Source organism: Peromyscus eremicus, chromosome 8a, assembly GCF_949786415.1.
Source record: "Peromyscus eremicus chromosome 8a, PerEre_H2_v1, whole genome shotgun sequence".
NCBI lineage: Eukaryota > Metazoa > Chordata > Mammalia > Rodentia > Cricetidae > Peromyscus > Peromyscus eremicus.
The window spans coordinates 8,421,842-8,493,930 of record NC_081423.1 but is presented as its reverse complement, the minus strand read 5'-3'; positions in this window follow the sequence as shown (position 1 = coordinate 8,493,930).

Sequence of the window (72,089 nt, the reverse complement as noted above, 5' to 3'; positions counted from 1 at the left end):
ATGGCTGACTGACTTGACATTTCAAGCCACTTCAGAAGCAAGTGATACATCACTTCCCATTGGATGATAGTGGGAAGCTGTGGGTGGATCTGATACAGAGAGGGGAAGCAAATTAAAACCCCATCCATCAGTCTATCAGCTCCCCATCTGCTCTTGTCTTTCATCTGCATCTTTTGGTTAAGTAAACACACATGTCTATGTAGGTTAATGAATGTATATGTTTATATAGATTTATCAATATATACAGATATGTTTGTGATGCAAAAGTGTTCTTATCCTAAAACATTTTATTAAACTACTAAAGTTTCCTAAGACTGGGAAGTTCCTGCTTATGTTATTTACCACACAAATAGCAGGATTGGGAAGCAAGTTTCTTAGAACCATTAGCTTCATGAAAACACCTAAAGATCTTCAAGGAAACACAACTTGTCTTGAGGCTGTATCCTCCTGTCCTTAAAAACAATCACAAGCTATTTACGTTAGTTTGGTGTTAAGGGCTACATTTCAAGTCACAAGAGCATTTCCAGTGGGGATGTCAAATAAGGAAATCATGTTTAGGCTGGAAATGTACTAAGTGTCCATGGGTTGTGAGTTCTCTTCTTGTTCCCCCACTAAAGAGAGCCTGAAAGTGGACTCTTAGGAAGCCAATAAGACTCAGATGAGGTCAAGAGGATGGGCTTCTCTACAGGAAAGAAGGTTCCCATAAGGACTGGAAGAGAATCCATGGCTTCTCTGCCATGTGAGTAGCCAATGAGAGTGACCATCAGCAAGAGAGGAGGGGGACTGTCCCCAGAATCTGTTAGCTTTCCTTCTTGGTCCCCCTAGCCTCTAGAACTGTGAGGGATCTTTGGCACATGACACCATGCAAGGGTGATGAGGACATCTTCACTGAAATGTAGGATAGAATTATATCTCCCTGCCTCTTGGATAAGTATGGCTCTGTCTATTAGTATAACCAACGAAAGTGACAAACCTCTCGCCTGGACATGTCTTTGAACTATCAGTTAGTGAGCTCCCATTATCTAAAAGGTTTTGAGTATGATTTAAGATTCCTCTATCAGCTCACATCTCTGAAATAAATAAACAAATAAACAAATAAATAAATAATAGGAAAAAAACAGCCACTCAAACTTGTAATAGACAAATTCCTTGAGTGAGGCCCACTTCAAGGGTTATGTATCACAGCAGCACAACCTGGCCCCTACTGGCTAATGCATCTTGCCCCCGACTGTCTGTCATCTCTTCTGCTTCAGGTGTTCTGCGTATCCTTTTCTGTCCACTCTGGGCACCATCATTTACTAAATACTGAAACACCTGTAGTGTTTGGTTTTATTATATCCATTGAAGGCTACTGGGCAAATGGTGTTTGTTTCTTGTTGTTTGATGGATAAAGACTGGCTTTGTCACTAGTCAAAAGTCCCAAAGCTAGGGACTGGAGTTAAGGTTAAGAAAGTTTGTTGTTCTTTCAGAGGACATGAGTTTGGTTCCTAGCACTTATATCAGAAGGCCAACAAAAACCTGTAGCTCCCGCTCCAGGGTATCTGATGCCCACTTCTGACCTCTGTGTTACATGTGCACACACCCACACCCACATGCACACTCATATAAATACATTATAAAAAGTTTTAAATATCCCACAGTTAGTAGACACACACACACACACACACAGAGTAAAAAGAAAATATACAAAGAAAAATACAGGTTTTTTTTTTATTGTGAGAGAGTGAGGCATAACTTTCTGAGTTGACCACAGAAGTTTGAAAATTATTAAGTTGATAAATTCCCAATTTCCTTTGGTGTTCAGTGGTGGTGTTAGTGGATGACGATGATTAGTGAGGGTGATATTGATGGCGGTAATGATGGTGATGGTGGTGGTGACTATGATGGTGGTGATAAAAATTGTACTGATGGTGATGCTCATGATGCTGCCACTGGTTATGATGATTCATTTGAGACACAATCTCAACCTGGCCCCAAACTCTCCGTGTAAATGTGGGTAACTGTGAATTTCTGAATCTACCCCCTCTACCTCCTGAGAGCTGTGACTATGGTTGTGTGCCACCATGTTTAGTTTCTGGGGTGCTGGAGATCAAACCCAGAACATGCACACTGCACAAATTTTCTATCAACTGAGCCACATCTCTGCTTCTGCTGATGATTTTTCTACAAACATTTTCAACATCCCAACTTTCACTTAGTGCTAGAGAGTGAGTTTAGTGTTTTACCTGAACATATTCTGTCCAGGATAGTCATAGCAGAGACCTAAGAGTTTAGGATGAGGCAGATGAAGTAAAAGGACACCTTCCCTTGGTTGCTAGAGAAGATAGTTGCCTTTTCCCTTGTCAGCATGACTGAGAATTAGCACCATCAGGAACCAAATCTGATATTCCAAAATAGTCCCATTGGACTTGAAGATGCCTCCTTTGAATCTTGGTGGCTTCAGCTACTCACACCTCACTTCTGATACATATAAATATCCAAGACTTTAGTTGATGCATGTCCAGCCAGCTTTACAACAAGGATTTAAAAGCGTCATGATATTATTTGCCATGAATAATTGCTTGAGGAGCATATTGGATCACCTTGTATAACTTTCGTAGGCTGGATTTAATTTCAGGTTTGACTGTTATATTGTAGCTTCGTGGAGCAATAACAAAAAAATCATAATTTAGATTAGGAGAAACAAAACAAGTGATGATGGGAATATTATCATAACCGTAATTTTACAGCACAGTTTAATTATTTGGTTCAGTAATGTTCAATAATTATTTCAACACCAAAATCCCTCTGCATCCCAGCCCCTCAACAAACTAAACAACTGTTTCACTACCAGCGACTAATTTATAAGGCAATTTCAGAATCTTATGACTTCTTGTCTCTCTGAGATTTACAGTCACTAATAAAAGGCCCTAACTTCAAGAGGCATGAATTAAAATTCATTTATAAAGAGTGGAAATTCAGAAATTTTTCCTGTTCTTCCCCTATCCAGAGGGGTCCATGTTCTTGTTCACTTGGTGTGAGTGGGAAAGCCCTGAGTTACAAGGACTCGTATAATGTTGGGAAAATGAATGAATTCACAGGTGTCTAAACTAGGCAAAACTGGGAGTGAGCCAGAGGACATTCTTTTCCTCTTCAGATTCTTAGGGATTAATCTCAGGAAATATTCTTTTGCCTTTTTTCTTCTTCTTCTTTTTAAAACAAACCAACCCAAAGTTTAATTTTGTGTACCTAAAAGTAACTTTCCCCCCCTCTGTCACACTCATCCTCCACATCCGAAGATCAAGTCTGGTAGATGTCTCCTTCATTTCCCTCTGTCCCTCTGGCCTGACCACCTTTTCCCCCTTTGCCTGAAGGTCTATGAACCCTTCCTCTCTGGTTCCCTGACTCCATCCTGACCCCTCTGGACTGCCTTCCACAAACCAGTCATGATGAACTTTTCTGGAACATGAAGCAGATCCCAGCCACTCTTTGAAAAGTCCTCACCATAGCTTCCATCAACTTTAGAATGGAGGGTTAAGACCCTATCAGCAAGCTTCAGGGAACAGTTCCTACATAATTATCTTTGTCCTAATGTCCCGTAGGACCCCACCATTTCAAAATCCAGGCAACTTCAGCAAACTTATGTATATGTGTGTGAGTATGTATGTGTGAGTATGTGTATGGGAGAATGTATATGTGTGTGTCTATATGTATTTGAAAATGTGTGTGTGTGTGTGTGTATGTGGGGGGTATGTGTGCATATCTGTAAATATGTATAAATTAATTTATGTGCATGTGTTTGTGTGAGAAAATGTGTATATATTTGTGTGTATGAGTTTTTGTGTATATGTCTCTGTGCAAGGGATATGTATGCATTTATACATATGCATTATATATGTATATATTTATGTGTAGGTAGGAAGTATGTATATATATACATATGCAGCAAGTATATTCACATGTGTGCATGTGTGTGAGGGAGTTATGTATACATACATGTATACATTTGTGTGTACGTGTATAGGGGATTATATGTGCATGTATATGAGGGGAATATGTATATATGTGTATGCATATATAGGTATGAGTGTGCATATGTGTATGTATGTCTGTCTATGTGCTAACATGTCTGTAATACGTGTGGGTTGGTGTGTATGGGTATGCATGTGTGTGTGTCCTTCTCTGTATGGCATATGTCTAAACCACCTGGAATAGCTAATCCATCACTCCTTAAGGTCATAGGCTTCCTTTCTTCTGTGAGCTCTCCTGGGTTTGTACCCATCCTTGTTCTGGCACAGAACCATGGAGCCGTTCCTCTGGTAGCTTCCTTTTTTAAATAGGATTCCTCAATCCCTCACCAAATGTCAGACCCTGAGAACAGCACCATGTTTGTTTCTATTCTCCACTGAGCATGGTGGCTAGCATGTAGTAGGATGCCAAAGTTACACAGATCCTGGAGAATCCCTTAGGGTGACTTCGCTGTTCCATGATTTCCCCGTCCTTGGTAAAGATAGTTTTGCGTCAGGTGGTGTACCCTTACCAGTTATTTTCAACATGTCAGTGGCTGCTCTCTTGGGCTATTTTGATAACAGCTGAAGCAGCCCTGAATTCAGTATTCTTTCACATTTGTCTGTTTGTTTGTTTGGAAGGCTCTTTTTTTTATTTTTATTTTTTATGATTCCATATTTATTGTAAATTGTGTGTTTTCTTTCTTTTTTTATTAAGAAATTTTTTTAGCCATTCCACATATCAACCACAGATCCTCCCTCATCACTCCTCCTGCTCCCCCTCCAACCTTCCCCCCATCCCAACCCCCATTCCATCCTCCTCTGAAAAGGTATGGCCTCCCATGGGGAGTCAGCAAAGCCAGGCACATTCAGCTGAGGCAGGTCAAAGCCCCTCCCCCTGCTCTTTCCTGTAAACATCTAAATCATTCTTCAAGGAAAAAAAGGGCCAACAGCAGTAACACACACACACACAATTAACAACTGACTATTTGAATACTCCCTAGGGCAGGAAAGAGTTCCAGGACACTGATGACAGGCTTCCACTATAGCAGATTTATAGTATGTCTCAGAAGCAAAGCTTTGTCTGAAAGGAGTTAAAACGAAGAAGAAAGAAATTGAGGTAGAGCTTTGAATTGATTTCTTCAACCAATATGGTCAGGTTCAATTTGGGTCCTTAAAAGAGTTAACAAAAAATGACGATTCAAAAACTCCATGTTCTATAAAAATAGCACTATTAAGAAGAAAGCCGTGCTTCTCTGTAACCCCTGTGACACTCTGCTCTGTTGGACTTCCCCGGCTGCAGCTGCTTTTGAGTATAATGCCATTGATTTTGAGACATTTCATAAAGATAATTAGATATACTGGAGTGTATTCTATATTCTCAGCATTTCAGAAGCTATGCAAAGCCACCCACACTTTTGAAATATGTACCTGGCATTTCTTCCTTGAGAAACTTTCAGCTTCTGCACACTGGTAGGGGGTGGGGAATTCCAGCATCTCTTCTAAGTCTTCCTGAAGCATGAAACAAGAAAGTGTGAGAGGGGATTTCTGCTTCCTTCCTCACCTCTGTGAATAAATGTATGAAAGGTAGGGAGCTATGTTTAATTTATACATTAGTAATCTCGGTCCCAGGCCTCAACTCTTTAACACCTGAGATGCCTTATGTTGCAGAAGCAGAGAAGGGGCCAAGTCATTAAAATCAGGATGGTGCTTTCATTTGGGTTTTTTAGTTATTTAAAAAGAATGCAATTAAGCAGGACATGTTCAGCTTAAGTACATATTTCAAACAGGCTTTCAATGTGCTACTGTTCTATGTGGGTCTTCTTCGATCTCATGAAGCCTCCTCGGGCAATGTCAGTGAATCTTAGCTCTGTTCCTGTGATTATTTTTGGTTGAAAAAGAAAAATGTCCCTGTATAAAGTATTACATTAAATACATTAGCATCTCGTCTTTATTGAATTCTGTGAGGTTGTTACTGAAGCTATAAGAGTCTCCCCATTCATAAGTGTAGGTGGAAAAGGTTTTGAGCAGTGGGGCGCAATATTAGCCAGACAGCAGGATGCCTGCAGCACTCTGGCCAGCCAGCCTAGCATACCTGGTGAGCTCCAGACAAACAAGGGACTCAGTCTCAAAACACAAGGTGTAAACTGAAATCTTTCATAAAGGAAGGGAGAGCAGGAGAAGTGGGCCGATGGTTAAGAGCATTTGCTGCTCTTGCATGGGACTAGAGTGCAGTTCCTAGCATCCAAACTTGTCTGTAATTCCATCTCCCAGAATCCATCTCCCTTATCTGTCTTCTGTGGTCACCTGCACACGTGTGTGCATACATATACAGATAAATAAAAATTACATCTTTTTTAACTTTTGATTCTATTTGTGTGTGCATGCAAATAGAATCACACACACACACACACACACACACACACACACACACACACACACACACACATTGGGTACCAAACCTTTAAAATGTGGCTTAGGAGGACATGAAGTCTACACTGTATCATTTGGAAATGATCATGTGATCGTGGAATCATTTAAGTACTTTCTGGTCACCATATTAAAAAGACAAGGAAAATCATTAATATGGCTCAATAGATAAAGGTACTTGCTGCCAAGCCTGATGATGGAGTTCAATCGCTGCACCAATGAAGTCCATAGACAAAGTTAATCAATTGAAATAGTCACTCTTCAGAAACCCACTGATGCCCCATGTTCTTCTTACTCTTTTCTTGTTGCTGTGTCTCCTACCCAGGAGCTACTTTTTAAATGTTTGCTAAAAGTCAAGGCTCTTATCTCAAACTCTACTGCCTGGGAGTGCTCAGGCTTTCTGCTGTGCTGTGCTAGAGTAAAATTTTGGATTTTTCTTGCTCAGGCTAATTTTCATGGATGATGTGTTTGTTTTCCTTTATTGTGACTGACAACAAGAATGTCATTATCAGCCCATCTGATCAAGAAAGATGCTGCAGTTCCTTCCTTCTAGCTGATATCTAATTGTCCTCAATTTCTGTGTACATTATGACAAAACCTGGAAAAAAAGTTATCTCTTAAAACTGCCCAGAAGATGGGTTTTAGACATCAGCAGTCAAAGTGGAACTGGATTCATCACAGTTCAGCTGCAAAAATTGATTGCAGCCCACCAAATGTTAGGTATAGCATTCTAACCTTTCTTCCAGTTTCTAAAATATTTATGAAAGAATAATTCATAAAATAGTGAATATAACTTTCCAGTGGAACAACAAATACACACTATGTTTCTGCTGTTGTGTCTTATTAAATATTCATGTGTGAGTGTGTTCTGTTTGCCTCGTCACTGGCCATTTACCAATGCTTAACAAGCACAGACGGTCCTGAGCAGAAAAAAAAGGAATAGCAAACAGAAATAAGGTAAAGCAAACAAATGAGCCAGCAGTATCTTATCTCTGCCTGGTTACATTTCAGAAGTGCAGTTAACATTTTTAATATGGTCCATATTTCATCAGTTCCATGTGTTGACATGTCCCAGGATAAGATGGATGGTTTGACTTGGAGGTATGCCTCTGTCTGGCAGAGCTAATCTTTACTTCCCTTTAGCAGAACCCCAAAATGTAATTCCCTAATAACTGACATAAGTGCATCTTCTTCCAATAAAGACCACGTTATTAGATTGCAGAGGCAGATGAAAGAGAGGAGTGGGGAAGCTTGATTTCTTCTTGCTATCAGAGCATCAGATGTCTACTTACAGTAACTGGAAGGAAGGGGAGCTTCAGCTCACATTGCTTGAAATTTCCAGCAAGAGAGCTTTGCTTGTGTGCAATTATAGTCATTGCATACTGGCAAACTGCTGTATTTCCTGAGGAATTTCCCATACGAGCCCACCAGTGATAGAGGCAAAGTTAAGTGCTGTTCTTCTCTTTTGACAGTGAGAAAATACAGGCCCAGAGACATTCCCAGAGTGGGGAGAATTATCTCTGGAGGGCTTTGAGCTGTATAAATTGCATACAAAATGCATTCTAGTTGTGTAACTGGGGGCATAATTCATCAAATAGTCTTCCTCCAATCCCCAAAATACCCACATGGAAAGAATTGAGAGGGGGTGGCAGCAGTCGAAGAACTTAAACACGTTTATGCAAATCATAGTTTCTAAACATATAGAGTCTTGGCTCAGCAAAGTGGAGTAAAGCTGAATTGGGGATAAGGTTTGCAAAGAGCTAAATCACGCATGTATTTGGAAGAGGGATTTGAAGATGTCAGGCCGGCTAGGAGGGGAGAACTACAAGACAGCTGAGGCAGGAGCAATAGGTGAGGGAGAATTGCTCACAGCATGGTGGGGTGTATGAAAGCACTTCTAGGAATAGTTACACCTGATGTTTGTGCTGTCATCATCTAAGTCCTCTACATTCCCTATGCAAACCATGGTGTGGTTTGGGTTGGAGGTCATTGTCCAGGGTTCAGCCTCTTCTACCCAATGGCGTTTCCTGGATGTTTTGTGGTTGTGTGACTATGAGTCTCCCTTGTCAGTTATCGGCTGACATGAAAATTGCAAGCACAGCAACATTCAATCCAAATGTGAGAGTTTCTAGAATTTTTCTTTCCCTTTTGTAGCATGGTCTAGAGACATTTGGAATGATGGCTTTTCCTTCATCCTCAGTCTCTGAGAAATTTTGAGGACCTACATCATCATCAACCCATCCCTGATATGAAGTCCATCATGGTCATGGCCATGCAGCACACTTAAGATACATGTTACTCAGGACCCCAAGAAAGACACAGGGATCGCCCAATGACAGAGAAATGGAATGAGATCTACATGAACAGCCTGGACATGAGTGGGGGTAGTGAAGGGCGAGGGTCGAGGGAAAGAGAGCTTGGGTGAGTGGGAGATCCCAGCTGGATCAACAACAGAGAGGGAGAACAAGGAATAGGAGACCATGGTAAATGAAGACCACATGAGAATAGGAAGAAACAAAGTGCTAGAGAGGCCCACAGAAATCCACAAAGATACCCCCACAACAGACTGCTGGCAATGGTCGAGAGACAGTCCGAATTGACCTACTCTGGTGATAGGATGGCCAAACACCCTAATTGTCGTGCTAGAAACCTCATCCAACTACTGAGGGATCTGGATGCAGAGATCCATGACTAGGCCCCAGGTGGATCTCTGGGAGTCCAATTAGCGAGAATGAGGAGGGTTTATATGAGAGAGAATTGTTGAGACCAAGGTCGGATAAAGCACAGAGACAAATAGCCAAACAAATGGAAACACATGAAATATGAACCAATGGCTGAGGGGTCACCAACTGGATCAGGCCCTCTGAGTGGGTGAGACAGTTGATTGGCCTGATCTGTTTGGGAGGCATCCAGGCAGTGGCACTGGGTCCTGTGCTCATTGCATGAGTCGGCTGTTTGAAACCTGGGGCCTATGCAGGGTCCCTTGGCTCGGCCTGGGAGGAGGGGACTGGACCTACCTAGACTGAGTCCACCAGGTTGATCTCAGTCTGTGGGGAAGGCTTTGCCCTGGAGGAGATTGGAATGGGGGGCGGGCTGGGGGGAAGGTGAGGGGGGCGGGAGGGGAGAGAACAAGGGAATCTGTGCCTGTATGTAGAACTTAATTGTATTGCAAAATAAAAATTAAAAAAAAAAAAGATACATGTTACTTTTACTTCTAAGCCTTTAGTCTTTAGGAGTCATTTGTTACTGTACAATGCCCTGTATTGTGAGCAATTTTTTGTTTTGCTCTGTTTTTGTTGTTTGAGACAGGATCTTTCTATGTTGTCCTGGCTGTCCTGGAACTCACTCTGTAGACCAGACTGGGCTTGAACTCACAGAGATCCACCTGCCTCTGCCACCACAGTGCTGGGATTAAAGGTTTATGCCACCATGCCTGGCTTTTCTGAGCAATATTCTATTATACATATAGTGTGTTTATGTAAACATTATATCTGTGGTCAAGGAATATGGCTCTAAATTATGTTGGGGTCAGCTTTGTTTCACACTCAACAGCAAGAGACAAAGTGAAAAAACAAAATCACAATGAAGGAAAAGCGGATACGCTCCCTAGGGAAAGTACTGGGATTCTCCTGGGGAATGGGTGTCTGGCAACTTCTGAGCTTGAAGGAACAAAGAGGTATCAGCAGCGCCCTGATGGTTCTCCCCAAACAGTCTTCAGTGAGGAAGCTATTGGGTGTCTTTCCTGTTTTGCAGAGGAGACTATTAAAAGTCAGCTAAAGAAAATCACTAGTGAGCAGAGCGAAGGTTACTGAATTCTCCGAACACAGGTTGATTGGCCTGGAACCTTCGGAAAGCCAGAGAACTAATGACCGCGCCCTCTCCTCTTCTCCTCCTTCCTCCTCCTCATTCTTTTGTTCCTCCTCTTCCTCTTCTCCCTTTTTATCTCCCTCTTTGTTCTCCTGTCTCTTTTGTCCTTCCACCCTTTCTTCCTTCCTCCCTTGTCCTGTCTTCTCAATCCACATATAAATCATAGAATTTGTTGCTATGTTTAGTCCCCAACATATGAATATATTGCGATCTGCCCATCTCCTAGGATCACACCAGCCACTTACAAAATAATTGCAAGAATGGTAACTTTTAATAACTTTTTCAGGAATATGATACTTTTATTTATGCTCACCGAATTGATTTCGTTGTTGATGATGCCTAGTGAATTTATTAGCCAATCAGACTGCTTCGTGAAGGGCAGCCCAATATTCCATCCTCTAAATTCCGTCTGTTGTAATTGAGAGCAAACACTCCATCTCTTCTCTCATCCACCCTCATCTTCTCTGCCGTTGGTATTTACTGGGTGATTTGGTACTTAATCATGAGAATGTTCCTCATCCTTTTTAGATGGCATTTCAACCTTCACTTTCATCATTAGTAGAGAAACTGCATTACAACTTCAGCTGCAGTGTGCATGTTCATATACAACAGATTTATGGAAGGGCTCGTTATTGATTGGGTAGGAATTTATATTACATTTCCATTCATCACTTTTTAAAATAGTTATTTTTATTTTTTATTTTGTGTATGCATATGTTTCTGTGTAGATATGTAGATATGAATGCAGTTACACAGAAAATACAGAAGAGGGCATCAGATCCCCTGGAGATGAAGTTCTAAGGCTTCTGTAGTAGGTACTGGGACCTGAACTTCAGTTCCCTACAAGAGCAGTGGGCTCTTTTATTATTATTAAGAAATTTTTATTCATTTTACATATCAATCACAGATTCCCCTCTTCCTTCCTCCAACCTCTTCCCCCCCCAATCTACCCCCCCCCCATTCTCTCCTACAAGAAGGCAAGGACTCCCATAGAGAGTCAGCAGAGCTTGGTACATTCAGTAGAGGCAGGTCCAAGCCCCTCTCCTTGCCTCAAGGCTGTGGGAGGTGTCCCACCATAGGTAGTGGGCTCCAAAAAGCCAACTCATGCACCAGGAATGGATACTGATCCTACTGCCAGGGGGCCCTTGTGTTCTTAATTGCTGAGGCATCTCTCCAGTTATCTCCATCATCACTTTTAGCCAAATATTCTCCAGGAAATATCAATTTGTCAACATATGTTATAAGAGCAGAGTACAATCCACTCACATTATTCTGCTTGGCCAAGTCAAATGTCTCTTATCAGAGTAGGTATATCCAACCTTTGAATCTATAACACAGAATTCCCAGCCTCCACAAATACCTTAACTTTCTTTTCCTGCTGTTGTGGTTACAATTCTTTGACAAAAGCAATTAAAGAAAAACAGGGATTGTTTTGGCTCAAACTTTGAGGTACTGTCCATTGTAGCAAAGTAGTCACAAAGTCAGAAAACTTGAAGATGCTGATCGTAGTACATCCACAGACAAGAAGCAGAGACCAATGCATGAGTGCATGCTAATGATTAGCTAGTGTTCTCCATTTTATACAAGGTGGGGTCCCTTGCCACAAGAACGGTACCATGCACAGTAGGCAGTCTCACATCTTAATTTACAAAATCAAAGTAAGCCCCCACAGGATGCAGAGAGGTAATTCTAGGTTCTAGGTAATTCTAGATTCTGACATGTTGATAACGAACACTCACCATCACAACCAATATCTATGATTAAATGTTGGGAATGGAAACTTCATTGCTTCCTGTGCTGCCATGGAGTTGTAAATAAATTTGAAACATTTCAAATCATATAAATGTATAATCTTGCTTCATGATCTTATCTGATAACATTTTTAAAATTAGTTAAAACTTCATTGACAGGGCCCTTTAATGTATTAGTCACATCTAGGCCCTCTATGCTTCTTCCTCTGATGAATTCATACGTCTTTTGATTTTTTTTTCCTTTTACCTGACTGATGTTTTTCCTGATCCAACTTTTCCCTCTAAAAGGATCTGTATGCTATAACCCAGGTCTAAGATAATTTCTGCCCTGTGCCAGATTCGTAAGTATATAGTCATAGACTATGTCTCCCACTCTAGGTAATCCGTTAGAGTATAAAGAGAGCAATATGAGGCCTGAAGAGATAGCTCAGTAGATAAAGTACTTGCTTCATAAACATGATGACTAGCATCCAGATACCTGGCACCTGTGTAAATGTCAGGTGGGTGTGAAGGCCCAACTTTAATCCCAGCACTAGGGAAGTGGAAATGAGTTCCATGGGCACACTGGCTAGATGACTAGTCCAGTTATCAATGAGCTTTTAGTTCAGGGAGAGATCTTGCCTTTGTAAATAAAATGGAAGTCAATTTATTAAGATATTGCATGTTGACCTGTCTATGCACAAATGCACCTGCACTAATGTGAAAGCATACATATGCACACCACCACACATATGCAGAGAGAGGAAGATGGGTTGATATCTCTGTGACAAGAATGCTAGGAAAGATAATGCCCTTGCTAAGAGCACAGGAAATTGGAAGGAAATTAGAGGGAACGTTAGCGTGGTGCACTAGGTAGGGAGAGAGAAGCCCTACTGGATTCGATCATCTCTTTGATGCACAAAATTATCCCTCAGTCTCCAGTCTCCCTAAGCGCCTCTTGGTTGGCTGCAGAGATAAGCAGGTGACTGCAACCTAGCCAATCATTGTTTGCTTTTTACCCCAGTGTGCATGATTGGTGTAGTATGGGTATCTAACAGATAGGGGCACTGATGGAGCTTTCTGTGGAACACAAAGAAACAGGGAACCTGCCAGCTCAGTTTCAATGACAGCTTCTAATATGTGAGATCAGAAGGGGTCAAAAGCTGCTTTCTTTTCTAGAGTGTCTGACATTGGAGCTGAAAGGAGCTGGGTGGAAAAGAAGTGATCACAGATAAAGCTAGCAATGCAGAAAGCTAGAGGAAATGCATGGTGCTATGCTCCATGGTGCTCTGGGGACAATTGGTACTGTGTGAATGATAGTTGGAAATTATTGTATTGTGGTTCAGATGATTGGATTTCTTATGTAATCCTACAGTGTTGTTGATTGTATTGTATTCTTGAAGGCATAACTCAGTCCCTACATATGTCCGCTGTTTCTGGAAATCGATGCACATATGCTTTCTGTAGTCAACAGTAGTAAGCTCTTGCATCAATGCTTTTGTGTTGGCACTCTCGATCTGAGATGGAATGAGAGCATAATCACTCAGGAGGCTGGAGTCAAACTTAAGCTACATGGTGGGAACTTGTCTCACCCACCTCTCTATTGCCCACCAAAAGAATTAGACAGGTAATAGGTTTTCAAGATGGATTTTCTAGAGACAGAACTTAGCAAAGCACAACAAATACTTTTCAGCTTTCCCATCTATACCAGTGGCAGACATTGCTAATCAATTGTAATGCTTGAACTCCTGGAGTCCGTGTTAGATGCTCCTTTTCGGATGGGTGCTCCCAGCAGTGACAGTTGATGTGCAGAGATAGTTCACACAATGAAAACTATCTGTTCTCTGGAGCTCAGGCAAGGACAGCCCGGAGTACTGAGCAGTGACCAGACATCAGGTTCTGAAGTCAGGACCCAGGTAGGGAAAGAACAAATGAAGGGACATCTAAACACTAACTGCATTAGTTCACTTTGGTTGTGAATACAGTATCAAAGTATGGGTAGCTTTAATAATAATAATAATAATAATAATAATAATAATAATAATACTCTCTCATCTCTCTGGAAGCCAAAACTTACAACTGAAGGATTTTCACTTTTGCTTTATGTTTTTTCTTAGACAGAGGGTCCATTCTGGGATGCCTCTTTGGCTTATAGACATTTTCTGCTGTTTCTCTTCTGCACACTCTCATCCATCTGCGTATATTTATCTTTATAATGAAACAGGGCAAACTCTGAGAACATGAATTTGACTCGTTGACCTCTGTAAAGATTCTGTGTCCAAAATACTCCCAGGGTGAGATGTCAAGAAGTCAGAGCTTTGCAATGCACATTTCCTGGGACATAATTCAATCCAATGTGTTTAATGGGTCCTTACATGGCCTTTGTCACCCTACACAAGGTACTTCTGTAAGCTCATGCAAAAGAAAAGAAGCCTGAAATTCAAGATCTCAAGAAATACATGAAGATTCACATAGCAAGAATTGTTGGTTGGGACAACACCCCAAATCAGGCCCCTGACTGTTTTGTTAGTGCAGTTTAAAAAGAAGAGGAATTGGCTTTGTATTAGACATTAAGGAGAAAGTAAAATTGGGGGAGTTCGGTGTGTAGGGGGGAGTCTGTGGATTTGGCTTCTAGGAAAATGATGATGTCATCCTTCCTTAATATTTCAGTGGCTCCCTATTCCCTGCAGGTTAAGACCTAAATTATTCAGCAGGAAACTCAGATCTGCTCATGATCCTACCCACTTCAATCTGCCTATCTCCAGCTCCCTACTTCCCAGCCTCCCTGGCCCCGCCACACTCAGTGTTGGCAGCCTCTACCTCAGCAGACAGTTGTAGGGAGGAAGGACTGAGAGAGTGTCACACACGGGTATGTCAACTTTATTTCTGGCCCCTGTTACCAGGCCCCAGGTGACCACAGCTCTGCCATGCTGCCTCTCTGATTTTTTACCTTTGCACCTAGCAGAGCCAAGTTCTGCTAATACATCTTCCTTCAATCCAGGAATGCCCACGAAGATCTAATGGGACCATACAGTAGGGAGCTGAGAGCAACCTAGTACATGGTTCTTTGCCTGTATGTGCAGTAGCCATTGAGATGGAGCCTAAAACAGCAAAGAAAGTCAAGTGAGAAGTCTCCAGGAAAGCTAGAAGCCTAACACCAGGGTGTGTCTGCTGTCCTTGGGGGTCACTCATTCTTAATTTTTTTTGTTCCTTCTCAAATGTTATGTCTACCTCTGGTGTGGCCAGGCACCCTCTTTTCTCTCCCTCCCTTCTGCCATACCATACCAGGAGTGGAGAATCAGACCACAAAGCTGTAATCAGCTTCTCTTCCTCCTTCACCAATCAATACGTGGCCATTTCTTAAAGTAAGATTCTGTTTTCTGAAGATAGATCTGCAGATATCCTAGCTGACACATATGTCTTCCAACGTTGCTGTATTCATAGATGACTTCTCAAAGAAACCATTATTAATGATGTAATTAATATGAAAGGCTACCATATATATCAAGCAGGTCATTAAGGCAGAGGTGGGGATGCAGCCATTTATATTAAAGATACATGCTATGGTCTGTACCCAAGCAATAGAAAATGCACAGCTGAGAAATCTTGCTTTCTAACTTGTGGTCATCGTTTTTCAGCCTCCATAGGCCCTCTTTGTGTTTGCTACTGGTAATGGTGTTGCAATTTCTGATAATTGTATAAAATGAGTTAATGAGGTAGAATTTTTCGGTGTGTGTGTGATGTGAATGTAGAGGTCAGAGGTCAATGCCAGGAGTCTTCCTCTATGCTCTCTATTTTATTTTTTGAAACAGAATATCTCACTGAACCTGGAGCTTGCTCATGGACTAGAACACCTGGCCAGTGAAGACCAGGAAACCTCTTGTCTATAGACCCCACTGTCAGCACTGACATTTCAGGTATCCTCCGCTACAATTCGCTTTTTATGTCGGTGCTGGATCTCTGAACTCAGGTTCTCTTGCTTGTATAGTAAGCACTTTGATGACTGAGTTATCTTCCCAGGTTCCTAAGGTAGACGTTTCACAGAAACACACAATCAAGTAAATCACAGCCTGTGAAAGACCTAGGGATGTAATGACCAGGATGGCTACCGGGCATTGGGAGAGCTTGATCAGAGTACACTCCTTTTTCTCCCAGAGACTCCCATCTGTAAGGACATTCCTTGTATGAGAGGGGCTTCTCTAAGGCAGATGTCCTGTACAGCTGAGTGGTCTACTTGAAGAGGAAGTACTGAAGGATGCTCTCAAGCTGTCCCACTCTGTGTCCAGGACACTCTATGTCTTTGCTGTAAGCATCAACACCTGTCTCTGATGTCTAGGGTGTTTAGATGTAACAGAAAACGGTGTCTGAACATGGTAGAATCCCAAAGTATCCCATAGTTCTGTGCAAATGTGATGAGCTAATCACATGTTTTAATGAAGCCTATAAAGAGGATTTTTCTTTTTCCCTTCTTTTCTCCTAGGAATAAATATCGCTTTTTGGTAGTAGCCAACATGTTAAATGTTTTTAATAAAAGTGTAGACTTAAGTTAGAGGGGAACATCTTTACCCTAGGTACAAATGATATTGCCACTTGCTGAGCTGAAAACACCAAGCAGATGGGGGAATGGTAAAAGTTGGGGAGCCGGACACAAAGGAGCTGTTTGTTATGCCTCTGTCAAGCAGATCCTCTTGAGTGTAGGCTGCAGCGTGCTGGCAGCTGCATCAGCAGAGCACCTGCGGTGAGTCCCAGAGGATGGCAGCAGCCAAGCCAGAACTGCACATACTGCTGCAGATGGAAGCTGGTTTCCCAGCTCACTTTGCCAAGAGGGGATTCTTGTTGGCTCGCTTTCCATGCACTCTGCAGCAGATGCCAGGAGCACAGAGGCAGCTAAAGAGTTTCTGCCCATCTTCCCAAACTGTAGGTCCTGGGAACCAGTCACAAGTTTGAGCTTTGAGTGATCAGGACTGAGATGTAGCAACCTTATCTGAAACCTCAGCAGACAGCAACAGCTCTATTCTCGGTCCCTTCAAGTAACTGATGTATCCTGTGAGGGTGAACACAGGAGCTCCTATGCTGATCTTTACTGTCTTAAGATGTGTTTTTATTTTTCAGTTGTTTGTATATTTCTGCCTGTAGGAAGAGTATGTGCGTATGTCAGTGCAGGTGGCTATAGAGTCCAGAAAAGAGCGTCAGACCCTGGAGCTGGACTTACAGGTGTTTGTGAGCTGCCAGACATGGGTGCTGGGGACCAAACTCAGGTCCTCTGCAAGAGCAGCCACTGCTCTTCACCATTGAGCCCTTACACTGAGTATTACTGGGGTGCCCAGTTTCTACAGCACCTAGAGCATTCAAGACTGTGTTGCTGTGTCATTATACATATCTCACCTACTTTTCGTGGTTCACATTTTAGAGAAATTTTTAAAAAATGAATTGTAGCAATTTTTAAGTATTAAAGGGTAAAAGTTAGATTACAACACAGGCCTGATTGTCTGAGAGCTTTGTCCCTTTCTGTCCCATAATGATTTTTATTTAAAAATTTAGCTGGGTTCCACCACATTTCAGGGTATGTAGAATTCCCAATGTGGAGTTCAGGCTGTCACAACACTGTCTAGAATTGTACACAAAGTCTAGTCCTGCAATTGTATTTTTTAAGAATGCAGGAAGTAATGGAAAAGAGTTAAGAAAGACCCATGCATACACCCATGCACATACAAATTGCCCCATACACATATGAACATGCATACACACACACACGCACACCACAGCAAATAGGTGAAAAGTTTACAAACCACAGCCATGTTAGAAAAGTGGAGGTTATTAACTGGATTTTGTGCTTTAAGAATACTCTTATTTGAAATGCCAGTGATTACATGCATATGTGTGAAAATACACAAAGATGTATAATAAGTAAGAAGAAAACGTTACAAAAGAAATGATAGGCTTTTACTAATTATAAAAAAAATCCCAACATCTAAGATTTAAAACTCAGAAAAAGTGTATACTATTTTAGAATCTATAGGGGGAAATGTGAAAAATAGGACTGGAAAGGTGACTCAGTGGTTAAGAGCACTGGCTGTTTTTCCACAGGACCTTGGTTTGCTCCCCAGCATCCACATGGTGGCTCACAATTGTCTGTAACTCCAACTCCAGGGCATCCAGGACCCTCTTCTGACCTCCCCAGGCACCAAGAACACACATGATTTACAGACACACATGTCAATAAAACGCCCAAAACATAAAATAAAATTTAAATGAATTAAAAAGTAATAAGAAACTAAAATGAAAGATGATTTGTCAATCCCTTTGCTTCACATGGATTATCCAGTGTGGTCAGATGTCCATGAAAGCCAGACTATTCTGGGATAGTTAGTTAAACTAGAACACAAAGATCTTGCTTTGTCAAAACACAAAGATTAAGCCAAGTCTTAATGGTGTTGAACCTGCTTCTTTCAGTCTGTTCTCTAAATTGGAGTTTTCCTGAACCTTCAGAGTCATGTTCCACAGAGAACCCATGGGGTCTTTCCATCCATTTTCTTCTGCATATGTTTGTGTATGTGCACACATGTATGTGTGTGTGTTTATGGGTGTGCAAGTGCATGTTTGAGTGGAGGTATGTGTAGATATAACAGTCTTAATATTAAATAAGAAACACAGAGCCAAATGCAGAGTTAAAAGCCTAAGAAGTCAGAGCAGTAGTAAGAGCTGAGACTTAAAACTGCCTTCTTACCCTTTCTGCTGCTGCTGTCCTTCCCCTCAGCAAGAGAGCTACTTCCTGTGTATTTGTCTTTTTATTGACTTTCTGTTCTGCCTTCTCATTGATTGTAAACCCAACCACATGACCTCCTCGTCACTGCCTGTCTATACAGACCTCTAGGTCTTCTATGGTTGGTATTGAGATTAAAGGCATGTGTCTCCATGCTGGCTGTATCCTTGAACACACAGAGATCTACCTGTCATGTGATCGGGATTAAAGGTGTGCACCACCACTGCCTGCCTTCTGCTATGGCTTGCTATTAGCTCTGATCCCCCGGCAACTTTATTTATTAACATACAAATAAAATCACATTTCAGTACAAATAAAGTATCACCATAGGGGTGTGTGTGTGTGTGTGTGTGTGTGTGTGTGTGTGTGTGTAGGCTAGAGGCCAGCATCAGCTGTTGTTCCTCAGGTGCTCACCACCTCATTTCTCATGCAGAGTCTCTCCTGACCTGGAGCTCATGAGCACAGTTGATTTTTTTTTTTTTTTTTTTTTTTTTTTTTTTTTTTGTCACAGTCCTCCCAAGACTGGGATTCCATGCATGTACTTCCAAGCCTGGCTTTCTATGTGTGTTCTGGGACCAAATCCAGGTCTGCTTACTTGCAAAGAAAGTACTTTATCAATTGGCTATCCACCATAGTGCAAACTTCCTTGTCTCTTTCCTGACTTGGCAATCCTGTCCTTGTGGTTGGTGTATGTGGTTTTTTATGTGGTGATATATGTGATAGTAAATGTGGTTAGTGTATTAAGTCATATATGTTTTTGTGGTTATGTATGTGGCTCTATACATGGTTGGTATATGTGGTCCTATGTGGTTGGTCATTGTCTCCCTTCTTTAGGGCCAGCACCATGATATGAACAGTGACGATAGAAAAGCCTGATAAATTTAGCTTGAGATTTGTGTCATCATGAAGGAAGTTTTCAAGTAGAAACTTGGAAGAGGATGATTATGAAGAGCACTCTGAGAATGAAAATATGATGATTGTGGTTGTGTTATCAGGTGAAGGTGACAGCTCACTGTGGCCTGACAGGTTGGTCATTATTGTGTGAAGCACAGTGGACATGGTGGTGTCCGAGGTGTCTGATGAATCTTCCAGAAAAAAGATGGCTCCTTAAATTTTGCACAATCTCTTTTGCCTTTTTAAGTCTCCGGCATATTGTTATTAGTCCAGAGTGTTTAGCTATATGTATTTGCATCACACACACACACACACACACACACACACACACACATCTATTCCTCATCCTGGGTATTCAATGTTATACACATGTTTATCCACACTCATCCTAGATACAAATTTCTACCAAGTTAATACAACTAGTTCTAGAAAGATCTTTTGTTTCCATTCCCTTTTGATGTTCACCTTGTTTTTTATTATTATTATTACTAATTCCTTCTCAGTTTGTCTTGTTCGCTTCAGGTGTTTAGTTTGGGGTGATTTTTATTTGGTTTAGGGAAGACACTCCCTAGTCATTATAAAAATTTTAACATGTCTCCTATGCAAAAACCATCTCCTGAAAAGTGGGTTTTATTTAGAATCTAAGAACATCAGGCAAGAGTTGTGACATGTGAAATATTTAATGTCTTTACAAAAAAATAACTAATTTTTACAAAAACAATAAAAAGAAATCGAAAGAAAACGAGCCGCAAGGCTAGTTTGGGAACTAACTGCATTTGCTAGCGTTAGGCTGAGTCTCTTGGTGGTCACTCACTTGGCAATATAAACTGAAGGACTAAAGCTGTTAGGAAAACTTTTCCATTTTTCTGTATAAGCCTGACATGGAGTGGAAGAGCTTCCCAGTGCCGCCCTTTAGAAAGCCATGCTCTCTTCATCCAGTCGCTTATTGTCTTGGGTTTCATTTTCGGTTCAGGGGAAAATTAAATTCCCTCGCCGTTGCACTATCTGTCTACCCAGGAAATTTTATCTCCGCATCGTTTTTATTTGCTATTTGTCCTCTGGGTAAAATACTGCAGGTCCATGAGGTTGTGAGTGCATTTCAAAGGTCTTGAGGGTTCAGCCTGTTCCTTCCTGCAGGTCAGTATTTAAATAATTCCTGACCTGAAGTCTTCTGTATTCTAAGATCCGCAGGAAAAGAAGGGGGAGGGGAGTCCCTGTGAGAACACAGCAGCTTCATTCTGGGCTTTTCTCTTTGTGAATCACATCATTTCAAGTACTCACTTTTGTTCCTGTGCTGAGCACATAGGAATTTTCTGGAACTTTCTGTCAATGCCTGAGCCATATCAAACCTTTCTATTCTTATAGCCTGTCCTTCCATGTGGATTACAAAGGACTTTGCAGACAGATTACACAGGGTCACATTTCATTGTATTTCTGTTCTTAGTGATGCTGTTTACTGTACTCAACAAGAAGACCAAAAACCAGGAGTTCCTATTTTAATTCCATCATTATCATGCTCGATAGGACTCAATCTTACTCAAAATGTCTACCCTTCTTCCTCACTGATAGTGCTTAGTGACTGTCACACAGCTAACATTCAGAAACTTTCTGAGTCTTTGGACGGTAGGAGTGACATCAATCCACACTTGTGAGCATGTCCTTACCCTGCCAGCTTTCCTGCATGGCCTGCACTGCTCATTGCATAGTAAATAAATGTCTTCCTGGGAGCTTGAGATGTCACTAGAGCACTCGCTTAACACATGCAAGGCCCTGAGTTCCATCCTCAGAATCACAATGAAATTAAAGGAAGCAAACAAACAAAACAAAATTGATAGCTGTAATGTAACCACTCCAGTGATCAAGCTAGCATTGTTCAAAGACTAGGTGAGATTCTAAGAATTCTGTAGCCGTGCTTGTAGGCTCTCCTCTAAGATCCATTACTTCATTATCTCTGGGTAGTTGACTAGGTTTCCAGCATCAGATAAGATTTTCTTCTTGTTGATCAGGTCTTAAGTCTAATCAGAGAGCTGTTGATTACTACAAAGGTATGGTTACTGCCCAGGTCTGTGTGCCTCTACTGCATCTGCAGAGTTAATGTGCCATGCAAGCTATATTTAGGAATATATATGTGCACATATTCCTAAGTGCCCTTTAAGCAGCCTGTAAATATAGCGGTAGCATTGGCCAATACAGTGTGAACATTATTTTCTCTTCTGTTCTTTACTAACATACCTTATGACAAGACAAACTGGTATTAGCAGTATCCAGAGTGTCACCAGACTAAGATGTATATGTTTGTAGTGTTGATTTTTATTGATGGCCGACCATAGTAGGTTCCCATCTCTTCCAGAAGTGGATTTTATGAAATTTCTTTTAAAATAAAGACTTTTTAGCTTGAGGAGTGAGAAAAAAAAACATGCTGATAATATAGGTGTTAAACTGATAGGGAACAACAAACAAAATTCTGAAGACATGGGAAATTGTAGATGTTTGGGACAGACACTGCTGTGAGCTTTGCAAAGTTGTACAAGAATGACAATGATGTGTGAATGACTTGAGAGGATGGCAGAATGGCAGGAATGTGAAGAACTGCAATGTTGGTCCATGACCAGTAACCGTACAGAGTATTGTTATTGTTACAGAGAGTGACTGCAGATCCCATCTAAGTTCTCTTCCATTTAAATGGGGTCAGATTTGCTGGGACTGCTTTCCATATTAGTAGTGTATTTACTTGGATGACAACAGAGGATGGTACAGTTAAGTGCACACACTCATCACACACAGGTTACCTTCATATTTGGTTTAGTGTAGCTTTTGTCCAACCTTTTAGACTACTTCCTGTCCTAATTGGGAAATTTTGGAATCATTATTGTGCACATAAAAATCAGTCATCACAGTCTTTCTAAGTAGGAAGTATGAGTAAGGAGGTATGGAGTTGAGAAAAGTCTGAAAGAGGCTTGCTTGGTGGTGACTTTGTTCATGTATTGCCTAGAATTTGCTGGAATGCCCCTGGCTATTTGTGCCTCTGACACTTGGCAACAATAAGCTTTTTGAAAACAGAAACTTCGTCTGCTTCTTCTCTGTTCTATTCTGCTGACACTTTTTCCAAGCCCTCAGTTGATCCTGCACCCATTCATTCATCAGCAGCTTTCAATTAAAACATGCTGATGTCTTCCATTATAGGTGCCAATACATCCATTCAATTATTAACAGTAGTGGCTTTGACAACATTTATTGTTGCTATAGATTACCGAATATAAACCAGAAGACTGCTGGATATTTTATCTCTATGAACGCTACTGCTTATAAAAACTGAGTGAGGGCTGGGGTACTAGCTCTAAAGAGAAAACTGAACTAAGAATAGTTGCTCAACCTGCCAACTGATAAAAGATATAGGACCTTAACCCACACCTTTCCGATTTCCCAACTTCAATATCCACTCTTTCTTTCTACTTCACAATGCCATTTTGAGAGCCTGGGGCCGAGATAAACCATAAGCTCCCCTACCTGGCCATCTACTTTACCTGTGACAGTCAACAGTCCCAGTTCTTCTAGCCTAGCATTCCTCAGTGCAGTTGTTCCAAGTCACTGAACCTGGCAGCGTTAGTCTCCTTGTTTAGTCTCTGCAGGTTTAACAAACAGTTAATGCAGTGTCTCCCTTTGAACATACTTAATGTGTGCTTTTATTCATCCAAACACAGAAGGCAGTGTTCTGTAAAGGTATAGTCTGTCTTCTTCCTAGCGTCTCAGCAAGTTCCTGCCTCACACACAGAGTGAGGGTTGAGCCAGCCTGGGGTACAGTACCGTCATGATGAATACACAGACACGGAACGCAACACCACAATTAAAACAGTCCCAGCTCATTCTTTCTTGCTTTTCTTCTCAGCAGGTGGATTGTTCTGAGAAGCCGTCTTGGCTGCTCACATTAGCCATTTGCATTTTGATTCTGCTTACTGATGCTTTGTGGATAGGGGAGTAGGGGGAGAGAATCTTGGTTTCCTAGGTGGAATTTTTATCACTCTGATATGAGGTTGCCAGGTGGACAACTTAGATCACATTTCTTTTTGGTTTTATTTGTGTATGTTTTTATGTACATGCATGTGCTATGTATAGGTGGATGGTCACCTGTGTATGTAGAGATGAGAAGCTAGCCACAGGTGCTGTTCCTCAGTTTCTCTTCACCTTGTGTTCTGAGACAGGGCCTTTCTCTCTGACGTTGAAATCGCCAATTTAGCGATTGTGATTGGCCACTGAGCCCCAAGGATCTTACCATCTTTGCCTTCAGAGCACTTGGATTATAAATACAACCCAACAGCCAGATTTTTAAAGTGGAATCTAGGGCTCAAATCTGGGTCATCACACTTTAGCAGCAAGTAATTTACAGAAGGAGGCTTCTTCTGAGTCTTCTTTTGTTTGTTTGAACTTAAATAGGATCTTATCTTAAAACCCCCTGGTCAATCATAGGGGCCTTTTTAATGTCTTCTCTCATAATGATATCATGCAAAAGACATGCTATTTCTCCAAGCAAGACCCTCAAAAAATATTTTAAGCTCGTTTAGTGATAGGATTTAGTCATAGATATGTTTTAGCCAAAGCCCTTGATGATAGGGAACAGGTCCTCTTTAAAAATAACCCAGTTGAAAAAATGTTTTCAAAAGATAGGGACCATCTCTTTAAGATCCAAACATTGAGTCACAAGTTGGCCCAGTCATTGATTGGCTACTCTCACAAGTTCTGACTGCCTGGGTGGCCAGAAACCAGAGGCTAGACAGCCCAGAGATCTAGGACAGAACCAACTACAACTGACTGAAAACAAAGAGTCACTGAAATGATTCCTAATGATATTCTGCTATACTCTAGACCAGAAACTACTGTAATAGGTGGATGAATGAAAGGGTGCATACAGGTATGGAGACATACATACATAAAGGGTAAAGGAAATAGAAAGTTATAGGGTAGTATGGAGCTGCATATCTTTCTCCTCAACTTCATCTCCTTCCCTTTTTCCTCCTTCAAAATCAACTTCCCATTCTCATTTCTCTAATTTCAGTCACAGATCACATTGAACACTGCAACATAATTTACTATATTCCTGTTGCTAAGGAACAGTTTGATCGAGTCTCCCTAGGGTCCTACAGAGGTTCTGCCCTGACGTGGAGCAACTTCATATAGGAGCAGATAGAAGATCTCTTTTGCTTCAGCACAGGAATCAGCATATTCCAATTTGGAGAACTCCTTCCTCATCTGTGCCACAGTCAGCTCCTCACTGGAGGCTGTCAATCCAGCTAATGTTTCTCATCTACTCCTCTGTCTACCCAAAGCACAAGAAGTACTTCTGGGAACAGTGGCCACATACAAAGTTCTGAATGTCATTTTCTTCCCTTTGTTTGAGATAAAGGCTTACTATATAGCTCAGGATGATCTTGACTTCCCTGTGTAGCTCAGTCTACCCTAAAACTTGTGATCCTCCTGCCTTAGTCCACCAGGGCTGAGATTGCCGGCATAGGTTCCAAGTTCGTGTTCTGTTTCATCAACCTTTATACTGATCAATCAGGCTCACTTAAGTATTTATTAATTGTTTTTTGTTTGCTTGTTTTGTGGTAGATAGATACTACGAGATTGTATCAACTTAGCTTATTTTCTCCCTTAGTATCCTTAGAAGTCATTTCCCTATGTGTTTGTAATTTTATTGTGTTTATCAGTGAAGGTAGTACACCAGAATAAGAACTGTCAGGTTTAATTCTCTGCAGTGGTGCTCAAAATAGAAGTTTCATAAGTAACAGTGGCTTGCTCAGCTAAAATTAAATGTCTGTGTATTTTAAAAGGTTTTCCTATCTAGTATTTGCAACATATACCTTTCTGGAACTCACAAGCATACTGAGAACAAACACTTTATAGTACCATTCAATTTTACAAGTTACAATTGCTTAAAATGCCAGCTGTAGGAAAGTTCTACAAGTAACTAAATAATCTAAGGCATCAAAATCTGGTCCTCTTACTCACAGACATTCAGTCCAGAGAAGTATCATTCAAAGAAAACAATGTATACGCAAAATCCTCTCTATCACATTCTAGGAATCTAAGGACAAGTCCAAACCGCAGGAATGATATATGTCTGCCCTGGGGGGTCACTAATTGTGCAGCCCTTTAGTTAGCTTTAAAGCCAGACCTCCCTCTGAGCTTTAGTGAATATGTCTAGGCCCAGGAAGTTAGAGAACTCTCTTCTCTACTCTTGTTTCTGCACCCTTACCATGAGTTGTGAATGGCTGTTTCCCTACTAGATAAACCAGAATGAACAAAACACAAAATAAAACAACTGAACAAACAACTCTGTCTCCCCTCCAATAGCCTTCATAGAACAATTGTGTGCAATTGGTAAGGGCATATATACGTGTGTGTGTGTGTGTGTGTGTGTGTGTGTGTGTGTGTGTGTATGTGTGTGTTTATAAAATTAAAAGGAAACAGATAAAATAAGGGGAGGAGAAGGCAGAGAAGGATGGAAGGATGGAAGAAAGGAAGGAAAAGAGTTGAGTCCCAGATCCTTGGCAATACCATGTTTTGTGGAAAGAAGAGAAAAAAAAGAGGACCGAAGGATAACTCAGTGGCACCCAGTACAAATGGGGATTGAGGGAGACTCGTTAGCACATCTGAGATGAGGCTGCATTCTAGAGAGAAGAATCAGCCTAGGAGGGTTTCCACAGTGAGTGCTCCTGAGCCCCCATGAGAAATGCTAGCACTACCCACTCCCAGATGTGTGACTGTGGGCAGTTTGCTTAAGTCTCCTGGGATCTGAGTCCTGATGGTAAAGGCTAGAATAGTACTTACTCTCCCGTGTAACTTTGGCTTTGCATTTCTAAAGCGCAAAGCGAGGCACTCACAGAAAATAACATCATGGAAGTCTGGCCAGGAAGAGGCACCGGCATAGGAATGGTCCTGATGACCAGTGCCCTAGCAACACTAAGTGTGGGAGTTAATCTTCGCTGTCAGCTTGACAGAATGCGGAATCACCTAGGAGACAAACCGAGGCTTCAAACATGTTTGTGAGAGAGTTTCTAGACAGTTTTTATTCAAGGTTAATACCCACCCTAAATACAAGTGGCACCATCCCATGGGCTGGACCTTGGACTGAACAAACAGGAGGCAGGGTGAGCACCACTCATTTCTTTCTTTCTGCTTTCTGAATGTGGACGCAATGTGACCAGCTGCCTCCTAAGATTCTAATTTTTCATTTTTGTATTGTGATTTATTTTTTACCTGGACATATGTAAATAAAGTATTTATAAGTTCAACTATTACACTTTGAGCATCTATCTATCTATCTATCTATCTATCCATCTATCATCTATCTATCATCATCTATCTATCTATCTATATCTGTCACCTATCTATCTATCTATCTATCTATCTATCTATCTATCTATCTATCTATCCATCCATCCTGTGTGTGTGTGTATGTGTCTGTGGGAGTTCCCATGCCACATTGAATGTGCAGAGGTCAGAGGTCAACTTACGAGTTGATTGTCCCCTTCCATCTTGAAGGTTCTGGAGACAGAACTCAAATCACCAGGCTTCATGGCATGTCTTCACCTACTGAGCCATCATCAATCTGGCCCTAATCTCAATACTTACACTGTACATGTTTCATTAACTTGTAATTTTGTGATTTGTATTTTATTAATTTTTTATTTTACAAAGTGAATATTCTTTCTTCCGCTGTGAACCAATTAGTTTAATTAGGGTAAATTGCAGGACCATAGATTAGGAGTTATTTACATGAACAGGAGCAACTTACTAATGGTTATAACACTGAAGAAAATTTCTCTCCTTTATTAGCAACCATTAATGGTTTATCAATCCTCGTGGAGTAATGAAGACCCTCCCACCTCCAGCATGGAATATTGAAGGGTCCAGTTTTGTACAGATCTTGTGCTACATTTTTTTTCTTCAAGTGCATTTCTGCAACTTTATTCAACTACACTTTTCACAAGGAGAAAATACTCTGTTTTTGTTTTGTTTTGTTTTATTGCTTGTTTGTTTTGTTTTGTTTTTCTCACTACATTGCATTGCATACTTAGCCACTAGTATGAAAATAAATCCTATGCCATGCTCAGGACCCAGTTCTGAGTTACAAAGTCCTACATCATCACTGAGGTTGTCACCCACACATTAAGAATACTCAGAGTTTGCCGGACGGTGTTGGCGCACGCCTTTAATCCCAGCACTCGGGAGGCAGAGGCAGGTGGATCTCTGTGAGTTCAAGGCCAGCCTGGGCTACAAAGTGAGTTCCAGGAAAGGCTCAAAGCTACACAGAGAAACCATGTCTTGAAAAAAAAAAAAAAAAGAAAAGAATACTCAGAGTTCATTATGGAAGATGAACTATGGTCAGCCCTGTGGTGTCAGGCTCCATATCCAGCTGTGCACGTGGTAGCAGCTGTCATTTCCCCCTTGTTCCCTGTTGCATTTCTGGGTGTAGCTTGTGAGATGGTGTGGTGGTGGGGAATGTCAGGAAAAGGTTTGGAAGCAAAGCCTGGGGCATGTGGTATTGAATGTATCTCCATGCCTAACATCCCAGCTTGTTACAATGCTGTAGTAGGAAGCATTCAGAACCATCAAAATCAATTATTTAAAACTCATAATTCAGTCCAAATTAAAGATTTATTGCAACAAAGCAAAAAACAAAGTACAGACACAAAGGAAACACAATCTAGCTCTGGCATCATCACTACACAGGATGTAAATTGATCCTGCCAATGTATGACAGAACAGGATATATTCAAAAGAATTCCAAGGCTTTCTGGAAAAGATTGCTCAGAGGGTGAGTGTGGCATACCCACATGGGTGGGTTTGTAGGTTTTCTTTTAGCCCACTCCCTATTTTGCAGCAGGTACTGTCTCCTGCACTTTTAATGGTGTCTCTCTGGGGTCTGAATTCTCATTGAGAATGAATACACTACAGTTTTTTGATTTGTAAACAGTCAATATGTCAGGGTCACTGATTTTGGCAGGGGTGCAAAGTTTGTAGTCAGAGCTGTGTGAGTCCTAGCTACATTTCTTAGTAGGTATGAGATCTTGGTCACAGCTAATGAATACTGTGGACCTCACATACCCCACCTGTAAAATCTCCCTCGTTGCTTTACATGAAATTATATCTCCTAACTGCCCAGCACACGACTGCTCTATTGCTGGTGTTAGCCTTGTGCTAACACCGTGTAGTAAATGCCTGCTGCACTTTTGAGCTTTTGTAGGAATGAGTTATACCCCACCTATACATTTGAAATCTCCAGTCTTCACTGCAGTGTACAAGTAAAGATGGGCACCAGTGTTTTTGAAGTAATGCTAGTTTCCAGATGCAAAGCTGTCCTTGAAAGAGGTTGTTTGGCTCATGTTATGACTGCAGACCTTTTACCTTAGCAACAGTGTGGTCTTTAACAAGGTTTCATAAGCCCTCTCACAGTTTTTGTCTTTGTACAGTTGGGTCTTCATGAAACCTTCCTTTTAAGGGTGGTTGGAGGCTTTGGTGAGTTTTTATTGTGCAGGAGTCATGATGAGAAGAGCAGCTTCCTCTCACTTCCTCCACCTTGAACTGAACTGTGGTCTCTACCTCATACCATCCTGCCATGACTCAACCCTCTCACTTCCTCCACCATGAACCGAGCAGTAGCCTCTAGCTCATGCCGTCCCTGCCATGCTTGACTTGACCCTCTGGAGCTAGAAGCCCAGACAGTCCTCTTCTCGCTTGACCCTTCCTGCCGGGTGTTTGTCACTCCTCCACTTGTCTCTCTCGTTAGCACGTGACTTTGGTGACAGATGGAAATGAAGTGTATCTTCTCCTGTGAAAGAAGCCTTTGCTGAAGGCATTAGTGACACTCAACCGAATCCCATAGGATTCATGAGGAACATAGTCCTTCCTAACATCTCCAGCAGCTAACATCAGGGACAGCCAGCTACCCTAGTGTGACCACACTCTCCTTGGAAGTTGCTTTTTACCAGGCATGTCCTTCATATCTCTCATCCCAGTGCCTAATGTAGCTTCTCCAGTCACATGAAGGTAAGGAGGATAACTATGGGAAGAAAAGTCAAGAACAAATTACCAGATATTAGTCCAGGGAAGGTACCTGTTGTTTGAATCATTAGATGGTTTTATAATATAAAACCAGGCGCCAGATATTGGGTGAAAGCTGAAAGAACAGGGAAGCAGAGCAAACCACGGCTAACCTCACCTCACCAACTCCTCAGCCGATCCTGTTTCCTCAGACTGAAAGCCTCTGAGTCCTCACCCTGAAGGATCTCAGCTGAACTGCTGCTTTAATTCCTGGTTCTTCATGCCTTGTATACTTTTCTCCACCCAGCCATGTTACTTTCTGGGATTAAAGGCGTGTGTGCTTCCCAGTACTGGGATTAAAGGCGTGTGCTAACACTGCCTGGTTCTGTTTCCAGGGTGGCCTTGAACTCACAGAGATCCAGATGGATCTCTGCCTCCTGAGTGATAGGATTAAGGATGTGTTCCACCACTGTCTGGCCTCTATGTCTAATCTAGTGGCTGGCTCTGTCCTCAGATGCCCAGTCAAGTTTATTAGGGTACACAATATATCACTACAGCTACTTTTTCTTAACTTCCTATAGACAAGCATTTCCCTCTCTCTGAATGTATTTGAGGAGCTGTGGAAGTCCAAAGTAATCCAGAAAAATTTCCATCAGTTATGCAAAAGCAAGAGACTAGCCAAGACGTAAAAGTTAGTAACCAGTACCTAGGGGTTCAAATGTTTCCTAGCATGAGCCTTGCCTTGAAACTCATCCTTAGGCTGCAGTTCTCAACCTAGAATGACAGCAGGCTTATATCACCTGTCATGAACTTAGAAAAGGCTCTTGTTTATGCAGTGGGATGCTCAGCCCCTCAATTATGCCATGAGAGGCTGAAGGGAAAAATAGATACATTTTTTTTTGAAATCTGTTTCTAGAAATCTCCAATAAACTGAAAGAGTTGAGCATACAGAATTTTCTGTTGTTTCTGCAAAGAGATAATTTGTTACAGGGAAGCTCATTTTCTTATGTGGAGTAAATACTGCTTCAGACCCAGTGGAGATTAACACTAGCAGATGAGATAGATTGAGAAGGAAGAGGCATAATGCTTCACTGTTATATTTACTGTGTTAAATATAAAGTGGGAATTGATGAAAAATGTGCTAGAGTTTCCCATGTGAGCCTAAGTGATGAACTGGGGTTTATTTGCCATCTGGCTTTTAAGCAGGGATTTTTTCTTGTTGTTGTTCATGTCAGAAAAACGGCACCTTCAGAACTATTGCATTACAGACATCTGTTTATCAGACCTTTGCTTGGATGAATTATTCAGAATACGCTTAAGGTTGTACTTTACCTGACATATGGAAATATGAGGCTGCACACACAGTGTCGGCATATATCTGTCTACATAAAATCAGGTGTCACACTCGAAGCCTGGAGTGTTGGAACATGGTAGGTGGCGATTTACTATGAGGGATATTAATTGCTCAGGCTGCTGTGATTCTTGATGCCTGTATTTCTAGAACCCAGTCTGTGGAATGTCATGTGATTGTAGGGTTTTGTGTCTCTTTCCCTTGCTTATTTTCATTATGTTCTTAGGATAACAGTGGGAAATTGCCCTTAGTGAACATGCATTCAGTGGTAAAACTGTTGGTGATACCATCTATGTCAAATAAGCAACCGATACATTAGTCAGAAGGACAAACACCCTGGACATATGGGAAGTCTCCAGAAGATGATCTGGATAGAAGTCAGGCTTCAAAAATCCCCTTGGCCCACACACCTTCAGAACAGGATAGGAAAAAATGAGCACTGTATATAGATTTTGGAATTATTCAATATATTGTTTTCTTTATTTTCCATCTACCAAGTCATCCATCCATCTATCAACCACCAATTGGCCCAACCAGCCACCCACTTACCCACAGAGTCAACTGCCTATCCCTCTATCTACTGAGCCACCCACTCATCCATTCATCTCCCCACTCAACTACCCATCAATACGTGCATCAATCTATTTACCCATGAACCCATTCGTAGATACATCCACCCATCAATGACCCATCTATCTGCTCACCAATGTAGTCACCTATCCATCTATGTATCCAGAATTGCAAAATACTTATATGTGGGCTGGAGAGACAGCTTGGCAGATAAAGTGCTTTCCAAGAAGCCAATTTCAATCCTTGGAACCCACAATGTGAAGACAGAAAACTGACTCCCTCAACTTGGTCTTTGACCTCCACATGTATGCTGTGGGATGTTCACACTCACATCCACACAAACACAAATTAAATAAACAAATGTAAAAAAGATAAAAGAGTATATGTGTGCTAAATACTGGAGGTGTATCTTCTCTGTTTTGTCATGATTGTATGAGGAGGAGGGGAGACTAGCCAAATCAAATAACCACCAAGAACAATGAATAATTTTAAATTAACATGGGTGCTCCTACAGGAGTCTGTGTAGGGCAAGGCTGGCATATCTCTTCAAAGACTTCCCAGAGGAAGAAACTGTGAAGTCATCATAAATAAAACTGATAGACAAGATTCTCACTTGTCAGAGGTGAGTGAGTCTCTCATCTGGGAAAGAAGACTGCAATATGATGGAAACAGGACTAGAGGGTTCCAGTTTGGGGGAGTGTTTCCCACCATTTAGAGGCCAATGAAGCTGAAGTCTGATGCCTCAGCAGGCAGGAAGGCCAGTCGCACCCTGTTAGTCACCAAATGCAGACCCAGGTCTTTCAACCTAGGGTGAGGAGAGAAGAGCTCATTCAACAATAGTGATGGGAAACAACTGTACATTCCAACAAATGGTGGCCTGTGCAACCTGATTAAACCTTTCAAAAGATCCCTTATGCCTGCTTTCAGGTTCCATTTGTTTCTGAATTCTCTACTATCTCAGCAGTCAGCAAATGTTAAGAAATACAGATAATATGTGATGAAGTTCTTCCCGAGGCATGTGGTCCTCGTGAGACCCAGAGGGACAGCATACAACTTTGCCCAGACCTCGGGGAGAGTTCCATCAGACTTTATAACCTTTTATGGGAATGTACCACTGGGTCAGGTGTTCTCCTTATGAAAGAGATAAAAATGTGCTTTTTAGGATGTCTTTTTTTTTTAGGGCCAGAACAAAATCTTACTATGTAGCCTGATTTGGTTTGGTACATTCTCTTTATCCCAGGGTGACCTCAAACTTAGAATTCTCCTGCCTCATCTTCCCTAGTGCTTAGATTGCATCACCCAACTCTAGGTTGTCTTTAAGGGCAGTAGAGCAAGTCTAGGTGAAAGAAGAGAACATCAAAAGGTCTCGAGCCTTGGAGGAGACTGCTTCTGTAACACCAGAGGAGAAAGACCAGATCACCAACATGAAGGCTTTAGATGGATGGAGCCCATGACTTGGAGAAAATGGTAAGACTGGATGGAAAGAGATTCCAGATCAAACTTCAAATGAGAAATGTTTAGTACTTAAAGGAGGCTGAGACCATTTGGAGGTCAAAACCCACACATTCAAGGTCTATACCCTAAATGGCCATACCATGACATGAGCCTGCCTGATGTGGGGCAAGGAGAAGAAGCTCTTCTTGTTTAGCCAAAATATTCTATTTGCCACCTCCCTATCCAGCAGCTCAGTCCATTCTCTTTTTATTTTGTAAATGAAGTCTCTCTCTCTCTCTCTCTCTCTCTCTCTCTCTCTCTCTCTCTCTCTCTCTCTGTGTGTGTGTGTGTGTGTGTGTGTGTGTGTGTGTGTGTGTGTGTGTGTGTGTGTCTAGGAATCTGTGCACATGTGTGGTAAGCTTAAGGCTATTTCTAGCCTTCAGAGTTCTAGAGTGTCCTGGCTGCTTCTGCAGGACAGCTGTTCTGTACTAGTCTCCCGTGGAGTTGATGAAAACTATCCATTTCAGTGGTCCTCTATGCATGTGGACGCAGCTGTTTTGCCCCCCTGAATTCTTCTTGGTGTTTTCTCCTGGGGACTCTGTGCTTTGTACCTGCTGAGAAGGACAGCTTGTCATCTAGAAGCCACTTTTGCTTCCCAAAAGCTTGAGAAGGAGGGAGTCAATATGGCTAGTTTGGTGAGAGAATGATCTCATTCCATGGTGGGTGAAGTTTCTATTACACTTTTCTGCAAACTCTCCTGCTTCCAATCCCCTCAGACAACAAAACTACAATTTGCTGGATAAACAGAAACAGTGGGGATAGAGGCTTCCTGGCAACTAGTCTGTCAGAGGTGCTGTGCTTGTTAGCAGGGTGAGAGTTAGAGGAAGCCTTCAAGTTGTAGGGAAGTGAATTACCTAATAAGCTTGGTGGAACTTTCTTCCCTGGGAGTCGACACTATTAAAGTGGAGAAATCCTATGAGGCTGTTTTGCAGCATTAGCATTTTTCACTGGAGCACGGTATTCAAACCCTGTCTCTTTGCCCATGTTTCTGTACAATAGTAATTGTTGCTTAGCCATTGCTTCCTACCTTCCAGATGTGAGTGCCAGAGCTTCCAATAATCCATTGGGCTACCCTAAAGCATTCCAGAGTACACAGCAAGTAGGTTGAACTTCTGTTTATTTGTATTTCCCCTTTTGCAGTATCCTCCACAACATAACACCAATCAAGGAAAGAAAGGAAAGTCACGCAGCAGGGTAATTGTTCATATTAGAAAAGATTTCACAAGTGTCCCGAGTAAGTTCATACTCCATGCATGGAAACAATACCTTCAACATATGGACCAAGCCAGCTTATACCTATTCTACATTGTGTGATTAATGCAAGGGCCTATGGCCTGCATATTAATTCTTAAGATCTCTTGTGTCCTCCAAAGTAAGAACAGTGTCAATATGCCTTTGCTGAAATGAATTTGTGTGTGTGTGTGTGTGTCGCGCACGTGCGCGCGCGCGCGTACGTACTCTTACTCGTGAGTACAGTGCTTACAGAGTCAAGGAGCGAGTCAGATCCCTGGATCTGGTGTTAGAGGCAGTTGTGAGCAATTGGACATGGGTGCTTAGAATTGAACACAGGTCCTTTGCAAGAGCAGCAAGCCCTCTCAACTACTGAGCCACCTCTCCAAACCCCCTCCCCCAGGTGAGCTGCTTAGAAGGTGGGCTGCAGACTCACTTTGGAATATTCTGGAAAAAAAATACTGTGCCTTCCTTCTTTCAGACAACCCATCCTTTAAATTGTGAAACAGACAGTAAATATCCAATTGCTATTCTATCTTGTAATAGACTGTTTAATTTTGTCCTTCCTCTTCCTTCCTTCCTTCCTTCCTTCCTTCCTTCCTTCCTTCCTTCCTTCCTTTCTTTCTTTTTTCCTCTCTCTCTTATTTAATTTATTTATCTTTTTTCAGGACTAAAGTTAAACTGAAAATATTGTGCATGCTAGACAAGGTCTCTCATGACACTGTATCCAGTCTTGGAGTTTTGAGATGGGTTCTCCTATGTCTTCATTGTCCTTGAACTTTCAATACTACAGGGATTCTAAGAATGTGACACATGTTCTAGTAGCTCTGTAATTTATATTAATTACATTTTACTTATTTTTATTGGCTGAGGTGGGGTGTGTGCCATGCACATATGTAGAGGTCAGAAGACAATTTGCAGCAGGCAGTTCTCTCCTTCTATCATATAACTCCTGAGAATTGAAATCAGGTTGTCAGGCTTGGTGACAAGTACCTTGATCCACTGGGCTATCTTGCTAGCCCCATGATTATTTTTATAATGCCCCATTGAGGATTGCAATTAGTATTGATGTATTAGAAAAAAATATCAGTGCCAGCCTGCAAAGATACCCATTCTATGGGCAGCCCCCCAAAACAGTTGATAAGCTCCCCAAATACTGTCATGTAGAGCAAGAAGATTAAATATTTATGTCTGTTCACTGGGGTAATAAAATTGCATTCAATTATGTCTCAGGCACTACCTCTAATGATTGTTGAAAACTCAGTAATAACACAAAAACTCATAAAAAATACAGAATAAACAAGACTGGAAGAAAATTATGGGAAAATAGCCTCTGGCTTGTAGAAATGGGACTTTATGCTGAAATAATTTGAAATAATAGTATATGCATAAAAACCAAGTGAGTTTATATAACCATACTCTAATCTCTAGAAACTTTTCTTTATGTTATTGTTCTTTACCAAGTTAAAAAAAATAAAAATAAAAGTAGGCTACTACGTCAGTTGGATTTACAGGAAATTGCAAGTTGTGCTGAAGGAACTAAAGCCCTTGGGGACAGGCCAGCTCTTTCTGCATCTCTGAACTCTTGGCGGTTACATGGAGCTCAGCTCAGAGTCAGGGCTCTATCCGTAATTGCAGAAGTAAATTAAGAAATAAATTTCTGTTTAGTAGCTCCGTCTTAGTCCTCTGTTCTAGAGAACAGCAATCAACGATGCTGCTGCTTGCACTTAACAATATCTGAAGATACTATGTATGTGTGTGTGCATGTGTGCTGTGTGCTGTGTGCTGTGTGTGTGTGTGTGTGTGTGTGTGTGTGTGTGTGTGTTCAGGTGCACTTGCATGAGCACGTGATTTAGAGGGCAGAGGTTGACATTGAGTATCTTCCTCTGTCTCTCCCCACTTCGCATTTTGAGAATCTCTTACTGGACCTAAAATTTGTTTTTTCACACACACACACACACACACACACACACACACACACACACACATACACACACACATACACAGGCTGACTAACAAGCCCCCAAGTTCCACGTCTCTGCTTTTCCAGCCCTAAAGTTGCAGGTCTATGCCACCACACCCAGATCTGACACAGGTGCAGGAAATCTAAACTTGGATCCTTCTGGTGGCGCAGAAAGCACTTTACCTCCTGAGGCATCTCCCATTCCTGAAAACATTTATGCTTGGGGTACTTGGGGTACTTGGGGAAGATGTTCTACTGTCCTTGGTAGAGAAGAAGTCAGGAAAGTTGGTAAGTCTTTTACAGTGCTCAAGAGGGCCCCCTGCACTCTAACATGTCTACAGAGCTAAGGTTATGCTCTATCTATCTATCTATCTATCTATCGATCTATCGATCTATCGATCTATCTGTCTGTCTGTCCAACGGTCCATCCACTCACCCATCCATCCATCCATCCATCCATCCATCCATCCATCCATCCATCCATCCAACCATTCATCTATGTATCTATCTATGTATCCGTGTATCCATGTATCTATGTATCTATGTATGTATGTATGTATCTATATATCTATGTATCTATCTATCTATCTTATATATTATAAGTTTTCTGTCTAGCAGTCATAAGCTTCTAAAGACAGCACACATACTTAGGCACATCCTTTCATCCCAGAGCCCACCACGCTGTCTTATTCCTTGTCATCAGTGCTCCTTTCTTAGCCTTCCTGTCAGAAGGCTCTTGAGATTACTTTGGATTGTCATAGAGAATGCAATCTAATCATTTATCTTAAGATCCCTAATACCAACTGGAAGGTTTCTTTGCTATGGTGGGTGATAGAGTATCAAGTTCGGGAGACTATGATATTGACTTTTGCGGGAGTGTTGCCTGTGGCTTTTTCTGGGGAGTCACAACACAGAGGTCTATTCACCCCATGGGGAACCAATGTCAGACTGAAGTGTTGATCCTGCCAAGTTACAGCCTGGCCAATTGTTAGGAATGTGATGAGTGTGAGATCATTAACGGAACAGGAATGACTTAAAGGTAGGTATCTCACTGAAAAATCCATCTAGACAGATGTGATGAATCGCTATAACTATAACCCTGGAGTTCTCTACACAGCCTATGGTTGCTCAACAGATTAGAGAGTCTTTTCTAGAGTCTTCAGTTGGTTGGAGATTCTGCCCCACAAGCCCCTGCCAGCAGTTGCTTACTACTTTTAGGACCTTGGGGAAGGGCCGCCTAAATCTTGCTGGTTTCAGGACTTACTTAAGATTTGCAAGCTGTTTACTACCGGCATCTGATGAATCTCCTACTCCTTACTGGAGGGAAAGCTTCATCTTACAGCTTCCTGAGCCACTAGGAATCTAACAGGATGTTTCAACTAGGAGGGAACCACTCACAAGAGAGAAGGACTTGGATTTCTGTCCCTTACACTAGACAGAACAAGCATGTTCCCATTCAATCTGTGGCACTCAGGGGCTGCATGGCTTTGCATGGGACAAGTGCCTCTTCCATGCTCTTCTCTGCAAAACATAGCTGAGTAACAAGGACTGGGGAGTCCTGAACTTTACCTGCAAGGTGCAAGCTTGCTGAGTCATGGTAACCACATAGTTGTTGTTGGTGTTCTCAATTGTGGCCAGAAGCCTTCTCCTTACCTGAAGTACAGGGTAGATAGAGCCAGGCTGTCTGCTCTGACTCCTTTTGTGAGACTGTGCTTGCCTGCATCTCCTTTGACTATGTATGTTTAGACAGGATTTGCTTTTTGTTTGCTTAGCAAATCTCACGAGGTACTGCTCTTTCTCATAGTGCACAATGAGCAAATCTCTGTTCACAGCAAAGATGTTGTTTGTTCATTTAATTTGCCTCTTTCCCAATCTCACATAGGGACATCAAACCCTAGGGAGCCTGGACCCCGGGGGATATGTAGAGGGATTGGGTGTGTTGTCCGACACTGTTCCTGAGGGAAATGTGAACAAATGTCTACTCACTCCAGATAGGAAATTACAACAGACCAAAATAATAATGCCATCAACCACTGTCTTTGTGAACAACCAAGTTTATTGGGGTTACTTATAGGATGATAGGTTACTTACCAGAGCATGGATCACTCAAATGCAGTGGCATCGCTGAATGTCAATGTCAGCACTGATGAGAACTAACAGAGGTTTGAGCCCTGGGGCTCTCTCCATGGTTTGTAGGCAATTGTGGAGCCTCCTCTTCTCAACAAAACTCAACTACTTATATAACCTTGGGATGAAGGGTCTTGTGAGTTTACCAAATTTCAGGGACTTCTTGATAGTTGTAAGTTGTTTATTTCTAGAAGGTGTCTCCTTCTGAGAAGTCTAAGAAGGTACAGTTACTGACTCATTCATGACATGGGCAAAGAAGGATCCTGTAAGGAGTGTGAGAAGTAAATCACATCACAATTCTAATGCCTTGTCCAAGCTTCCAGACTAACAAGTGCAATTAAGCATAGAAGGTTTTGTTTCCTTTGTTCTTTTCAGTGCTAGAGATAAAAACCCAGGGCTTTCTGTGTGCAAGGTCAGTGTTTTAATGCTGGCTGTATGCCTAGTTTCATTTTCCTTCCTCAAAGAGGATGAGAGTTTCAAGTTTACCTCTTCAATTCTGCCTCTAAGTTCAGTACTGAGTAATAAAAAGGAAACATGATTGGGGATACTTTAGTTAGGGTTTCTATTGTGATCAAACACCATGACCAAAAGCAACTTGAGGAAAAAAAGTTTATTTGGCTTAGACTTCTACATCAAAGTCCATCTCTGAAGGAAGTCAGGGCAGAAACTCAAACAGGGCCGAAGCCTGGAGTCAGGAGCCGATGCAGAGGCCATGAAGGGGTGCTGCTTACTGGCTTGCTCTTCATGATTGCTCAGCCTGTTTTCCTATAGTACCCAGGACCACTAGCCTAGGGATGGTCCCACGCACAGTGACCTGGGGCCTCCCACATAAATCATCAATCAAGAAAATGCCAGACAGGCTTGCCCACAGGCTGATCTGGTGGGGACATGTTCTTGATTGAGGTAACCTCTTATCAAATGACTCCAGCTTGTGTAAAATTGACATAAAACGAGCAAGCATAGGTGAACAAGGACTTCTCAGACTGTGTTGATAAATGGTCTAAAAATGAGTAGGAAGTAGGCTTCTTCTCTAGCTAATTCTTTCTTTTCCTTTTTCTTTTTGTTATTCTTTCTTTCTTTCTTTCTTTCTTTCTTTCTTTCTTTCTTTCTTTCTTTCTTTCTTTCTTTCTTTCTTTCTTTCTTTCTTTCTTCCTTTCTGTTTTTGATACAGATTCTCAGAATATAGAGCCCAGGCTGAGTTTGAACTTGCAGTCTTTCTGCATAAGCTTCAGGGTCTGAGGTCTTAGGCACGTGTCATCATGCCGCCTGCCTCAGTTGTCCTGTTATTTTTCTCATTTGTGAATTTATATAAGATGCAGACTTCCATTTGGAACAAGTCTTTCCACCTTTGCTAATGTCCTCTGTCAATAAGACGCAGATCCTTTGCTGGTGCTAGGGCTGTCGGGACAGAGGGTGTTGCCCTCTGCAGATTCAACAGCAAAAATTAGTTGTTATACCTACTGAAGGCTGGGAGCTGTAGATCAAGGTATTAGCAGGGTTGACTCATTCTTGAGACTAACTTTTAGCTTTTGCTGGTCTGATGTACAAATCATTGATATTTGTACCTTGGCTTTTAGGTCCATCACTTCCATTTCTGCCTGGATCATCATGTGGAGTTCTCCTTTTGTGTATGTTTCTCTTGAGGTCCAAATCCCCCTTTCCGCATCAATTCAAGTCATATTGGACTACTACCTACTGTGATAAAATTTTAACTAGATTACTTCTGTAAACACTGTCTCCAGGGCTGGCAAAATGGCTATAGCCTGAAGACCTGAGTTCAGTTTCCTGAATGTGCATGGTGGAAAGAGAGGACAGACTCAGAAAGTTGTTCTCTGGCACATTCCTCCACCATAAATAAATACATTAAAGTTATTTTTTTTAAAAAAGATCCTATCTCTAAATAATATCTTAAGAGCGGTGATAGATAAGGACTTCAGTGTGTGTGTGTGTAAGGGTGTCTGTGTAACTGCATGCCTGTGTGTGCCTGGAGATTGATCCCAGGAACTTGCACCTGCCTGGCAAATGTTGTATCATTGAGCTACACCAGCAGCCCTTAGCTTTTTGAGATAGAGTCTTAGAATGTAGCTTAAGCTTACCTTGAACTCACTATGTAGCTAAGGCTAGCCTTGAGCCTGTGATTCCAACCCCTCTTGCCTCCCCAGTTCTGGGATAACAGGTGCACACCATCATTTGTAGCAACTCTTTTATCTAGAATCCAACAGCATTGTTTTATCTTTATTCTGTCCTACTGTTCATCCCTACAGGAAACGTTTTCATTTTCTCTTGGCAAAAGAAATCCATGTTTTTTTTTTCTTTTTTCAATAAATCTGCTTACATTTTTTTTTGAAATTGAAATAAACTTGTTAAAAATGTTGAGAATGTCATACTACCCAGGTGGTCCTCAAATGTGGGTAAATATAAAAGATGTCTTGTAAAGTTGAGAAATATTTGAGCCACCAGCTAATGGGAACCTGGGAGTCAAGTGAACGAGAGCGAAGGTTTGGGAGTGGAATATACATTCCCCGGGACTCCTTTTGTTTGACCATTGATTCAAGGAGACTCTCATCTCTTGAATAACTATTGTGCTGGATACTTTTTTGTTTTCTTTTGGTGTGTCTGTGTGTGTGTATGTGTATATGTGTGTGTGTGCATGCATACACATAAGTGTGGCAACCAAATTCAACATCAGGTGTCATTTCTCAGATGCTGTCCCCCTTATTTTCTTGAAACAAGAGTCTCTCACTGGCTGGCTGCTCAGTGAGCCCAGGGAATCCACCTGTTCCTTCTTCCCCAATACACGGCTTACAAGCATGAGCCAACACACCTGCATTTTTTAAGAGTTCTGGGAATTGAACTCAAGTCCTCCTTCCTACAAGGCAAGCAGTCACTTTGCTGACTGAGACATCTTCCCAGCCCCCGTTTTGATTAACACTGGTGTGTTTTGTTTGTTTTCCCATCATTGCTGCTTTCTTGGACTTTAAGAATAGGTGGATTTCGTTCTCAGGCTATTCAAGATGAGGTAAATAATTTGAAACCTGAAGCCCCATGAGGACTGAATTTTCTGGTGCGGGGCTTCTAGAATTTCGGAGTCTTCAAAATCTAATCTTAGAAAAATTCAGGTCACTCTCCCCACCCTACACTCTGACTCAGCAGCTGGGGGGAGCTGCAACTCCGCAGTGCACCTGTCTAGCAGGTTCCCAAGTGATGTGGAGCCTTCAAGGATCACTGCTGTTTGAGAACCTCTAGGCTGAGATGATTATTGTCTATACAAAGACTTCACAATGACCTCTTCCAGCCTAAGGCTTGGTTGAAAGCAATTCACTGTGCCAACCAAGGGTGTCCAGAAAACTATGCTAAGTGTCTTGTAATATCCAGGTTCAGGCTGTTGACTACAAAGGGCATCTAGTCCAAGAGGGGAGAAACAGTGTTCATGCCAAAGAAGCAGACAGTGATTTTGCTTTGTAGATACAGCATGCTGAGCTCAGGCCTCCCCCCTCTGGGGCATCCTGGGAGCCGTAACAGGGCTGGCACTTTCTTGTCTCCCCTGCATTTGACCAACCACTCCCTTGACCTTGGCCCGAACAACACTGTGCATTGAATGAAGCATTTCTTGTCTTTGCCAGATCTACACAGGCTTCTAATAGGTAGAGAGAGAGAGCCCCAGGCAGGAAAACTGTGTTGGGAAACAATATTTGATCAACTCTCCAAGCCTCTGGGAGGCTGAGAGAAACTTAGTCTTGTCTGTGGGTCATTTAATGTATGTTTTTTTTATTTAGTAATGCAAAAACAGGGTTTCAGAATTGGTCCCTGTCCACACATTTAAATGACATAAAGTAGGGCTTTTAATTCATTTCCATAATTACAGTCTGGGACACTATGTACAAGTTTCATTTGGGAATAAGGAGTATTGCCCCTTAAAATCCGTAGGAACTCAAGACCCAGGCCAAATGGCTGTGTGTTTTTACTCTCTCTGTCTCCCCTGTCATTCTAAGCTCTGGGTGATTGGAGAACAGCCCTTCTTTGGGGAATATTTATTTCTATTTGCTTTCTGCTGGAGTTGAACCCTGGGTCTTAAGTATATTGGACAAATGCTGGTTTACTGAGACATTCCCTCAGTCCTGAGAGTGCTCTCTCTGATATACATACAGACACCAGCCCATAGTCCTTTGTGCACGATCACACTGACCCATGCCAAACAACTGTTCTGGGTCTCATCCTCAGCCTGCTGGGATGAGGCAGTCTCGCCCCCAAACCTTCTCCAGGGGAGCTCCGACGCTAAGGTCCAGATTCCTCACATCCTGTCTTCCACCCTCTCCGCAGGGTGCTGTCTGACTTGCAGGACTTTGTCTGCCAGGCCCTCTGTAGACCTGGCTCCATGCCTGGCTGAGGCCAGCCCTGCCTGCCCTGGCACACTCTCCCACACAGAGCTTCTGGGCTGGTGGTGGTTAAGTCCATTGTGGGAAGCAATTGTGTCTGAAACCCACAGTGACAGCAGGCATGCAAAACTACTTCCTGGCCCTGCATGGGGTTTAATTGTATTTTCCAGGAGGGCCAATCTATTAGCAAGGTGCCGGTATCAAGTGTAACTTTTATAAAGGAAATACTAACGGCCCCTTGGGGTGAAGGATATTATAATTATGTATGATTTATACACCCGGCTAATGTATACACTGCAGTTCATGAGAATGTTTTGTTTGACGTGGCCAGAAACATTAAGCAAAAAACAGTGTCACTGCCTGGACTAGAAACTCATCTTTGGTTTTATGTCTAATCTATCCAGTGCTAAAATATTTGAAATGATAACTCTGGCTGCTGCTGTGAAGGAAATACGGATATCATAAGTCCATTTCTGATTTCAGACATGTTGTAATTCCCTTCTAAAATACCTTGCTGAGTTTAGCATATTTATCCTCTGTAGAGGGTTCTCATTGTATTCAGTTACAAAGGTTTAAAAAAGAAAGAAAGAAAAACTCTGTTAATCACAATTTCAGGGCTAGGGGGATCTTAATGGTATTTAGTCCAAGGTGGTCTGACTCATATTACAAGCTTGGCTGGTAAAAGACCTAACTTGGTAATGACCTGGAAGGGAGAAGGAAGAGGGAAGGGAAGAGATAGAGGGAGGGAGAAGTCTTTGGGGCCATAGGACCACAGGAGGACCTGGTGTGAGTGCCGCTCCCATTTGCTACCCCAGAGATGTTTATTAGCTGGAGGACTCTCCCTGGGTTCCTGGATTTGAGTTTTCAGCCCTGGACAGAGGGGTCTCAATGTCCTGTGACACTGAGAGCAGTCACTGCAGCTGGCATGCAGAGCGATGGCCTTGGCAGTCAGCTCTGCTCCAGCACAGATTGGGGCTGCAGATCCTTTGGCACATGGCCAGTGTGTGAACATTACTTTCAAAGGAACTTCTGTCCAAGGTAGCCTAGCTAACCAGTTTCTCCAAGTCTTGGGGTGTAGTTGTAGCATAGGCAGAAGCCCTTAGCCCATCTCCATTTTCTACTTCCTGGCTCCAGGAACAGGCCCCAAGTCCTCTATGCTTGATGGGTATCCATCAAAGAAGGGCCTTTCATGGATCATACTCATTGATTCATGGATGCAAAAGCAAACTGCTATTCTATTCTGAGTAGGTACACTTAGCTGTACCTGTTAGGAGAGAAATGAGTGGATTCTGGAGGTGGGATTTCTGTGCCTTTCAATCATGGCATATTGCAGACCTTCCTAATTCTGGGGGTGGGGGGAGGCAGGGGTAATAGGTTCCCAAAACTGTGTGCACATCCAAATCACCAAGGGCTCAAGTCCTTTTTATTAATAGGTGCTGCATTTCTCAAGATTCCAGATGTTCCTTCATGTCATCTCTGGCTTGCTATGCATCACAAAATTGGAATTTGGATGTGACACAAGTTGGAAAGCCTTGGTTCCCCAATCCTGGTACCACTAGGAAGTACAAGAAAGTTCTAAAGGGTCTAGAGAGATATCTTCTAGTGCTTGGGGACTTGCCCCCAAAGGAGGGAGTGGAACCCTGCCACTCATTTATTCACACTTCTGTTTCTCACCATGAGGTGAACAACTTTCTCCCACCACACACTCTGCCATGATGCCTCACCACAGACCCACATGCCATAGGCAGCCAGGGATGAACATCTCCAAAACTATGAGAGTAAATAAATCTATTTTTCTGATGAAGTTGAATTACTCAAGTGTTTTATTATAGTAAGAGAAAGGATCGCGTTGGGTATTGTATTACAGTAACAGAAAGCTAAACTATCATTGTTGTAGAGCTAAGTAAAATATTAGATTCTTTAAAAAAAGAGAGAAAGAAATAATAGATTATTTTCCTTCCCTTCCTTTTCCATATCTTCCCTTCCTTCCCGTCTCCCACTAAAGATAAACCCTCCAGGACACTAGATAAATTCTGTTCAAAGCTAACTCATCTTACATTTACCCATCATTACTTTCCTAAAATGAAACTTCTTATTCTCGGTTCATTTTTGCAAATGTGTTTGTTCTCAGTTCCAAGCTGAGAATGAGCAGATTCTCTTCCCCACTTGTGTTTTCCTAACTGATGCCAGCTACCTTACTGGTCCCTGCTCTTCTCACAAAATCAGCATTCGTGCTCCTGATGGGGCTTCTATAGCCAAGCCCTGAACAGCCAGGTTGTTCTGTATGAAGACCGGGCAATCATGGGATTGCACTGAACTGGGCTTTCTGGAGAGTATAGCTGTACATTTTATAAAGAAATTCAAATCCACTTTTGTCCTTGGTATCTATTGGGTAAGTCCACTCATTTTTGTTCCTGCTTTTCTCAAATCTGAAATGAGTGAATCAATGCTGGCATTGTTCACTTTCCTACGTACCCGCTCCTGCAATGAGCTGTGAGTGGCTCTGACCCAGGCTAGCTCCCTGCTTCTGCACCTAGGTGAGAGTCAAGGTTTTGCAGACACCCTTGGTCCTCACTGCAGCAGGCTCTCTGCATTCTTTGATGAATTGACTCCTCCATTACTTCAGCAGGAGCCCCAGCTTCTGAGTGGAAATATTTTACTTCCTCAGAGCACTGCTCCTCTGAATCTCAGCAACAGAGATTTAGCTGCCACGAACAGAATGGTGCCCTGGGGAAGATGTCGTTCCTTTGTCAAGGATGCTGGAAAAATACCAGAAAGCAAGCAGGCTGGAGCAAAGGTGAAGGACTTTGGAGTCCTGTGGTCCCTGTAGGGCACCTTTTCTCCATGTTCCCTGGGGACCCTATAGGAGATCCACATGAGGAGTATTAAAAAATGTACACTGAGATATTCCAAGCTAGACCTACTGAATCAGATCCAGCTGGGCTCAGAACCAGGGTAGCTGAATTTTGAACAAGCATCCAAATGATTCTGGTACCTGATCACATTGTGTGATGCTCTAGGTCCGGGCAGTCTTTTTAAACTATCTTAAATCCAATCAAATTAATTGTTAAATAAATGCCCATATGAAACCCCAACTCATAACTTTAATGTTTAATTCCCTCTCTCTGTCTATAAGCACTGTCTAATAACTGAGTAACTTGGAGTATAAAAGTGAACGAAATTATTTATTTATTTTCCAAAGCTTTCTTACCCTTCTCAGTAAAAGCAGGGATGCTTATCACTGAGAACCCACCTATGGGGGATCAGGTCTGCAGTCTTCCAGAAATCACTCCCTGTCTTCCAAAATGCAGCAAGCATAAAGTAATAATTTCACACATGTATGATGCTACATAGTTAATTGTGGGCATAGAAATATACATTAACTTTGAATGCAGGCATTTTCCCTCAGAAAACACCTACATTCAGTTTAACAAATGCAGGCTTAGCCTTGATCCCTTGTAAACGGTGGAGAAGCAGAGAGTATACAAGAACAAGAGGTGGACTCTAGTTGGACCGAAGACGTCCTAGATCAAACATCATTTATTCATCTAATAACAACTGTTAAAGTTTATTGAGCAATTCTTATTTATCATGCCAGTGATGTGGTGTATTAATTTCTCCTAATTAATTCACCAAACAAGCCCTATGAGGTAAGTATTTTTCTTACCTGAATTTTATAGACAAAAACATTAGCAACAGTGATATTTTAGGAGACCTTTCAGCCTCATGTAATATCTTGATGATAGTAGCGCTGGGAGTGACACCTTGCTACTGAGGTCCAAAATCTGTCTATAACACTTCTCTGCAATTTGGATGTCATCAAATTTTTTTTGTGTGAAAGAAACACTGGTATCATCAGACCAATGACTGAAATGCTTCCAATATGACTAACAGAGATGATGATAGGAATATATATGTACACATATAATTTTTATTTCATGTAAGTATTCATGTTTATTAAGATATATGTTGGGGGATCAAGCACATATACAGGGAGCAGAGGTTGATGTAAAGTGTCTGCTTTAATTACTCTTAGTCATATTTTTGAGACTCACTCTCTCCTTGAACTGAGAGCTTTTTAATGCCTAAGCTCACTGGCAAATGAGCCCTATGGATCCTCCCCTTTCTGTCTTACCCAGGAGTAAGATTACAGAAAGATGATGTTGTACCTGGCTTCTTATGTGGATGCTGGGGGTCTGGATCCAGGTCCTCATGCTTTTGTGGCAGGTACTTAACCCACTGAGCCAGCTCCCCAGCCCATTCATCATATTTTGAAGGTGATATAGTGGCCTTCTTCTGCAAATCCCCAAATGGAATGTGTGCGTGAGTGTGTGTGTGTGTGTGTGTGTGTGTGTGTGTGTGTGTGTGTGTGTGTCTATATTATTGAGGGTAACCTTCTGTCACCTCTCATATACTCTTTATTTAGAAGCAAGTCTTTGGGTTCTCATTCTCAAGAGGAGAACTTTACATAGGGCCATGGACCATAGAAGTGAAGGATGCTGGGGGTCTACTTTACAGTTCATAGACTACTGAAAATTTCTGAGTTCAAATATGTCCAACATTCCAAATATATCATTTAACACAAGGAATGTACCTGGTAAGCACAGCTGCCTTAACTAACTGTTATGTTTAACCATATCCCCACACAAGGATCTGACCTGCTCTTTTTCAGACTCCTTACACGTAGGCAGAGTGTGGACAGAGGCCCCAGAACTGTTTAAGATCTGATGGCTGTTACCTGGACAGGGAGATCCACAGCAGTGGCACCAAAACCTGAAACCCACGTATCCTATATTAACTTGGAATGTGGGAAGCACCAGCGTCCATGCCAAAGTCCCCCGTCTTTTGGTGCTTCCCCATGTGGTAGGCAGGCTAGGCAGTGGGCAACCCTTTTGGCCCTTTGCATATTGACCATGAACAAGCTGGCAGGCCTCTTCCTAAACATAGGCATGGCTGATAGTCTTCCTTTAATGGCCTAGACAGAGACTGATCCACAGCTGACACCTTTCTTTCCCTGTCTGTGGTTTGACACTCTGGAGAGAGCCAGCTTACTTTGCAAGGAGTAAAGGAGACTAGACTCACCTTTAGACCATTGGAAAAGAATAAGTAGGTGGGTCATGTAAGTGTCGGTTGAACTTAGGTCCCATTTTAGGCATTGTAGCTTTCACCACTTCAGATATTTCAGCCCATTCTAAGGAAGCAGAGGCATCACATAGCAGTTGTTTTGCTGCATGGTGATGGGATAATAAATCAGAAAGGCAGCAACAATGTCAGAGGACATTATATTAAAAGGACCAGAGGGCCATTTGGTTATAACTTCCACTTTCAGGTATACAACCTTGACATTGACCTAGGGCACTTATGGCTCTGTATTTCTCTGTGGTCATTGTTGATGGCTAACCACATGTCCAAATCAGGTCACTTAAAGAAACTTAGTAAACAAGCTACTTAAAAGTCTGTGGGCAGTTTGTGGAGAGCATAGACAGTGCAGCCCTGGGCTATTAAACAAGACATGTTCTCACCCCAAATCTGGAGGGCAAGGAGACAAAGCACTTCTCAGAATTCAGAGTGAGATAAGGAGGCAGCTAGTCCAAGCTGAGCCTTGTAATAAATCCCCTGGCCCTTTCTCCTTCCGTCCAGTAGGCAGGCAAAGGCTCCTTTGTCCCTACGGCACAGGCTGCTGTAAGCTGTAGAACCCAAAGATAAAGTCAGCAACTCATCCTTCAGGATAGAGAGCAGTGAGGAGAGGGTAGAGAGTGGGCCAGCAGGTGTGCACAGAGGACAACCATACCCACTCTGAACATCACCCCTTCACACCTCCTTGTCAAGTCTTCTGAGCATTAGATGTGAAGTGGGCAAGAAGGTGGTCATTAGCACAGACCTCATAGGCAGATAGCTTTGCATCTTGCTTCCCACAGAAATCAAGGCTCTTCCATTAACACTCTACCCTCTTGGAGACTCTGTCTTAGTTACTTCACTTGCTGCTGTGACAAATACCTTACAAGAGGGACTTCAGGAAGAAGGCTGATTTTAGTTTACTGTTGAAGGTCCAGTGTGTCATGGTGGGGAAGGCCAGAGGATGAGGCAGCTGCTCACATTGCAGCTTGCATCTGCAGTCAGGAAGCAGAAAGAGGTTGATGCTGGTGCTCAGCTCAGCTTTTCCTTTCTATTCACTTTGAGAGCCTTGTCCATGGGATGGTGTGGTCCATAGTTATGGTGGGTCTTTCCATTTCAGTTAACCCAATCTAGTAACTCTCTCTCAGGCATGCTCAGAGGTTTGTTTCCATGGTGACTCAATCCTATCAAGTTGACAGGGTTAACAACTGCAGCCTCCATTTCCTCTCCTACACACTTGTATGATATATTTATCTACCACTTGGGCTTATCACAGCTGATTTTTCAGCCTCTGCTTCTTTTCCTTATATGAATTTTATTTGCAGGGTGTATCGTTGAATTAATTTTATACTAACTTACTTATTGCCTCAGCCTCTCCTCTTTCCAGCCTGAATGTAAATTTCACAGCTTACAGGTTTGAAAACTCAGGATTTGGGAGGTAGAAGCAGGAGAATCAGGAAGTTTAGGCTAGCCTCACTCAGATCCTAGGAAGTTTGAGGTCAGTCTGGCCTATATGAACTCTGTTTTAAAAACAAAACAGGACAGTGGTTTTTAAAGGAAAGCTGATATAATGCAGGGTACCAGAATGTGTTTAGAAAGTATTGAGTAAGCATCCAGGGGCTCTGCCCTCGTGGTGCAGTTCTGTACTGGGTGTTGTTTGCTGGAGGGAGCCAGCTTTCCTTTGTCTTGGAGCCGTGGAAAACACATCTCTAACATGGAACATCTGTGCACATGAGGGGACTTCTCTCACCTTTAAAACAAGAATCTGCCTTTTGTAGACTTGGTTTTAAACATGCTTCTTTGTGGTTCCTTGAGTTTTTAAAAGTAGCTTTTCAATGGAGAGATCTTTGTGCCTTAGTGCCACAAAATAAACCGATAACTAAATTAAAGCCCACATGGCTCTTTTTGTTGTTTTGTTTTTCTCCTTTAAACACCTGCGCATTCTTCTTGCAGGAATTCCCCTGGTGTGTGCTAATCTGTTGGTTTTTCTGTAGATATTGGAATGTTATGGCTGCTCCTCCCCTCCCCCAAGCCTCTGGCAGGGACTCAGCGAGCTTTTCCAGCTCCTCAACACACTATGGCTGTTAACTCTTGGCCACCTCAGTCTAGCCCCTGTTTCCCCTCAACTAGATATCCATTTCCTGTCTTCTCCTACCCCTCCATGCTTGTCTCCTCCACTCCTCTTTGCTTTTGTTCTCAACCCCTCTCTTCTGTTCTTCCCCCTTCCTCCCTTTCCCCCTCTTTCTTTCTCCTCTTCTGTCTTTTTTCCTTCTTCCTTCTCTCTCTTGATCTCTCTTCCCTTCTCTCTTGTCCTTTTCCTCCCTTTCTCCTCCCTCGCTCTTGCCACCCTTCCATTCCCTTTCCTCCCTCCCTCCTCCCAGCCTTCCTTTTTCTTTCCTCCTTCCATTTAGATCTTTTCTCTTTCTGCACCATCCTTCTCCCTCCTGCACTAAAAGGTCACTAGTTAGAGTTTGCATCATCACTTGGGGTCTGATTGACTTCACTCTCACATTTTCTGACTCCTTAGCAGTGGCTCTTTCTGAAGATGTTTCTTCTTTATCCAACCTCCAGGCTACACAATTTTTGAACCATGTTCTAGTATTGTTACCTCTGATGACCATGATCACTTTGGAAAATTTTCCTTCCATTTCATTCCATAAGGGTGAAAGTTCCCTGAGCACACACGCCTCTGTTCTGTGGTGCCCCCTGCTGTGTCCCCACACCTGCAATAGTGCTCTGTGGAGTCAGGGCTTAATAAATATCTGTTTGATGCTGCAGAAAAATGACTCAGTAGATAAGAGTACTTGGTGTGAAAGTAAGAAGGTCTGAATTCAAATTTGATTTCGTGTGTGTGTATGTGTGTGTGTGTGTGTGTGTGTGTGTGTGTGTGTGTGTGTAAGGCAGGTATAGCTGCTCTGGTGTTCTCAAAACTAGTGTTGGAAGGCCTATTTGGGGAGTTCTCTGGATAGCCAGACTAACTGAAACAGTAAACAGCAGGTTGAATTAGACTATATTTCAAAAAATAAGATAAAGAGTGACTGAGGTGGTGGTGGTACATGTCTTTAATCCCAGCACTTGGGAGACAGAGACAGACAGATCTCTGAGTTTGAGGCCAGCCCGATCTACAGAGCAAGTTCCAGGATAGCCCAAAGAAGTCCTGTCTCAAAACAAAGCAAAACAAGCAAACAAGAGTGACTGAGAAAAACACCTTCCTTGACATCTTGTCTCTATATGCACAAGCACACACACAAGCTCACAAACATGAGCATGTGCACACACACACACACACACACACACACACACACACAGGAATTATAACATCTCCTAGGAATAGGTTTAATTGGTCTTGAGGGTTGGGACCTAGGCATTAGGATTTGTGAGAGTTCACTGTCAAGGTTGTGAACTTGTGGTGGTGGACAAAACCTGATGTGGAGAAAGAGGAGAGTATAGGGCATCCTGATTTCTGGGCCCACCAAATGGAATATTGAGAGTAGAGATTGGGGCTACGTGACAAATGGGTGAGCTCCCTAGGGATGAGCTTGAACTCAGAAACAAGGCGACCTCCCTGTGTTAACTATGCACTCTCATCTCTCCACATTGTCTGGGATAACTTTGTTGGCCCCATGAAATTATATATTTCTTAAGATCACTGATTTCTTAGATAGTTACCCCCATATCGCCTTCATTCCCATGACTGCACTCATGTGAGACTCTTCAAAAAGAAAACCACCCCAGAGGACCAGAGAATATGACTCAGCAGCCAAAATGCTGGTCGAACATGCCTGAGAACTGGAGTTCATGTCTCCAGAATGCAAGCAAATGGCCAAGTAGGTAGGTGGCCCACCTGTGATTCTAGCCCAGAGAAGCAGAGATGGATTCCAAGGCAAGCTAGATAGATCAGCCAACCCAGCAAGCTCAGGGCTCAAGTAAGAGACTCTGACTCAACATAAAGATGAAGAGCTACCTCAGTATAGAAATTAGAGAGTGACTGAGAAAGACTACCTCTGGCCTCCACATCCACATGTATGTACATAAATGGTCACCCTCATATCCAAATCAGCCCAGAAACATGCCAATATGCATGTGTACATCATACATACATAGACAGACAGACAGACAGACAGACAGACTCACAGACAGACAGACACACAGACAGACACACACACACACACACACATCTGCTGTGGGATGTCTTTTGTATACTGTGAATGTGTTGTTCTGATTGGTTGATAAATAAAGCTGCATTGGTCTGTAGCAGGGCAGGATAAGGTTAGTGGTACATTCAAACTGAAGATGAGATGAAGAAGAATGGAATCCAAGAGACACCAGCCTTCCACCAAAGGAGCAAGATGTCAGCAGACTGGTAACACCATGACCATGTGGCAACACATAGATTAATAGAAATGGGTTGAGTTAAGATATAAAGGCTAGCTAGAGAGAAGCCTGACCCACAGGCCATATAATTTGCAGTTAATATTAAGCCTCTGAGTGATTGATTATTTTATAAGCAGCTGTGGGACTGAGGGGCTGGGTGGGACTGGAGAAACTTACAGCTACACACATCCATAAACAGGCAAAATAATAATAATAATAATAATAATAATAATAATAATCCTCATGACTTAAGAAGTAGGAGGTAAGAATAGTAAGCAAAAATCAACAAATAGTAAATAAACTAGTGTATCAGTCAATTATGCTTGCATATATGTGTGTTATCATTTTAGATTATATAGTCTTTTATTTTTCTACTACAAGACACACAGAAAAGGACTAATAACCAACAAATTTCAGCTATGCACACCAGCAGCAGCATCAGAATGGAAACTTTGCAAGGCAGCCTGGAGAAGCATCGTTTGTCAGATATCTGGGCAAGCAGTCCCCAAAGCAGATGTCATCTTGTGTCACAGGGAACTCAAGATGCTCAGGGTGCAGCCATGGTGCGAAAGTATGCACGCTTGAGTTCCAAGTGAGCAGACATGAGCCAGTCAGCAAAATGCCAGGAAAGCAGTGTGCTTGCTCCAGTCCCCAGTCTAGTGTTTTATTCACGGGTCCACATTGCAGCTCTTCAATAGTTAATGAAGCACCTCACTTCTCCTGGACATCCTGCTACTGTTAGAGTAAACACATCCTATACTTTGAAGCCAAGTGTATTCTTAACAGTTCGGCTCCTAGCCATCATCACAGAGAGGGGAAAAGAAATAAAAGCACTAAGGGTTGAATTTGGGATCAGACAGGGGAAACACTATTCCGTGGTTATCGCCAACGGGATTAGCTCACATTTTAAATCAGTAATATAGAAGTAGATGGTGCTAGAATTCCTGTGCAAGCCACAGCTGTCAAAAGATCCACAAGCAATATGGTTGCCTAAGCCAGGTAAACAGCAGCCCTCTGGTATATATCAGAAGCATGCTTTTTTGTGTTCTAAGCAGTTTTTGACATCATGTTTTGCTTTATTGCAAACCACAATGCTTTCCAATGGCTTAAAAATCTAGTTATGACTGTAGCTGTGAGGGAGCAGGTCTGCATGGGGCCAGAGAAATTTAATTTTTAGCTTTAAAAAAAAAGTACCAGCAAATTCAATTTTTCTCACATTTAGGGGTTCTTAGAGTTATACCAGCTTGCATAACTAGTATATTAGAGAATGTGTTACTATGGGTGATTTTTTAGCACATTTATTATTTATGAAACACAGAGGAAAATAGCTAGGAATGATTATTTCAGGGAATCTCCGGTAGCTTTTATTATTATTATTATTGTATTCGGAGAAGTTGCCCCTGCTGTTTTAATTCAAACATTAAAAGTTAAATCTCTTTTCATCTCGACCTACATTTTTAAAAAGCTGCTTTAGCCCTTATTATGGAGCATAGACACTGTGTGGAAGGAAAAACCCCCAGGATGTGATCCTGTGGCTGGGGTTGGTGTGGGATCAGAATGATTCGTGCCGACACATCTGGGAAGGTAAAGTGGAAACAAAACCAGTCTGTCTCAGTCTCAGGTGGGTTCTCTCCCTCCCTCTCTCTTCCTCTCCCTCTATCCTCCTTCAGTACCGTGCCTTGCCCAGCTCTCCCAAAACATGGAACTAACACAGACTGATGAAAGCCTTCCGGTCAGGGGTGCAGGAGTTACAACCAATATTACCACATCTCCTCTCACAATTGACCGGATGTTGAGACAGTACAGAAAACTCCTACACTTACAGTCAGCCTAGAAAATCTTACCATAGTTTGATTTAAAATGTTCACCACAGACTTGTGTACATAAGCACTTGGTCCTCTGCTAGTGTGTGGAGAGGTGGTGGCATCTTTAGGAGCTAGAAGTTTGCTGGAGCAAGTGGGTCACTGAGAGAGGGTCTTGAGGGTTATAATTGCTTTTAGTTGCAACCAGGTTTCTGTTTTTGGTTGGGCGGGATGTGAGAAGCAGCAATTGCATACACCAAATGCCACAGTGGGAGCTATTCCCACTACCAGACCTTTTTCCCCTAAAATTTCCCAAGACTGTCAGCCAAGATACATTCTCCGTTTAGCTGTTTGCCATAGTGACAAGACATAATATTAATAGGAGAGTCTCCACAAAGCTGTCCAAATGGGCAATGTGCACATGACAAGATAGCCAACATCACTTTTCATATCACAAATGAAAATCAAATTGCTGGAAATGTGGCTCAGGGAGTAAGTCAACTCCTGCTCTGCAAGCATGGGGACCTGAGTTCAGATCCTCAGCATCCATGTAAAAGCCATGTGCAGCAGCATACATCTGTAACCACAGTCCATGGAGCCAAGACTGGATGGTCCCTGAAGCTCATTGGCCAGCCAACCTAACCAAATTGCTGAGTTCTATGTTCAGTGAGAGACCTTGACTTGAAAAGTGAAGTGTAGACTGATCAGTGAAGATACCCAGTATCAACCACTGCCCTCCACATGGACATGCACACACACACACACACACACACACACACACACACACATACACACAAGCATGCATAAATAATACATACACCATAAACACTCACATGCATCTCCCACATACAAAGAAATGAAAATCCTAAAGCAATAAGCAATAGGCCTTCTCTCCCATTAGCACAGCAGCTGTATTTGTTTAAAGGAAGGTCAGTGTTAGTGATGATGAGAGAAACTGCAACCCTTGTGCTTTGCTGGTGGGAATGTATTATGGGATAGGTGCTCCAGAAACCAGTGTAATGATTCCGAAACTCATGGCAGTAGACATATGTGTTTTAGATATTCATTACTGGAGCAAAATTCCTGAGATGAAGAACCTACCAGGAGGAAAGATTCATGTTGGCTCATTGTTTCTGGAGTTGCAGGGGATGGTTGGCTGGCTCCCTGGTTTAAGGCCTGTGACAAGATAAAGCATCATAGTGGAAGCACATAGTGGGACGAAGCTGCTCACCTGAGGGTGGCTATGAAGCAATGTGGTAAATTGCATCACCCTGACAATACCTCCTTATTCAAGAATGGAGCTACTGGTGTTTGAAGGGATATGAGTACTTTTGCTCAGGTGAATGGATTGGTAAGGAAGATGGTGTCATACTTTGGATGCCACACAGAAGACATATGTAAGCCACATGACTGGCTTAGTCCAGCCACTCAGTGAGAAGTCACTCAGATAGCTTTAGCAGATAGCCTTACCGTGCCCAACTTTCTTATCATCACAGTGCAGTGGTAAAGACACTCAGGCCAAAGCTCCATGGGGAGAATTCAAGGAGACAGTATGCCTCCCAGCATCAATCAAGTCAATGCTCAGAGTGCTGAATTCAAACTGTGCCTGATGCCTTTCCTCTTTAGAAGGCGGAGTCTATTTCTATCTTTGTAGAAAGTAAGATAAAAGCAGCACTGTGAGACTTCTACAACCAGACACAAGATTACCTTGCTATCTTTCTCATCTCACAAAATAAGAAATTATTACTATCATCAAATATCAGGGCAATTTGTTTTAAGAAAAAGATAAAAGACGTAAGTCACATAGTCAATAATTTAATCTACCCTCCTCCATCATCTTTGAATAGTCATCAGTGTGTTCTTCATCCCCAGCCTGCGTATACCCAAGCACACACACACACACACACACACACACACACACACACACACACACACACACATGCACACACGTGTAGATGAATTTCAAAATGGTCTTATTAAATAAGAAACACAGAGACAAATACAGAGGAAATAGCCAAAGAGATCAGAGCAATAGCCACAACTAACTTTAGTTTACCACCAGCAGTAGCTTCCCCAGAGAGAGCTTCTTCCCGTCTCACTTGTGTTTTTATTGCCTTTCTGTTCTGCTTTCTCATTGCTTCCAAGCCCAGCCACATCACTTCCTCATCATTGCCTGTCTATACAGACCTCCAGGTCTCTATGGTTTGTACTGGGATTAAAGGCTCATATCACCATGATTGGCTGTGTCCTTGACCACACAGAGACTCTTCCTGCCATGTGATTGGATTAAGGGCATGTGCTACCACCACCGGACTTCTGCTTAGTGGCTATTTGACCTCTGATCTCCAGCCAACTTTATTTATTAACATACCGATAAAATATCACATTTCATCACAAATAAAATATCACCACATACACGGTTGATATCTTACTCTTGAATGATTTGCCTCATTTTAAAGGTGGTTAGCAGCTTTGAGAATGAAACTGACAGATAAACATGATGCCTCCTTTGCTTTATTGAAAGTGGTAGAAAATGCCTTTTGCTGGTTAGGTAAGTAGAGAGTGACCGTGATTCTCAGGCAGGCCCATCTAAAATTACAGGATTCTGTTGGGCAGGGTATCTCTATTATAGGTCCTTGACTGATGAATGTGACCCATGCTGAATGAAAACTTTGGTTCCTGTGACTAGAGACTGGCATACACCAACGTGTAAATATGACTCCTTTACTGATAATAGCAAGGAAGGAGTTGCCCAATTGGGAGTTCATGAATATAGTTTGGGTAGCCAAGAGGGTGCCTTCTCAATGCACAGGAGCGTTTGCTACACTAGGCTGACTCGGGGCATTTCCTTACTTCTGAGGGTTACTTTCTGCTCTGAGGGTTCAGCTCTCATGCATTTGATGGATGCTGGCCTTAATTTACTGTGTTGCATTTGTTGTGAACTGTGGGAGGATATTACCTTAAGGATATTCTTTTGAATATTAAATTAGAATAAATTAAGGCATGTTGCCTATTAAGCCTAAATCAGAGTTGAGTAATTGCCTTCTACTTTATGCCGCTAAGTTTGTTGAGGATGTAAGGTATTTGTTTTAATTACCAAGTTGTTGAACTGACTCTCAATGAGTGTGGGCACAAATGTGGGTAAACAAAAACTTTTGGGTGGCTCCATGAACTTTAACTAATGCCTAATTGGATACATTTCATTAGTAGTCTTCTTCTGATCATCACTTTTTTCCTTTGTCCAACACTGAGTAATTGACTCCCTACCATTTATCCAGCATCATAAGTTACTTTTGGAATTGTAGTCAGGTCTATGTTTTCTCAGTGTTTAAATTTTTGCCTCAGTACTACAATGTAAGTGATGGCCTGTACATGCAGCATGCACACAGCTGTCATGAGCCTATTGTGATGGTTTATCCCATTCTCTTGATGCAGCAGCTAAGACTCCTAAGAGGGAGCATGAAGTTAGTCTTCAAGAAAATGACCTCATATAACTGGGGATGGGCATGGTCCTCGACATTGAAATTCTGAACTGATTCTATAATTCTTAAATTCCATATTGGTAATACAAAATAGAGAAAATAATTCATATTAGTACCTGAATAGATTTGTTCTTTTCTTCTGACCTTACTCCTGAAGAAACAATAGCTTGAAAAAATTTAGCATCTTTCTTAGTGAGACCATTGGTTAATAACATAGTTGGAAATCAGAACACAGGATTCCACACTACTAATATGCACTTTTCATGGGTGAGAAATAGATTTTACGTGCTTTCAGAATTTGAACACACAAAAACTATACCCTTTCTCTCCTTTCACACACAAATATCACATATAAATATATAACATGGTATGTGAATCTGGGCCAATTTTGCTTGAAATGATAACCAAATACAATGTCTAGAATAACAAAGAATATAAGGATATATAACTTGGGTTAAAACTTAGTCAGCTTCCTTGTGAACGTGTGTGCGCGAGCACGTGCGTGCATGTGTGTGTATGTGTGTGAGTGTGTGTGTGTGTATGATTTATCTTGAGGTTAATGAATGAGCCACAAGAAACTTAAACCAAATTTCAGAATTTTCATTAAGAATGTATCACGTAGATGGTAGAAGATAAATGTCAAGACTCCTGGTGATTTACTATCTATTACGGAATTCTACTCCATAATACATTATTTAATCAAAACTCCCACTTAAATGAGACAGTAAAAGTGGCATGGGTAATATTTAAAGTTTGCATAATTCACACTATACATGCATATTTTTAAGGCGTAGATAGCTTGTGTCTGATGTGAGCATGAAGTCCCTCTTGCTACCCATTTGGGTCATAACATAAATGGTGAAGTAACTGCTGTGAGTTGCTGTAGCAAGCCTGAATTTTGTGAGCTCTTTAAAGTCAAAAGAACAAATTACAATGTCTGTTCTGTGTTAGACAGTTCCAGGGCCTTAAAGATTTAGGACCCACTAGAGCTTCTCTAATCTTCTCTCTGTCTGTACAGCAAAAACTGATGTGTATGGGATGATGGCTGCACTTCAGGTCCATGTTCATGAGAGGGAGAATGATTCTTTGATTCTTGAGTGAAATTCCTCTAAATATAGTCATTTTTATACAGGGAACCAGGAAATTGTGTATTTAGAGACTCTGTGTGTGTGTGTGTGTGTGTGTGTGTGTGTGTGTGTCTATGCGTGTGACTGTGTGTGTACTCAGAGGGCAAAAGAGAGCATCAGATTCCCTTAGAGCTGGAGTTAACTGTTTGTAGGACACCCAAGGGCACTGGAATCTGACCTCAGGTCCTCCTGGTTGTACAGCCAGTGCTCTTAACCACAGAGCCATCTCTCTCCAGCCCCTTTTGCTGTTTTTAAAGAAGTGATGTTGTGTAATTGGCCTGCAATTCCTGTAGTTACTGAGGAATCATAATGCACTGTGAAACACCCAGCTGGAGTTAACCAGAATAAGCCTCATTTTATTTTTTAAAATATTTTTGGCAATTTCATACATGTTTACACATATTTTTGTTTTAAAATTTCTATGGATTTCAGCAAGGAAACTAACCAGACAGAACCTCAATCTTCTGAAACCAAGGAAATCCCTAATTTTTAAATATGTGAGAAAACCCTCAGGTTAGAGAGAGGTTTCTGTACATACTACTCTTGTAGAGGACCTGAGTTTAGTTCCCAGTGCACATACCAGGGAGCTCACAACCACCTGTAACTCCAGCTCCAGGAGGACCCAGTTCCTCTGGCCTCTGCAGGCACCTATACCCACACAATTTTCAAACACATGTGATTAAAGTGAAATAAACTTTTAAAAACTAAAGTCTTCTAATATACCACAAGAGAGCCATGAGTCTTTAACCCATTGTTCCTTTCCCATACAGGGACTGTGCTGACAGATTTTTTTTATTAAGTTTTTTTTTTTCATTTTACATACCAATCCAAGATCCTTTCTTTTCTCTTCCCACCCCTCCCGCATCTCCTTCCCAACCCACCCTCCCATTCCCTCCTTCAAGAAGGTAAGGACTCCCATGGGTAAGTACATTTAGTAGAGGCAGGCCCAAGCCCACCCCCCTAACTTAAGGCTGTGTGCAGTGTCCCATCATAGGTAGTAGACTCTACTAAATCAGTGCACGCACCAGGGGTGGATTCTGATCCTACTGCCAGGGGGCCCCTTAAGCAAATCAAGCTACACAACTGGCTGACAGATTTCTTAAAGTAACTTGCTTCTGTCTTCAGTAGACTTGAAATCTGCACAGAGGCTCTCTTCCCTCCTCAGTTGTGTTCTCTTCCATCCTCTATAACTGTCATGTGTCATGAGAATAGATTTGTCTGTGACTCACATCTCACATGACATAATAGGTCATAGACTTAATGGTAAAGTGGGAGTGATAGGAGACTGTAGAAACCTTGTATCAGTGTGCTCAACTGTGAGTTATGGTCACTCCCTCAAAAGGTGAAAGGCATATGAGATTGTACTTGCAGCTCTACCAGGACTGAAAGAATCAAAATGAACCTAAGGACACAAACAATATCTGTGTCCTAGGAGATGAAGGCAGGCTCTTTGTCTTTGGTGATAAAGAGTTTGTAGAAATCTGGGTATAGGGAGAAATGCAAGAGTGGAGTAGATGGGATTAAAGATCTAAATGACATGAAGGTGTCTCTACTGGACACAAATCTACATTGGGAAGTATTAATGACTGCTAAAAAACAAAACAAAACAAACAACAAACAACAATAAAATCAAAGAAATCTCTTGAGAACTGGGAAGAGAGATTTAAAGGGCTATTCTGTATTATCTTCAAGCCACTTTCAGGGAAGATGGTGGTCTCTGAACGGGCTATGAGGAGGGCTGTCCTCAGAAGGTTCCAGGTGGTACTCACCATCTGTGTTGTGCCAAACACAAGGTCTGGTAACTATCACAACTTACATCAGAGACTCAACATTATTGTCAGCTTTGTGAGATATTTCATGAATGAATATTTCATGAATGAAGCAAACTGGGTTTGCTGAGGATGGCCTTATTTAGGCTCCATTGCAGAGGCTGGAGGGGCAACCCCTGAACATTTTCCATGAGATACTTGTCTCATTGCTCTAGATGAGACAGTACCCTAACAACAACACAATACAAACTAAGGGAGGAAAGGTTTCAGCAGCTTATGTGTTGGGAGATAGTCTATCATGGTGATAGGAGCTTGAGGCAACTGCTCACATTGTATCTGTGTTCAGGAAGAGAAGAGGAATGGATACTCATCCTCAGCTCATGTTCTCCATTTCTACCAAGCCCATGGAGTGGGGCTGCTCATAGTTGAGGTCAGTCTTCTCACCTTGATTAATTCAATGTAGATCATCCCTTACGGAAATGCCAAAAAGTTTGTCTCCTAGATGATTTGAGAACCTGTTGAGTTGACAATCAAAATTAACCGCTATACATCTTGATGCTGAAAGTTATTCATGCCTAGAGAAGATCTTGTTTGTCAAGTGAACTGAGCAGATTCACCTGCTTAAGCAGTGTGTATGTCAATTGCCAGTGGATTTCAGATTTGGTATCTCCAAAGAGACCATGGCCAAATGGGGTCTACTGTGCTTGGAAGGTTACACAAGCATCCCAAGGGGCTGATTACAATACATATAAATGGTCCTATTGTTTTCTGGTGGGATGTCTCTAAAGAACATGTTACTCTGTTGAGTCAGGGTCCATGCTAGGTCTAGGTTATACTAAAATCATACCCTGCTAAGCCACTTCCCAGAATACCCTACATTATTTGCAACCTTATAAGAGATGATAGCTTAGACCACAGTGGGAGCAACAAGTGCCTGGGTTCTGGCTTTTTTTGAGGAACAAATGAGGAATTTGTTTTTAAAGTGATTAGATTTACTAAATCTCAGGTCACACCATGAGCCGCTCTCCAGTTTTTGTAAGTTCTGCTTGTACATCACAGTCTCATAAATGCAGGAACCTGTGATCCAATAGCTCAAGACAAGGCTTACAGTGCAACTTTTATAGGCTTAGATGAACCCCTTATAACAAGGTTCTGTTGTATAGGAGCATATGCTACATTCAAGTTAGAAAAGAACCCTTGGCCTGGAGAGTTTTGATCATGTTATGCCAGAATCCAATTAGCAACTTGAATTGATTGGTGATGTCTGATTCCTGGGTGGGTGGAAATTTGCAGCTCTCAGCTGTTCTGTCCATGAGAATGAAGGCAGCCTGAGAAGTGGCAGATTGCTGTGTTGAGTGCTCTTTGCCCCTCCTGGGTAGAAAAGGTCATGACCTTTAGCAGCACTTATTCGTATCTTACCATTCTTCACCCCATGTTCTAATGCATTATTCAGGCTTTGTGAGACAGAACTGAGACCATCTCTGTACCCAGAGCTCCTTTGCTGGAATCACATGGAGGTGGGGGTGCAGAAACTGAGATGAGACTGTGAGAAAAAAGGCTCTGGTCTCAAGCTGCTCTGAAAATCACATATGAAGCAAAGCTCTGACTCAGCCACTTAAATGACACATGTCCATGGGTGAGTCATGTGACCTCTCTTAGCCTGTCATTATGGTAATAAGAGCTTACATATAGGTATTTTTCCTGGAGCAGGCACTTAATGACCACTTGTTGACCTGAACTGTATTTTCCCTTCTAGATGACCTTACGAGAATGTCTACTCAAAGGTGCCAGATTTTCTTTTAAGACTTAAATATTTTTTTTATTATTTCAATATAACTTTTATTAATTATTTGAGAATTTCATGCACTAATAACAATATATTTCAATATTTTCACTTCCCATTCCTCCCCCTAACTCCTTCCAAGCCCACTTGCCCCACCCAAATCCATGTCCTCTTATTTTTCACCCCCTACATACAGCAGTTTGTGCTGTTCATGTGTGTATGTGCAGGAACATGGTCAACCTCCCCATGACCACACACTTAAGGAAGACTGGCTCTGTGCCCTAGCAGTCATCAGCTATCAATAGCTCCTTAGCTAGGAACAGAGTCTCATCAGCCCCTTCCCCCTTCGTGCTGGAATGTTAAGTAGTTTTGTCTTGTTCAGTCAACAACTTCTGTGAGTTCCTGAGTGCATCAGTTCTGAAATGTCCAAGACATATTGCTTCTCCCTGGTCTTCCCCAACCTTTGTCTCTTACGATCTTCCCACCCATCTTCTGTGATGTTCCCTGAGTCTTGAGGGGAGGAAGTGTGATACAGATGTCTCACTATGGCTGAGAATTCCACAGACACTTGTTTTCTATACTTGGACTATCTGTGAGTTTCTGCATTGACTATCATCCACTACACAAGACGCCACTCTGATATGGACTGAGAGCTGTGCTATTTTTATTTTTAAGATGGGACATCTCCCATTTAGTCATACATTTGGTAAAAATGCTGCTGCAGCTATACAAAGCAGAACTTTGCCTCTTGGGCTAAGTTTATATTTATCTGTTTATAAATCCACAACTTTGCTGTTAACCTTATAGAACAAAATCTGCTGGTTCCCAACTCTGCTGTTGGGGGAAACTCACTCTTCGGATATGGTACAGCTGGATTCCCAAGAGCCTTTGGCTTGAAATTTCTCTTGGGGTATCTATAGCCCACTCTGTAAACACACACATGCCACGCTGCAGCCCTTTCTACGGCAGCTGCATGGATGGCTATAGACAGGGGTGCAGATACCTTTCCTTCCTTGCTCTTAAGGTAGAGTCATTTGAGACTAGAGGTCAGCAAGTATTTCTCATCAAAGAACCAGATACAGTAAACATTTTAGAACTTGGGAGCCATATGGTATGTATAACATCTCCTCAGTGGTGCTACTATAGTGAAAACATGGAGAGCTATGGACAATAAAATATAGGCGTGGCTGCTTTCTAATCAAACTTTATGTACAAGAGCAGCCAGCCAGCCCAATATGACCATCTGGTCTCATACTGACCCTGAATAGATTATCTGTGCTGCGAGAGGTTTGTTCTGTGTATTTTCTGAGCTCTGTCATAGAAATAACTCTTGTTCACAGGGTTAACTGGCCTGGTAATGGGTTTTTCCGTTAGTGTCTTTACATCCTCCACCCTCCTGGATATCTCTTTATATTTGCTATCTGGATGCAAAACCTGTTTTCCATAAACATTAAGATTTACTATGCATGTTTCAGTTGTGGAATCTGTATCAGTTGCTTTTCTGTTGCCATAATAAAATAACATCACCAAGAATGACTTAAGGAAGAGTTTTTCTTTGCTTACGGTTCCAGAGGGATAGAGTCCATAGAAGTAGAGAGGGCATGGTACGGTGGCAGTAACAGAGAGCTGGCTGATAGTATTTTCATCAGCACATAGGAAGCAGCCAGAGAACAGGAAGTAGGGCAAGATTCTAAACCCCCAAAGCCTACCCTTGATTCAGCAAGACCAATTTCCTAAAGGTTCCACAACTTCCGCAAACAGTGCTACCAACAGAGGACCAAATGTTAGAATGTAAGAACCTATGGGGGAACATTTCTCATTCAAACAACCATGGAACCCTTGCAGCCTGTGTTTGAGTGCCAACCCTAACATTCCCTCACTATATTACTTTAAGCAAGTGATTCTACTTGCCTTTTTGCTTCAGGCTCCATACCCCCATGACTGACAGATGATTTGCAGTGTCCATTAAAGCACAGGTGGGAGGGTCTGGGGAGGTGAGGTCTGTTGTTAGTGACAAAGGTTGGAGAGAGCAATGTTGGTTGTGACTCTTCCTGTGAGAAGAAAGCCTTCACCTCTGCACCAGCTCTGTGTCTTTTAAGAATCTGTCAACACAGTGATCCAAGGTTTTCTCGACTTTGTCCATTTTCCTCCTCTGTCTTGGAGCGGTGTCTCCTTTTCCCCCAGTTAGGTGTGTTAATATGATCACGACCTGGATATAGAGTTGGAACCTGCACACCATACGCTCTCATTTCTAAGAGAAGGCACAGATGGGTACATGGAGCTTCTGCCTCCAGCTGGTCATATTTCAGTCAGCTGGGAACATATGCTTTAAGGAAAGATGTAGGAAAACACTTAAATAAAGCAGGAGGAGATGGGGGCTGAGAGAAGTCCTCCTGTCTTATGAATGGGCCTTCATTCTGTTCCTCTTTGCAGCCAACGTTCTGGGAAGCGAACGCTGCTCCTGGAGCCAAGTGGAACTACATTTGATTTCTGCTCTGCTGTGGCCTCTCCAAATATGAATTGAGGGTGAGGCACAGTTCCTTCTCTCTTGTTTTACTCCTACACCAGCATCCCTCTACCTGGTATGGTGTGCAGTGACCTCTGTTCCTTCACAGCCATCTTTTCTCTGTTGGCACTGGTCTCCTTGAACACACCTCCTGTCCTGTACAGACGCACACTTATCTGGGATTGGCAGCCTCATATGTACTATTGTGGTCTTATCCTGTTGAATCACAGTTATTAGTTTGGCTGTCTCTCCCCCACCTAAAACGCCCTCCAATACCCACTATGCTATTCCCATATTGCAAACAAGGATAATGACTCAGCAGTTTGTATTCCCAGTGCCTGGCACAGAGTCACCATCTGATAAATGTTTGATGAGTTGAATTAGATTGGAGCTGAACAAATAGAAAGTGTATTTGGCAATTATTCCCCAGGCTTAGAAATGCTACGTGAGCAAGGAGACTCGCCGCTATTGCATTAAGATGATACAGTGACCATCCAGGTGTCCAGTGTTGTAGGTAGAAGTTGTGAGTTGAGTCTCTCTTAAAGATGAAAGATGGGGGTGGAGGCAAGCTGAGTTGACTAAGGATAAAAGGGATATTTTAGGAAAACAACTCTGAATGTGACTACTAAGGAAAAAAAAATGCAAAAAGGCACCACAGTGGTCAAGTGGCTTTCATTCACTACCACCACAGGGACTTATAACAGATACTGGTGGCTTTATTACTTGCCTCAGTTTGTCCAGTTTGAAGCATTGTTAAAGGCTGTGAGAATGTACAAAACATGGCAGAGTTGTGCATCCTTTGGAGGCATCAGGTCAGCTTCCTATGAGCTGAAGATGGAGCTAAGCTAATGATTACTCTGTGGTGATCCAGATAACTGCCCCTGCTTAATAAGCCACCTGATATGTCTTCATCAAGACTGTTTTGAGTCACCCCAGGAGTTAGTCCTTTAGTTACTTATCTATTGATTTGTAGGCATAGGTGTGTATGTATGTAGGGGAAGTAGATGCACACATGTGTGAGCATGCATGCAAACTTTAGAGGATGACTCTAGGTGTCATTCCCTGAGAGTCATCTACCTTATCTTTTGAGACAAGGTCTTTGATTTGTCTGAAGCTCATAGCCAGCCCCAGGGATCCATCTGTCTTCACCTTTCCAGCTGTAAGGGTGTAGGTGTTTTCTATCACATCTGGATCTTTTTAATGTAGGTTCTAGGGGCTTAACTCAGGTCTTCATGTTTGCAAGGCAAGCAGAGTTCTTGCTGAGCCACTTCCTCAGCTCTTCATCATAACTGTCCTAACCATCCAGAGGGGCTGAGTCGGGAGTTGGTGTAGCTGGAGGTTGGCTTTAAAGACTTCCTCTCTCACACTTGATGACTTCAGGCCAACCTTCCATCTTAAATGTGAATACAAAGGATCCTATGGCTCAGACATCAAGTCTCCTGAATTCAAGGCAAGGGCATGAACTTCACCACTTAATGGGAGAATAGCAACATTATGAAAAAACCTATGGCAGGGAAGGATTGTTGCACATGATGCTGAAAAAGGCATCCATTCTTTCTGGGAACAGGTGCTTTTTCCCTGCAGGTCCCTGTATACTCTGCAGAATGCTAAGTTCATACCTTGGGTCAACTGGGCAATTCTGAGACAGAAATCCTTTGCTGTCATCTTTAAGGAGGGAGAATAAATTCTATCCACTTTTATAGATTTCTGCTTCCAAAATAGGGACCCCTAAATGAAGCTCTCCAAAGGTGTTCAGAGATCAGTCTTTTGATTTTCCTCCTGTAGAAAAAAGAAAGAAAGGAAGGAAGGAAGGAAGGAAGGAAGGAAGGAAGGAAGGAAGGAAGGAAAGAAGGAAGGAAGGGGAGAAGCCCAAAGTCAAAACTTCTGTATTTATTGGCAAAGTAAAGTTAGATCTATTGGAAACAGAAGACAACAAAGAAAGTTGCTACATGAACTCTGAGCCCTCACCTAGCCTGGAACTCTATCACAAGGGACAATTTCCAAGCTTCAGGTGGAGAAATCAGGCCACTTGTATTAAAAACATTTTGCAAGTTCTTATACTGGGGAAAAGCAAGATAGCTTTGTACATCTTTTAGTTGGAGGAAAAAAAGAACATGGTCACAGTGTTCTTTTGTATTTTGCTAAGATGTGCATGTATCCATGCTTTCAGATTTTTATTGCCTATTGGAATCTTTCCTCAAATAAAGCTCAATTTAAGTTAATTTAAGATGATAAGTGAGGCTGAGTTGTGACCCAGGACATCTAGAGACACTCTTGGGGACAGTTCAAGAATTATTAACATAGACCACACACAGCCCTACATCCACATTCATATCTATCCAGTACCCCCACATGTATGAGGTGATGATAGTAACTATTCGAGAGTAACTTTTGAATATCAAGAGTTTAGGCCAGTACAAGCAATGTCCACAAGAGACCAGAACACTAATGGAAGGGTGAGTTAATTGTGTTCCTATGGCAGCCAAAGGCAGGTGTTGTTGTAAAGCTTTTTGTTGTTGCTGTTCTTGTTTCCCCCCTTTAATCATGACCTCTTTGTGTTAGCTCAGTGTTTGCTGTTCTGACAAATACCTAAGATGAACAATTCAAGTGACTTCTTTTTTTGCCATACTTTCAGAGACTTCAGTCAATTGTTACTTGGGCTTCATGGTTCTGGACCCAGGAGGCATACATCATGATGCAGGGTGTAATCAAGAAGAGCTGCTCACATCCTGGTTATTAGGAATCAGAAAGACAAAGAGAGGGTCAGACACTGGATGTCCTTTTCAAAGGCACATACCAGGCCTCCTCCAAACAGACCTTACTGCCTAACAGCTCATTCATCTAGGAACTGATCAATGGGCTAACCGTTGTTTGATAAAGGTAGAATCTTTTGGCCCCATCTCTTTCCCAAGCAACAAGGCAGGAGACTTATGAGTGGCAATTTTATATTCTAGCAATACCCCATGATGAAAGAAAAGTAACCTAAAATATGTATTTGCTGTTTTACTTAGCCAATAGGTTTCAGTCAGAAATCAGGATGAGATAATTAGCCAAGAGAGCACATCACAGAAATGACAAGGGAGAAATAAAACTTCTCAACAAGCCTCGGGGCCCAAATAACCGACCACACCCAGAGCTTCAATCACCTTCCCAGGCATCTTTGAAGGTAGAGTTTAGATCTAGTAGCTGTGATTTATTTTAGTGTCAAAGAGTTATTCACATATTTATGTAGGAAGAAAGTGGCAGATCAACAGCGCGTAGATTACAGAGGTAGGATGTCGTAAATCAGCATGGTGATTCTGGTCAGCCTGCCAATTTTGACACAGAGACTTGCTTATTTATGGCATTTTAAGGTCTGAAGAGTTGATTTATAGTTGCAATAACACACTGCCATCCATTAGTAGTTCCGGCATGCTTAGCTATGACCTTCTTTGCATTTAATGATTGGCAATTTTTATATTGTGCAGCTATAAATTGTCAAGCAGGAACAAAGCTCACTTTAAAGTATAATTTTGTTAAAATATTAATTTTCAGTAAGATATAATGCTGAAGATAAACTGCAATGCTAGCCTCACCCATCTTTGTCCTAACCCACGCGATATTAATTATAACCATAACTGGTTGAAGTCCCACAATCTTGGGGAATTGCCATATTCAACCACCTCATTTTATTAGGTGGGCTGCTATGGGTGGATAAGGATTGAGTTTGGGAGGGTGTTTTTTTTTTTTTCCTGGCATTAGTCTTGAGGCATTTGTTACAAGGGCAGATTTACAATTCGTTAAACTGTCAGGTCTAAGTTCCAAAATGGGGGCGCTCCAGAGGCTCGAGGCAAGACCAGACCTGAGGCCAAATTTGGAGACAGCTGGGAGGGCTCAAGTCCCCTTCTGCATTGCTTCTCAATCTTGTACCTCTCTGCCACTTATTTCAAGTCTGAATCGAGATATTCTCAAGTAAGCAAGAGCAGACACTACTACCTTCCCAGGCAGTTCTGAGAATAAAATCCAACACAGTGAGAGGTCACTGCCAAACTATCCAAAGCCATCAGTAAATTAATTTTCTCTTCTTCAGCTCTAATGCTTCTCTCCTTGTGTACATGGGCATATTCCTGCACTGCACATATCTTCTGCACTAATTGATTAATTAATTTTTTTAATATCTTTTACAACATTCCTTTAGCTAACATTCCTTACAATAAGCATACTCCCTCAAAATGTGAGTGTCATGGAATTATGTCAGCTCATTTGCTTCCCTAAGGGCAGATTTCTGTCCCCTCTGAGCATCTCACTGTAATATTGGTCTCATAGGCTGGTGTATTCTTTTGCTTGTGTCACAACAATAAGAGAGTAAAATAATCTCACTTCACACTGTTCCCTATCCAGACATGCCTTTTAATGAGGATGTGAACTACCTCCCCATTTTCATTAAGCTGGCTGTCTCCCTTATGTTCTACAAATCTGAATAGGGGGGCTACAGAGGCAGGACTATGTGCCAGCCTGTCATAGATAAGATGAAGACGGGATGTGGATGGGAGTCTCTGCTTCAAAGGGAGGGACTTTACAGAGGTCGGTGCAGTGTCTTTACATTGCCACACTCAGACTCCCCACTTACCAGTGCCTATGTCGGGATGCCATTGAGTGCATTGATTCTGGATGTCTTCATTGTCAAGACTGGCATTCAGAGGGCGAGCAGGGTCTGCTTTTCATTCCCAGAAATCCTTAGATTTGCCAGGAGAGAGAGAGAAAGAGAGACAGAGACAGACAAAGAGACAGACAAAGAGACAGACAGAGATAGAAAGACACAGAGAGAGACAGAGAGAGTGACAGAGAGAGACAGGGAGACAGAGACACACAGAGAGACAGAGACAGTGAGACAGAGAGAGCACCATGTGCAAAAAGTTGTCAAACTGTTTCTCAAAGCCCTTAGTAGATGTTTTCATTGAGAAATCAAGACCTAGAATGAAGAAGGGAACTGAAAACCAAGGGCAAATCTGAGTAGTTTTGGTTCTTGCCTCAGTTCAGGTGTGGGAGACAAGACATGAAAGATGGAGTCATGGTGTCCCTTCTCTTCCTTTCCTGCCCTTAGAGGACCAAGTTCCCACTGGTCTATTAGAGCACATTCAAGTACTGCTGGAATAGATGGCCTTTGGGAGTAATCACAACCTTCTTTTGTGTTTCTGGTTAGGTTCCGTTGGATACTTCTGACTTGGTGTGGCTTGGGGCTGGAGTTATCAGAAAGTTCTGATGGTACATAGGGTCTAAGAAGGCTTTTTTTCCCTCAATTGTCTAATAGGTCACAGGTTCCCTTGGATGAAGTAACTCAGTGATCATCTAGATATGTCTCTTCCCACATAGCTTTCCCATGTAGTTACTTGGGTTCCCTCACAAAATGGCAGTCATAGACTAGTCAAATCCCATCCCTATAAAGGCACCTGACTTTCCTAACCACATGTTCCAGGAGGTTCAAAGAAAACACAAGAATTACTCCCTAAGTATTCTCTGCATTCGGCAGCACCAGCCTGAGTCCATCGTGTGGGGTGGGAGGAGGTGCACACAGACACACAAGGATGAAGATGCACAGTGAAGGCCCTGCCATCTCTAGCTCTCAGCGATGTTAAAGTAGCCCCATATCTGAGCCGGAAAAATGGGTGATGGGATTTCATCCCTTTTGTGAAAAGCAAGAGGAGGGGAAAGCTAGCTTAATGTGGGAGGGCTGCAGAAGTTGAGGCACAGCAGTTTTTCCAGTAAGCTTGGCCGTCTTTGCTGATCCCTGCACTCTACAGCCATTAGCAGGCTGGGCAATGCTTTGGTTTATGAGGCAATTATTCCAACACACTCTATTCAAAATACACATTAGAACTTAACCTTCTGAATTCTGAAGTCGCATTTTATCACCCAACATTAGAAAAGAGACATAGTCAGCATATTTCCCCTCTTTTATGATCTGGTATCATTAATGAAGCACCGGGCAAGGACCTTCTCACAATTCTTCCGGATAATTTGTGACACAAAAGGCGTCCTGCGATACAATTGTCTATTGACTTATTCAACAACACTGGAAACACGTGGGTCGTTTTCCAAACAAAGCCAGAGAATGAACCAGCTGAAAGCATGGGCTCCTCCTGGAGTCCTGAAAGCATGATTGGAGTAGATACGTGGAGATACGGAAGAGGCAGAAGCAGCGATGGAGACTTAATATGGAATTTCTAATTAGGGTCACGTGCTAATGAACTCCCTCTTCATGTTAGTTTTATGCCGCTTCAGAAATTTTTTATCATATGCTTAAAAATTTATGGCCAGAAACATTAATGAAAATGAGGCGTGAATTGGAAATTGTCATTATGGAGATGAGGGTGGCCCGGCATTGATAATTTTCAAGGAGGGATTTTTTTTTTCTTTATTGCTTTTTTTTTTTTTTTTTGAGAAGTTGAGAAAGGATACAGGTGAAATTAATGGTGAGGCTTTTTCTCTATCCTGACACAGGCAGTGTGGTTCTATGTAAAGTTATAAAAGTTTGATTTTAATAAGATTCTGAATTAATTATAAAGAGAATATTAATCATAATCGGAGTCATTTCTCAGACTAAAACTCTACCATTGCAGTAATATCATAGTTCTTAAGTGCACTAAGATATGCGTTTTCTTTCTCCCCTGACTTTGTCTTTTCGGAAATTAAAATTCACCTTTTCAAAAATTCCGTGGGTTAGAAGCCCAGGATTTCTCAGCTGTGAAACATCCACCTGGCATCCGAGTGTGCTGTAAAAGTACCTCTTCTTGCTCAGCTCTCGGTGACAGGCCCATTCTGCAAGACTGTGGTTCCAAAGAGGAAGAGGGTGCAGGCACATGTGACTTTCTCTGCTTTTAATCTCAGAAAACAGTTGTTTTCGATACATACGATGACCGTGGGATTTGAGTGGATTTCCCGTAGGGTGAGTTTGGATTGTCTAAGAATTTTCCTTTAAGCATGTCCCCGCAGAGGTGACGGCAAAGTTGAAATAAAATCACATTTCTAGGTTTGATCCCCAGGGAACACCTTGGTTTTTTCTCTCATGGTAACCGATTCTATGTGCTTTTGGCAGCAAGTTTCCCAGGCTTTTTTAAGGACCACTTCTTTTCTGTATCGCTTTCTCTGAGCCCCTTGTAGCTCCACCCACACGGACTGCGAAGAGATGCCCCCTTCCTCTGCTTCATCTCCATCGCCTGTCTCCTTTCCCCTCCCCTCTGCACAGAGGACCAAGTCCTCCTGTTCCCTCCTTGCTGGCAACTTGTCTCCAGCTCTCACTAAGGCTGAGAGTGCAGGACCCAGTCTTTGA